The sequence below is a fragment of the Contarinia nasturtii genome, unplaced genomic scaffold (genome assembly GCF_009176525.2).
Source record: "Contarinia nasturtii isolate CC-2019 unplaced genomic scaffold, AAFC_CNas_1.1 Cnas_scaffold_1037, whole genome shotgun sequence".
NCBI lineage: Eukaryota > Metazoa > Arthropoda > Insecta > Diptera > Cecidomyiidae > Contarinia > Contarinia nasturtii.
In genome coordinates, this window is record NW_022198383.1 from 6799708 (window position 1) to 6871796 (window position 72089).

A 72089-nucleotide genomic window follows, 5' to 3' on the forward strand; every position below is an offset into this window, starting at 1 on the left:
CAATAGCAAATATCAATTATAGCAAATATAGCCCAGAAGTTTGTCATATGACGTCATTTTACAATTCTATCAAAAAAGTCATTGTATACAACTGAATGAACTTTGAATTTCGGTACCGAATAAGATGGACTAAATTGTGAGATTTTGAATAGAAGCTACATGGAACAGCCTTCTTATACCATTTTCACTATAATTTCTATCGAAAAGACATCTTGAGGAAAAAAACATTTCAGTCTGGAGACTTCTGATCACCAGCCGCAACATTGACATCCGTAGTTTTCTATGTGTTCACAACTCCAAAATCCTTAACTGAAGGTAGAATTAAAATAAAATAATAAAATAGATGGCTATAGCCAACTGTTATCGAATTTGATTTGAGTTATATTTTTCACTACTGCATTCGACTGAAAAATCAACTTCAATCGCGGTTGGCTTTTGCATAAGGGAAGCAGAATTGTTTTCATCTCTTTTCACAAACTTTTTTTGCAAACTAAAATTCGACTTCTAGAATGGTTTATATCGTAATTTGATTCTTCACTTGCTTAACTTGCTATTAGTCCAAGTATTGGATTTCATTTTTTTGCCTGAAAACTAAAACAAACATATATTTAGGAGAACGTCAATGTTTACTGTGTGAATTTCACACTGTGAAATATTATAAACGGAATGCGTTTCTTCTCACTATTCAGCAATGTACATAAGTTTGTGTTTGTAAAATAAATTTGTATGTATGTGTATTTGGTGATGCTGTTGTGCAAACAATTAAATCAGAGTTCTTATTTTTTTCAAACACGTGTCAGTTTTAACCAAAAATTACCGCTGCTTATAACGCGCCAATAATTTTGGAATTTGCGTTGAATTGTATATAAATTCTGTTGATTAAGAATCTTAATTTAAGATGGAACAACCATTGAACATTTTGTGGCAAAAAGGTGTTTCGTCAGATGTGTACATCGATATATTTGATATTCGGAACAATGAGTTTCCTTTGAGCGCAGCGAAGATATTAGTTGATGGACTATACAAAGGAGCCAAGAGTTCTGGGCTGCAAAAAAGCGATTTAAATGCAAAACTAGTACGAGAACAAGCAAATGCAATATTTGCACAAGGTAAATACTATGATGCAATGGAACAATATAACCTTGCAATGTCGATGGCCAAAAATTGCCGTTCTGAAGAATTCGGTCTTGCGATTGGAAATCGAGCATCTTGTTTCTTTAATTTGAATATGATCGAGAATTGTTTGGCTGATGTTCAATTGGCAAAGGGAACCAACTATCCAAAGCATTTAATGCATAAGCTGAATGAGCGCGAGATCAGATGCACGAAATTGATGGCCAAACCACAATTCAAATCGGCTTCACACGATATATGGGAACCAACGTTGAGTTTCAATGAGCATAATGAATTTGCCGGCGTAGCTGATTGCTTGAAAATTAAGAAAAACGATAGATTTGGACGTCATATCGTCACCACATGTGATTTGAAAATAGGCCAAACGATTCTGGTTGAACGTCCGTATGCTGCAGTACCACCACGCGAAAATGAAGGCCGCATGCGTTGCTGGTATTGTTTCAAAGAATGTATGAATTTCATTCCGTGCAAAAGTTGTCTTTGTGTGATTTATTGTAATGAGGAGTGCATGGAAATGTCCTTTCACAAAATGGAATGCAACAGACCAGCAGCGCTGTCACGCAAGGAAACATATGAGCTAATCATGCGGATGATTTTTAAGGTAATATAATTAATTTAATACATTTATGTACGATGTTGACTATGTCATTGAATTCAATTCCATACAATAGATTAACGCTGATTTCACCGATGTCGATGCATTAATGGATTTGGTGCAGTTGCTAATTGACGGAAAAAAACCACCAATGAACTTGACGCAATCCCAAAAATACTTCTGTGCGCTTTTTCAACTAGTTCATCACCACAAGAAGGTGTCAGCCTACGGTTTGGAACGGATGCGTGCATCCGCAGGCATAGTGATTTTGACAACTTCGCGATACCCCGAATTCAAACGAAAATATCTATCATTGAAACACAAACGTTTCCTTCAGCATTTGATTTTGCATCTATTTCATGTGGCTGAGCATGCGATTGATATGTTCGAATACTTTCAAAAAGACACCACCGCAATTATAGCCAATTATGAATATCGTCATTTCGCAAGAGGAATGTATCCATTTGCGTGCTACATTAATCACTCGTGCGTTCCCAATATCTGCTGGTTTCATGTCGATGATCGTCTTGTCTGTAAGGTTATTCGGCCCATTAAAAAAGGCCAACAAATTTTCCGGTCATATTTGTAAGTGTTCAAAGATATAAAAAACAATCACATATTACCTGTCCACATACATGATGTCTACTAGATTTTTTCGTTTTTTTTTTTCTTCTTTTAAGCCCTGGACAAAATTCTTACAAGCAACTACCAATTCTCAAGTTGGAATTGCAATTACGTTATCATTTTGAATGTGAGTGTATGTTGTGTACGAATGACGATTGGTCCCCATTGACAGACGAAGTTGACTTCTCGGATGACCCATTGTACACAATCGGAATGAAACCATTTTGCATGACAGTCAAAGAACTACGCAAACTATCTCGATCGCAAATTCAGCAATACGAAAAGAATGCCATTGATTTTTTGGTAAAGTATGGCCGTTTTCATCCAGTGAACGATACAATGGGAATGCAAAATACTTTGCTCATCATGTGGAACGTGCTTGCAGCACGCCAATAGAAGTATCTGAAACACATTTGTTTTTCAAAATATTTTGCTTTTCAATAATCTCTTGAACATTCGTGATTAAATAATGTCCATAAAAATACTGAATAAAGTAAAAAAAAAAAACAAATCATGTGTTTACGTCAACGACCGTGTTTTTATTGCTATAGATTTTATTCTTGTTTATTTTTAGCAAATCGAATATTGTTGAGAAAAAAATATGCAAAGTCAAGGCAAAGTATTAATGAAGTGTTCAAGTCCCAATAATATGTCAAAGTAACATTTAATTCTTTAATTTGCAGTAATTAAAAACAAAAGATTGATTGATTTTCTTGACTTATTAAATAAATCTCAAGCAAAAGATAGTAGAAAAATCGAGATCTAGAACTTTGCTGGATAAACTTTTCATTCATTAAGTAGTAATACAAAAAATCTTCATCTCAATGATAGATTTATTCAATGTGAATTGTAAAAAGAATGAAATACTGTTTGTAAGTGATTTTTAGCTGACTCACTGATTTCAATGTTTTCTATATACTTACAGATACTTACAGTAGTCAGTCGATTGGGCCATTTTGTTTTTATTCGTGTTTTGAATGTAGAATTAATAAAAATGTAAACGCAAAAGTGCTAGAATTGTATCAAAAAAGTTTAATATCAATTTCAAATAATAAACATTAAAATTGTATCCATTTTAGATTGTGATTCTATTAAATTGTCCATCTTGTCTTAAGTATATTGTATGTCAATGACATTAAACACGAACTTTTATTCCTGGAAAACCTTTTGAACCTAAGCCTGTGACCTTAAATAATCTACCGGACAATTCGGATTGTTTAGAATCTGGATTGATTCCAATATCCGCAGCGTTGACCGCGATTGAGGCTGAAAAAGTAAATAACAATAATTTCTTGTATTAAACCATGATACATAAATAAATAGTAATCAACAAATTTTCCATTTACCTGTTGTCACATATAAAATATCCAAATTGGGTCCACCAAACGCGACTGATGTCACTTTCTCTGCCGGAATTGGTATCTCTAATACGACTTTCCCTTTTCTAGAAACCATTTAATAAGTTTGTAAATTTACTGCATGAAAATAGTACATTTAATTTTATTTACTTTGAATCGACTTTGAGAACTTTTGAGCCACCAAATGCAGCTACAAATAAATTTCCATCGGTATCAATTGTCATTCCATCGGGGAAAAATCCGGTATTTTTTCCATTCACTTTAAAATCAATGGCAACGCGTTCGTTAGCTAGAAAAATTGAAAATTTTATTGACAGAATTCTCATTTTTGATTGCTGTACATACAAATGTCGCCTGTGCTTGGATCCCAATCGTATTCTCTTATGTCGAATCGGCACGAGTCGATGTAATAGAATTTGTTTTCGATTTCATTCCACGCCATTCCATTAGAAATGAATATGTTCGGAATGAGTTCGTATACACCATCACCTTTTATGTATTTGTAAAATTTACCCGAGGCTACCTCAGATATATCTCCTTTTGATTCTATGCGCATTGTTCCGCCATAAAATCTTCCCACCGGATCAGCTTTTGCGTCGTTAAATCGATTATCTGGTTGGTCATCTTCAACCTCAAAAGCGATTGGACCGAGAAGTGCTTTTCTTGTTTTACCGTCCCAATGCACAATTCCAACGCGTCGACCTAGCCCCACTGCATATTCATCAAAATCACACGTTTTTGTTGTATTTGCAACGGGAATTATGAAGCCAACAATGGGTTCTCCATCAATTTTTGCCGAATAAACTTTATTTTCATTGTAATCATAACGCAATACAGATGCATCAGTGCCGTAAATATCGCAATAAAATAAACTCTGTGATTGTTCATCCCAATGTGGGCCTTCACCCAAAATGGATTTTGGGGATGATGCAACAACTTCCACTTTAAAAGACATCTAATTGGTAAACAAATATTGAACATTTATTCAATTTAAAATAAATAAAAAATAAATACAAAATCGAAACTACTTATCGAAAACAATAAAATAAATTAGACTAACTTTTAACTTTCAAGAATGATACTTTAATACACAAGCGTTCACTGTTGAACTGACGAGTTGAGTTCAATATGTGCTGAATATTTAAATACTATCTCTAGTAAATAGGCGCGTCCAATATATTTGTGATGTAAATATTGCTATATGTAAACAAAAACTCTGAAAAAAAAATCAATTTTTGCTGTATAATTAAAAGATTGTTGCATGTTGTATTTGAATCTCGAATAACGTCAAAACATTCGAGAGCAAAACAACAATAATATTGAATCTGAGGTAGTGAGAATGTCGACCTCCGTCGATAATCTAATTGAACTCTCTCTCCCCCTCCTTCTGGTGCAATCGTGCGTTGTCCAATGTTGATATATATGTTCCGTCTCATTTCATTTTGTGCGACTGTGCTATCAACGATTTTGTATTTATTTCGTTTATAAATATTTTCTTGCTAACGATCATTTGGTTTCTTCTATGATAACTAGTCGCTTCGCTTCATTGATGTCATTCTACTTCAAATGAAATATTTTTTTTTGTTTTTCTTTCGTTGCCATTCTTAAAATATAAAAAATAATGCAAATAATTTATTCAAATTTATTAATAAACCTTGTAATTTCTCATTTCGCTAAGCGCTATTAGTTAACAATCTACGTATTTGACTAATATTTGACTAATTTGATGAACGTGAATCATTTTTCAACTGTTTTTCAAACGATTCGTCAATAATATCGATTAATTAATATAATTTATAACATTAATATTAATATCATATTGGAAAAATAAATAAATGAAACTGAAAAAACTGCAATTTAAATTTTTTGAAAAACAAACTCTTACTTCAAAGATAAATCTTACATTTTCTTGTTCCATACATAGATGAACATTATTCAAAACTTCTTTATTATTTAATTTTTAGACAGTTGAATTCATGCAAAAGCGAAAGTCAGAAAAACGGTGAGAGTACAACAAATTGAATTTCTTCTATTTTGCAAATGGTTTTTTAAAGTGCATTCAAAAAGGCATACTCCACTTGTGTATAGAGCTTTTATGTCAAATGAATGTCAAGAAACAAGTTTCCCGAAAGCTTATATTAGACAATTTTCAGTACGAGCAATTTACCTTCGTTTGAAACGTGTGTGTCTAATTTCAATTTATTTGTTGACTGTTGAAAAAATAAAATCAAGTATATTTTATCTCAATTACGTATTTATTTTATTGTAGACAATTTGTGCTTATCAGTCAATAATAAGATATGCCTTCGAATTGGCTTATTTATTTTTCCATTGTACTCTTTCACAATTGTTTGTTTCATATTAAACACGCACTTTGACTCCCGGCAATCCCTTAACATTCAAACCTGTGACTTTGAAAAGATGACCTGCTAAAGGTGGTTGCTCTCCGTCACGTGTTGTGGCAGCTGTAAAAAAATGAAGTGTCATAATGATTTAATTGATTGTCCGAGAATGAATGTGAGTCTTCTCCTGAGAGTTTATTGAAATGTAACACCGCCATACAAAAAATGCTGACTGTCAGCAATTTTTGTATGGCGGTGTTACATTTCAATAAACTCACAGGAGAAGACTCACATTCATTCTCGAACATTCAATTGAAAATCTTTCTAAGAATAACGATTAAACAAATATCAATATACCAGTTGTGACAAACAAGACATCCATATTTGGTCCTCCGAAAGCAACTGATGTTACTTGCTTCGCAGGAATCGGAATTTCCTGTACGATTTTTCCTTGTCTGCGAATAAAATGAAACGTATTAATTTCATGTGTCTTGTTTGAAAGTTGTAGGAAAATTCCTACATCTGATTGAGATATTTTGAAAACTTTCATGTATACTGTTTTTGCATTTCATGTTACTTGATAACTCTTACTCATTCATTTCGAAATAGAAATAAAATCAATTGTTATTCGACAAAGTACTCAAAGGTGTTGTTATACGATTTTGCTTCATTATCAACGCGATTTAAACAAAAAAATGATTTAATTGATTTGAAATTGAAAATCTTGTTAAGAATAACGATCGCATGTGTGTTAACTGTTAAGAAGTCAATTGGAATAATGAGCTCATGTGTGTTAATACTTACTGTGGATCTACTTTAATGACTCGAGATCCACCCCATGTGGCCACATATAAGTTCCCTTCTGCATCTATGGTCATGCCGTCAGGAATGAAATCGGGTGGTTGACCGTTTACTCGGAAATCAATTGCAACACGTTCATTGGCTGTAAAGAAAAATAGTTAATTTTTCGAATATAGATCATTCGAACAGTAGCAAAATACTACTTACAAATATTTCCATTTTTCGGATCGTAGTCAAATTCTTTGACATCAAGTTTGATTGAATCGATGAAATAGAATTTATTTTTCTTTTCATTCCACGCCAATCCATTCGAACAATGGACATTGTGCAGCAAATCTTTGACACCTTCACCTTTGATGTATCTGTAGAAAGTGCCACCCGCTCTGTCAAACAAATCGCCTAATGCCTCAAAACGCATACTTCCGCCGTAGAATCTTCCCACCGGATCTGCTTTTGCGTCGTTAAATCGATTAGTCTTCACGTCTTCATTGACTTCAAATGCGATTGGTCCAAGTTTGGCCTTTTCAGATTTTCCATCCCATTGTACAACTCCCACGCGCGTACCAATGCCAAGAGCAAATTGATCAGTTTGATTTGCAACCGGCAATATAAAACTCACCACCGGTTCACCATCAATTTTGGCCGAGTACACTTTATCTTGTTTGTAATCGTAGCGCAAAATTGATGCTTCTGTACCATAAATATCGGTATAGTACAACGATTGTGATTGTTCATCCCAATGTGGGCCTTCTCCTAATTCGCTTTTTGGACTTGGAACCACTTCCACTTTGAAAGACATCTGAAAGTAAAAAAAGACAGAAGAAAATTACTTAAATTACGGATATTCGAAGAAAAAAAAACAGAAACTTTGCGTTTACAATTAATTATCAAACTGTTCCGTAAGATGGTTCGAATTGTAATGATTTAAAATGAAGAATAACCAGAGTTATATATCATTTGTTTCATGTAATTTTTGTGGATTTTTTTTTTTGTTTTTTTCTGATTAAAATTTATGATTTTTTTGCAATATTTGTTCTTACATGCTATAAGCAAAAAAATACTCTTCTTGATCTCCAAACAAAGTAAAATTCACTTTTATGTTCATAACCATAAAATCAACGTTATCTCAGATGTTTTGGATTTTTTTTATACGTTCTGTTAAAAAAATGTATACTGGGCAAAATAATAATACCAATTAAATTCGCTTTTGTGCGCACAAAAAAGAAATTATTATATAGATCGTTAAAAGTGAAACTCACAGCGATACCGAACATAAAAACGACAATAAAATGACAAGCAAGAATGGAATACATTTTTCAGCGTAATAAATGATTTATTGAAAATAATTCCAGCAATTTCTTTAAGAATTTAACGCAAACTGATTGATATGCGAATAAGACATCCTCTATTTATATTGATTTTCATTTGCTTAATTTGAATAGCTGAAAATTTGTATTTTAAAATAGAATTCTAGTGAATTGATTTACTTGGGTTTTTTTTTGTACGTTGAAACTCAGTGGGCCAAATATACTTACATATGTTTTTGAATTACCTTCACATAATTTTATTTAAACATTACTTAAAATTGTTTTAACCCGTTTTTGATAGCTGAATCAATTTTTTCCCTTTTCATATTTTATGAAAATTTAAATTTCGCGAAAAAATAACGGTTTTTCTCTAAATATTCGTCAGTAAGACCAAAATCTAGGTTCAAAGTGCTTATGTTATCGGTTGAATTACAAAGTACAGAAAATTATTGTTTTCTTGTAGAAAAACGAAGATCGAATATGGTTTAAAAACATCAAAACACAATAAAACAAAGCAAACAAAAACAAACTCTTGCCAAACGAACGGAAAAATTAGTAAATCAAGTACAAGTTTTAATTTGTTATTTACAACTTACGATTAACTCGTTTCGATTCAAAATCGTACAAACAATAGGCCGAAATGAAGAGAAACACCGATTAGATATCCTCTGTACGAGTACTTGTAAATGGTCTGGCAGTCGGTAATGCAATGATGTTTTGAGCAAAACGATGTTGTGCAAAACACTCAAATTGTCCGAGCATTATATTTATATTTATTTTGTATCGTTTGGCGCGTCGGTACATATATTTATTTTGTGTATCTGTAAGTGGATGATATGAAGCCATATTAAAAAGATACCAACACCAAAGCAGAACGATAAAAGCGACAAAAACACTCAAAAATGATCAACAAAACGTATTCAATGTATGAGTTGTAGCCGTACCTACCATGCAGGATTGCCTCAAATTGTTTGAACAACGAGGAAAAATAAGCGGCGAAAGAAGAGAAAGAGAGAGACTGACAAGAGTAACCATCGATCTTTTCGATTTTAATAGATACGTTTTTTCTTCAATTAAGTAGTATTTATACATGTTTCGATCGATGTTATTGCTTGTGTGCTATACTTTTATTATTGGTCGCGTGTCTACGTGATCGCTGTGGCAATGACGTCACAAATAAATCATTCATCGTCCATTTACCAGTCAAATTAATTGATTCTTTTTCGTTTGTGAATTTGAATGACCCCGTTTTGCGCTATTATTATTATCACTTTTGATGTTATATAGAACTTTATTTGCGATGGAAGAAATTTCCGCTGAAATGTTATTTTATTGTTGTAGTTGACATATTTACAAGGCTGCTAGATAAAAAAAATCCCGTTGCAATGAGATACCGAAATCGATGGCCTAGTTGAATTGCACATATGCAGGCATTTAGTATTTTTATCAAATTTAACATTATTCAACTCCTACACCGTTTTATATATCACGTAGCCAATCGAATTCCTCTTGGAAACATACACTATATGGTGCCGGTTTTACTCGATTTATTTCTTCTGTATGTTATCTCTCTTGAGATTCCAGCAAGTTTCCGTCGTTGTATATTTTTAATAAAATTGTGTGCGCACAAAATTGGTGAATGCATAATTGTGTTATGTCGCGACATTGAACAAGATAATGAACCGTTCCGAATGCATTGTAGACTGTGTTCAAAGTCAAGTTGGTTTTTAATTTTTTTCGAATATCACGTATGGGTTTTCATTCATTTTTTGTAAACGTATGCTGCTTACATGCTACAATTGTATGCATGTTTACATTTCCAGCCAGTTAAAAACGTTGTAGTTTTAATTAAAACACAATTAATCGCCAATGTAATTATTTTGATGTTTATTGGAAGCCAAAGTTGGTGAACATAAAAGATCAAAATAATATGGCTGTTAGTCAGGAAGAAGCCATAGAATGATTTGATTTTGTTCAATTCAACGGATAAACGAAATAAATCAATGCAAAGCAGATGTTCTAGCAACAAAAATGCACACACTTCTATTGAATATTAACCTTTAAGGAAGCAAATATCAAAACTCTATACAAATTATCATCTGTCTTGCTCTCTCAGATAAAAATCATTTCGAAAACGTCGTAACAATGCACTAACATAAGCACGTAATCTAACAACTACAACATGCTCACAAAAATAACATACAAACGCATACACATACATACAAACGCAATTTTCTACACATACTGTATACGATCCAAAGGCAAAAGAAACGTGCAAAAGAAAACGTAAACAGAAGAAAGTAAAAACATATTAAATTAGGTGAATCAATGTTTCAACAGTTCGATGGACTTTATGGTTTTCGGTGAAATAACTTGCCATACATTTTTTTAAATTTCTTAAATTGCAGTTTTTCAGCACACGTTCCATAATTACTTTGAGCTCTTGAAATAAGCAAAATTTTGAACTCAAAAGATACATTTTATGGTGTCAAAGTCATACATGACAATTGGAACTAAACACTTAGAACCTTTTTGATCAAACAAACTTCTTTTGTGAATGAAAACAAAAAAAAAATTAAAAAAAATGCAAATATAAGCGAACGTAATTTAAAAAAAGATGTTTTTTTCAAACTCACATAAAATAACTTTCATTTTCAAATGAATGCGGTGATTTCAATTGATCGATGTGAAGTTGTCCGCAATTGTAAATATTTGTATGATATTCGGTTTCACATGTACCGCGATTCATATGTACAACGTGGTTTGACGAGAACAAGAGCGGCAAAAGACAGACATACATTAGTGAGCGGCATACACATGCAAAAGTCAAAACATCATAACCAAGAGAATACCGTGGTGTGTGCGGAATGTGAAAGAGACAAATAGATGTAATACACCGAAAACATTGATATAGTGGTTTCGTTCAATCCTTCTGTCACTATGTGGTATACATACGAGGAACGGATGGAGTGCTTTCTCAAGTCAGTATAGTAACACCATCACATCATCGGTCTCCTCGCCAAATCGCACTGACTCTCTGTATTCGGTGTGGAAATGTGCCAGTTGGTTAGTTCGCAGTGAATATTGATGAAGTGAATATATCGCTCCACAACGAAAAAGAAAGAGTGCTGATGTCATTTATATGGGAACAGTTGAAATATTACAAATTTGACGGAAGAAGAGAGACAGATCTACCAGCAAATATCCATTACAGGTTTTTTTCCATAGTGTTCCAATTGTCATTAGTATAATCGGAAACTGTGCGAACATCGAAATTATCAGTACAGTGTGACTGAATCGCTCTAAATGCTCCAATTGTCGTTTTTGGAAAGTGATCAAGGCCAAAATCGACGACGTTTTTTAACATACAGAGCGAAAGAGAGTGACAGACAGACATAAAAAAATCGATTGCAACACAAAATTGGATTTTCGGTAAAGTGAAGTGGACTGATTGCAAATTAAAAGAAGTGAAAAGTCACGAAAGAAAAAAAAAACATTACACTCAAATAGATAAAAATTCAAAATGACCGATGATTTACTAAAGAGAATAGCTCGTGGTGGCGGATGTCGATTGTGTCTTGCTCCCGATACGGAATGTGTTCCAATTTTTGCAACAGCTGCTGCCGACAAGGAGCCACTTCCAAATAAAATTCTTTCATGTGTCGGCATTAAGGTGAGTCAATCAATGACATTTCATATAAAATCAACATTTTCTTTTCGGTTTTGGGTAAAACATTTCGGGCACACGGAAATGGTGCCAAGTACTTATGCTTCGTTCAATTCATTTTATTTGCCAGCTGGTATTTATGGATTTCAATGAGGCGGTTCAAATTGTAGTGGTTATGTAAAACGAAAAGAGAGAAAAAAAAGTTATCAAACGCATCGTGAATTGTGTTTGATTGTGTCATACATGTTTAGTGAGAGAACGAGATAGGAACAGTGAAGATGTTGGAACTACGAAAAAAATAATAATTTAAATGTGATACTGTTGAGAGGTGTTTGCAAAAAAAAAGTCAGAAATATTGTTGCTAATTAGGAGCGATTGTTGGTGAACTGAAATTACAGTGTGTCCACCATCTTGGATTTCATCAGATCCAAGATGGTGAGGCCGAATATGAACGACCACATACTAGTAGCAGCAGCACATTCACTCACTCTCTCACATCATCGTATGCCTTCTCTGTGGGTTTTCAAATCGAACCGAACCGACTCAGTGTGTTCAGCTTTGCCAGCTTTTCGCACTCTATTGTACGTAAAAAGGCTTTCATCATCACATCACTGAAAAACAACAGTTGGCCACGACCACATCAAAAACAGAACAGAGAAGAGAAGAGAGAAGAGAAAAAAAAACACAGAAACAGTTTCGTTCGTTTCGTTCGTACGTCCGTCCGTCTCCGATACACTCGTGGTGTGGTATTTTGTGTGAGCATTTGCGATATGACGGCTGTTTTATTGAGAGCAGAGTCTCTGCTTACTGAACTGAGTAGGTAACACAGAGAATCGACCAACACACTCTGGCAGTATGCTCACATAATAATATTGTAATGGTAATAGCGAGGCTATTGACGGATTTTTCGTTTTCACACAAAGTGAAGTGCTGAACGAGCGATAGAGAGATTTAGCGTGCAAGTGAGTGAATGAGTGAATAAACGAATGAGCCCAAGTCATATCGAAAAACTGAATTGTCGTACAGTACTCGATGTAGCGATGGCGACTCTTTGCTGTTTTCATGCAATGGAAACGGGTCGGTCGATCGAACGGAATAATATAAAGCAAAAATTGTACAGAATGCTCACAATTATTGTATTTTGTGTGGCGCATAAACTACGGTGCTTCACACAGTAAACTGTGATGACGATGGATTTTGATGAGAGCGTGTACTGCAATGTATAGTGAAAATACGGTACAGCACAGTACACCACATCACACATACTGGCTATCGATATGGCGCGCACTGTGCCAGTTCAATCAGTCATTATAGTCGAAAAAAAGTAACTCTCTTTTACTGGTCCTAATTCAAGTGCATATACATTTGAGATTAGCTGAAACGCATATATTTGTGGCGCATTTCTCATGCTGATCATAATGTATTGTTTCGACATCTTCTTTTTTTGAATTAATATCGACTCTTATATTGTTATTGTTATTTTACGAATAACAAAAATCGTAATATTTGTCATTTTTGTTCGATCATCAGATAAATTGAGTTATATCTATAAATGAATATACATATGTGTATATATATATTTTTTTTATCATCGTCATGCGTTGGCAATTCCATTAAAGCCAATCGCAATTTACAGAAAATACTCTCTAATCGAGAAATTTTTGGCCTGAACAAAGCAGGGCACAGAGAGAAACCCGTCGCCTGTATGAGTGGTAGTGCGGATGTAGCAACTAAATGAAGCGTACACAGTACAGTTTTTGAAAAAGCGAACGTGTATGTGATGAGTGATTGTATCTGGTCGTTTCGATTTGCCAGAGAGCGCGTTAGCGGAACGAAAAGGTATACACACTGGTGTTTGGGCTCAACATCACACACATTTTGTACACAGTGTACACGGTTTGGCTATATGTAGACGAGATAAACACTCACTCGATTTCGATGACATGAAAATGAATGAGGGAAAGAAAGAATGCGCGATACAGACATTGTTGGATTCATTGCCTTGATGCAAAAACCTCGACCAAAAAAGAAATTATTCAGCTACAATTTATTGATGAATTTGCGACAATATGACGAAGCACACAATTGGGCTCGTCATTGGTTGGTCGTAGTTGCTGTGGGCGAAACATACTGTACCTTTTTGGCAGTGTAGTTTAATCGGTGATGACGATTATAGCCAAACCAAATGCCAACCTATGGTAAATGGGGATGAACATACATGCTCACATGTAAAATGAGAACGTTAACGAACACTGATAATAATAACCAAACAATCGATTAAATTAACATACACAGTCAACAATCCAGAAAATTTGCCACTTATCTTCTAATCGCCCATAATACTGAGAAGAAAAAACACTCCAATCTGAAATCATCATTTATTAATGCACGCATGAAAAAGAAATGATGTGTATTAAATGCAAACCGCGATTTAGTATGCTGTAATACACAAGCAAGTTAATTGACCTTTATATGGTCTCTAACCTATTTACAATATGCCGGCGTCTTTTCCATTCGCAACTTAACTTAACGATTGACGATATTATGTACACGAATCCATTGTGATTTAAAATGCCCTCATAGGATAGTACGACCGAAACGAGTTCACCGAATCAATATGTGTCTTTTACCTGCTCATTTCTTTATACACACATCTGCCACTACCAACTCCTGAATATTATCTGTTTTGTGAGAGCACACATTCTCCCTCTTCCTTTTTCCTCTCCCTCTCCCTCTCTCTTTTCATTTCTTTCCATTTCCATCATACTCATCCTTCTGATATTTTGGTTTGGCTCCTCTTCAGGTATTTATAAGCCCGGTGTGTCGCTAAAATAGACGGTTTAAATACGCATACACTCTCTCCTTCTCTCTCATTCTCAGCAGAGAGCAATAAGTGATTTGGACTCTTTTCATGTTAGTATATTTCTCAGCATTTAAGGCATACATAAAATAGGTGATGTGGCATCCACACCAAACACAATATCAATCTCTCGCTCTCCACATGCTTTTTATCTTCCGTCAATGTGCGGTGGCAACTGCCAACTGCAATTGCAGATGCACACAGCTCATAAATAAAATCATATTGTGGAACGGAATACATGCATAATTTAGCCGAAATACAAGTGCATTCAATCCCTGTTTTCTTTAAAGGATATTTCATTGTATTTGTTTGCGTTATGCTCAATGTGCATGTATGTGTGTGTGTGCATGATGTGCATTGTGCATATATGTGGCACTCATGTTCATGGCTTTTAAATTGCCTGGATTTTATTAGGCCAATACAAAAATCAAATATGCACACTTAATTAAATATGAAACACTTTGAGAGCGAATGAACATCGAAGCGAGTTCAGCGACGCGTTCGCGCGAACTAACATTTTTAAATGAAGAAAATAATCCATGCCAATTTCTTGTCATTTAACTTCTGTCTATTGATTATAATTTTAACGAGTCAGCAAAATCAATTTATGTGAATAAGAAAAAAAGCACACAACGAAAGAAACTGAAATTATACATGTCATACGATCGTATTATTTTCAAATACATTAAACCGAAACCGAAAGAGTGCGGCTGGTGTATTGATTTAATTTCTTTTTAGTGGGTATTTCTTGCTTTCAGTTTCACGTGCCCAATTATTATTATTATCAAGAGACTCGCATGTGTGCTTCGACCGAATTAATTTGTCAAAGCATGTACATTCTCTCGCGCGACAGCCAACGGCACATATAACAATAGCCGAACCATCATTACACATACGAACACCGTAAAACAATATCAATATTTATCACCTTCATTGTCAGCATTAAGACACTGTACACTGTACAGGTAAATACAGTCTCGCAAACAGAACTTATTACTACGATACATGTCAACGTCAACGAAGCAACTCAATATACGCACACCCATATGCGACGGTGACGGCCACGAAGACAACGACGACGAAAAGTAACAAATTCATGATACAATTACTTGCCACTGCCACAGAAACCAAATTATTGTGAAGAAAAAAAATCGTGCTAAGTCACTTTTCGCCGAAAGCGAAATCGAAAGAGACTCATTCAAGTGTATTTAGACTTGAATTCGAATTCGGGAGAGCAGAAACGACAACATTTTCTGAATCTCACATGACTCATTAAAACGATGTTTAAATGTATTGACGAATGTTTTTTTTTGGCGTTAGTCTGGTTCATATGATATACATTCATACATAAGCTACAACGCTTTACCAATTTGAAAATACTTGAATGTATGGAAGTAGTAATAATCTGGTGGCAGTTTGATTAAAATTTTCGATTTATCAGCCGTCTTATATATGCATACGTATGCGTCTTAGATTAGACTCATTTCGGAATCTTTAGATAAATGGCGCGTGTATGTGTTTGGAAATTATAAATACAATGTTAGTGTTCAGATATCCAAAAGTCTTTTCAACTCCGCTTTTATTTACATTTTTGTCATTTATTTGCAGTTTTTCAAAACACACAATAATCTCGCTGTACATATTGGTTAGAGTAAACAACGAAATGGCCAACGTTCTCAATATTTATTAATGTTACTATGACACTTATTCGTGTTCTTAGAAAATTTGCGAGTTTGTGCACGCATTTTGACCCTAGATTGTTTCGTTGTACATGAAATCCAATGTCAGCAAAATTGATATGTAACATAATTTGCTGTGGTTTGCAATCATTGCGAATAAAGTCATTCTTAATTAATTTTTTTTGTACACAATTTAAGTATAACAACAATGTCAATCAAAAATGATTTATATGGATGAAAATTGAAATTGTTTAAATGTGTCTTCTTTACGGAAGACATAACGCATGGCCACACTAAATACAGGAGTAATTTTACAAATGGATTCTTGGATATGTTAATCGATCGATAATTTGAAATTGTATTTTCATTTGATGCTGCTTATTGAAAAGCAACGCATAATCGCCACTGTAGCCATTTACATGTTTTGAACATTCAATAATTATGCTTGAGCTAGCTTTGGTGTTCCTCGTTCCTCATACCATCTCATTCTTCATGTTTCATACAATGCGCGCTCCTTGCTCACACCAGACACATTCCCCTTTTTCCATTTAATCCTTCTTGTGTTCGAAGCCCCACGCATACAATCGCACATTCATACACACACACGCACACCTAAATTTGGAATTGTACACATTATAATCATTTTCTCAATGATTAGTTTAGTTTACTTGCCGTGGATTGAGTATAATTTGACCTGTATACCATGTTTAAATTGTTGGATAAGGGCTACATTTACCAAAAATCGTTTCGGTTTTCTATTTCGATGATTTCATAAAATGCGACGCAGTTCTACCTTCGTCACAATCGGATGACTCTCTCTATCTATCTCTATCCATCCATCCATCTATCCGTTCAGCATAGGGAACACATTTTCCAATATATCCCGCTGAATGAACACCGAAGTGTAAAGGGATTTGGCATTAGCTCACCACCATATTGTGAAGCTGATTACTACCGCTACGGCTGCTGCTGCTGCTGCCGAATCATATACATCTATCCATTCGAATATGACCGCACCGTGCATTTGGCTTTCATTGGACATAGAGAGAGCAAATGAGTATATGCCAAGAATGGAGAGATACAACACGAAGCAATATTACGAACTCCGTGTTGTACAGTTTCCATCATCCGCCGCCGCCATCACCATCTTATACAGTTTGGGAATTGTCACATCGCTTTCTATTCTTTCAATCTGTAACTGGATATTCAAACCGCATCTTATTCGCTATGTTTGCCCTTCCTTGACTACTGCTTCAACCTTTCCCACTGTTGGCATAGCTGTTGCTATTGCTGTTGGTGTTGCCTGTTTTATGCTTTGTCCGGCGTGCGTTGGTCTTGGAGAATGGTTATTGATTTTTCCCTCGATTTTGATGACGACGACGGTGAAGAAAATGAAGACACATCTATCGGACCCGAGTGATTTACACCCTCATTTTATTTTAATAGAGCATATTGCGTCGCTTCTGCATATCAAATGGAATTTGGTTAGATGTATATTGTATACATCCGATTTTACAACAATGTAAATAGATGATATTTTCAATGTATAATATGACCAATGACGCGTCTTCAATGTGACAAAAAAAACATCAACCCAATCCTATAACAAATGACTAATACTCTTAAGTAAGATTATTACACAAACAACTATACACACGATATTCTTGTTTTGGTACATATTGAGAATGTTATTTAACAAAAGTTCTTCTTTTATAACTCTAAATTCAATTCATTGGAATTGATAATGAGATTTTATTGAATGTACAGAATATATGTTGAGAATGTCATAATAATATTCCAGTATCAAAATCTTAAATCTCAGTATTTTTGGTGGCATAAGAAGTTGTGATTCACAAAAACCCAATACATACACTGTAATTGATAGTCTATATACGCTGTGTGGAACGTATATTTGTTCTCCATTGTCGTTGTTTTCATTTGTTTTGGAAAATGCTTTGGCTTGCATTTGTACGTGCAAATTGTATTGATTTGCTATTTTTGGTTTAACCAGTAATTTGAAGCTGACCGCTTTAATATTGCATGAAATGTCCATTATAAATTTATTGCCATCACCTGAAATCGGGCGCATCAAGCAAAATAATTCCAATATTTACGTAACGAAACGAATGCGCAAAAAGAAACTTAAGTAAAAATAAATTCCAGACAATCGCCCACAATTCTTTTCGCTTCTTTTCTTTATTTTTTCGAATTATGAACGAGGTTAAGCAATAACACATGCAAAATATCATAGATATTAATAAATTGTGTCTACTTTTCATTTCAGATACTGCCTGCGGATCGGATGTCAAATCGGGTGTGCCATGCGTGCATCAGTTTTCTAAATTCATGGCAAAGTTTCAAAAATCGCTGCTATGTCGCACAGAAAAAACAACAAAGTTTTCTCGATTTGTTGTTGGCCAAAGAGCGTGCAAAGCAAAAGATAGAAAATGATCGACAACGTCAATTGCAGCAACAAGGCAAAACATCAGCCAGCGATGATCAACAAAGAATCCTGAAAAATGCACTACTCAATTCTACGATGCGAGCGAACGCTGTTGGCAACACATCGATTGATGTTGTTAGTATTATTTTCCGTTTTGTATTTCTAAACCAAAGAAATGTTGAAAAAAAAATTAAATTTTTTCTCTCTTTTTTCCTCTCTTTCACACGTATAGAGTTTTATCAAAGAAGAACCGGAAGATATAACTAGCGACATCGATGAAATGGATCCAACACAATTTTTAGCTCAGGAAAATGATGACGAAATGGAAATCGAAGAACATCCACCAATTCTAGCATCACTCGGGCTTACCCACATCAGTCATGTAAGATTTCAGATTGTGAAATTCAATACTTTTCTTCTTTCTGCAATGGATTTTAATACCTTGATTTATATTTCTTTCGATTTCATTTCCAAACATCAGCAGCAACAGAATACAGAAAATGCCAACAATGATCAAATGGATGAATCGTATAGTCAGCAAAATGTAAATAATTTAATAGCAGGACGATCACAAGCCAGTTGTACCATTTGTCATATGCAATTTTCAAATCGAGCAAATGCCCGTCGACACGAACGAAACATTCACGGTATTCGAATATCGGTTCAAGGTGCACAAACCATTATTCAGCAAAAAGATAGGCCAGAGATCTCAATTACAACATCAACGGCAGCTGCACCAACCGCTGCACTTAAATTAAAGCGTCCGCTCGATGCGCCAATTATATATGATTACACCAAACCCGAATTGTATCGAACGTACTTGACCGAACCACGTTTGAATTTCATTCGACGTCATTTGGAATTTTTGGAACAATATCAAACGATGACCTGTAAATGTTGTAACAAACAATTTCCCACATATAAATTTTTCATGGCACACATGCGCAAAAAGTATGATACACTGTCACGAAACTTGTGCTTTAAATGCTTGAAACAATTCCAAACGAAGCCACAATTCATTGCACATTTGAAGAAGCGAAATTGTTTGAATTTGTATCGTGTATTCATGGCCGATGATACCATATCAAAAGAACCATTGCCAAATGCACCGATTCGACATGGTTCAAAGGAAATTATCGCAAATAAAACATATGGATGCCGTTTATGCACTGAAACATTCCGATTGAAATCGGATTTCCGTACGCATGTCGTCGACACGCATAGTGATGCACAAAAGAGCGAAGACGCTGGCAACAATGCTTGCGGCTATTGTAATTTGGAATTCGAAGATGGAAACGAACGACGTCGTCATTTCAGCAATGTTGAATGCATGGTATTTTTGATGTGTGGAACATGTGAAGAGAAATTCAATTCACATCCAGAATATATTGAACACGTTTATGCAACGCACATACCATCGGCAAATGAGGCAGAAACACCAATTAAAAATGAATTTTTGCTCGACGATGAAAACGGTCTACTTCCCGAAGATCCAACACCGTCAACACAATCAAAAGCACGAAGTCCACAGAATTGTACTGTATGTGGAAAACAGTATAATAACTATTACAATGTACTGCGACACATGGAATCAAAACATCCCGATCAAGTGCCAACCACATATCGTTGCGATCGCTGCAAAATTGGTTATCCACGACAAGTTGAATTGCGTGAACATATGCTACGAGTGCATAATGAACGTCTTAAATTCGATGCCATTAAAATGAAACGAGAACAATTCAGTTGTCGTGAGTGCAAAGCGTCGTTTGAAAGCAAAGACTCTTGGCTGGCACATCAATTGGATGACCATTCGAAATTTTGGTGTAATCAATGCGACGAAGAATGCGATAAGAAGGAAGAATTTTTGACACATCTTGCTTCACATTCAGAAGCCAAATCATTCAAGTGTCCGGTGTGTCAACATTCATTCAGTTCGGAACGTGGTTTCGAAACACATTTATCGGTCGTACATAATATGACCAAAGAAGAAGTGGCCGAAAGTAATTTAGATAATAGTGACTTTGGTGAACTGCCAGTTGAATGCGCTGTAGAAATTAACGGTGAAGATGATACAGACAACGATGACATTAACGATGCCGATGATTTGGACGGTAATGATGCCGATATCGATGAAACACTTGAAAAACCAGCCAAACGAATAAAACTGGATTTATCGGCAACCGATAATGAAATAACTACACCGCCAAACAACGAGACGTCGTTGAGTACGACATGCCGAATTTGTAAACAATCATTTACAACACGAATTCAATTGATGCAACACATGAGAAGTTCGCATAGTTCAGTATCAAAGCTACCATCGCTAACATCTTCACCTCATGTTGCCGTTCAAACGCATAATGTCAACAATCGTTTGCGGTGCCGAATTTGCCAAAAACGGATTCACACGAAGAACGGTTACAAGCGTCACATGCTTACTGTGCACAATGTAAAAGATTGTGTCTTTATAAAATGCACACTCTGTCCATCGGAATTCAGCAATGACAAAGGATTGAAAGTGCATATGTTCCGAACGCACAATATCACCGTTCAACAAATGCAGGCCGACGAAAGTTTGGTACCAATTCCAAAGCAAGAGTCAACATCACCGACACCATCACCAATTGTGCCAAGAACCGAATCAAAACAAATGTTCGAATGCAACATTTGCCATACGGTTTACCGTAGCCGAGATCAATTGAAATCACACAGAAGCATTGTGCACAACATTACTGATGGGTAACGATCATTTCCTTTTCATTAAAATTCAATCAACTCAATTGATTTTTTTTTTGCTTTACAGAGATTTGAATGAAACGGATCTTTTGGAATCGTTGGCCGAAGAAAATGCGTTCACAGGTGAATCGTGGTGGCAGTGTCGCTTCTGCAATGAATCATTTAATGCATCGAAAAAATTAACAATTCACATGAACAGTCACAGTGAATATGATAACAAAGAAACCAAATGCAAAGATTGTGGAAATGTGTACGGTACACGTAAGTCACTTTGGGTTCATCGTCAAAAGAAGCATCCACGTCTACCAAATCCATCGCCATGTGAACTATGCGACAAGACATTCTTTGACAAAACGGAATTATTCTATCATTTGAAAACACATTCAAACGATGATGTATTCTCACACTTACAAGCAATGCAAGAACAACTCGAGGCCGAACAAGAGAGCCGCCAAAAACAGGAACAATCGAATGATGCACAAGAGAATTTTTCGTGCCATATTTGTAGCCAACGATTCCATGATAAACGTGTACTGAGCAAACACTTACGTGTACATGAACATCAGAAACAAACTGAAACGTCATTCAATAACTCAGCACTGGCAGCAATGCTGGCCGATACAAATATTAGTACCGAAGAAAATCTTGGCGAATACAGTTATCCATCGTATAAGGGTCAAATGGTTGAGAACGGTGAATTTGCATGTGATATGTGTCCGAAGAAATTTTCACATGTAAATGCATTAAAAGTTCATCGTGGTTGGCACTTCCGTTCGCCGGACGGACGACAAATTACCGATAGTAATAGCATTTGGCGACCAGATGTTGGCAGCAATAATAAAAATAAACGTTCACGCGCAGCAAATCCACCCGTATGCCCGTTCTGTAATTCAACATTTGCAAGTGGCAATAATTTACGGCGTCACATTGTCGAAGTTCATAAACGAAACGAGGCGAAAATGATGCGTGAAAATGGAGTAGAAACAACATTCATCGAAAAAGAATGTGAATGTGCTTCTTGTGGCATTACATTTAATACCAGACCTGAATGGGTAGAACATAAAATTTCGCATGCTCGAACGATGAAACCGAGCACCACTTATGAATGGGGATGTGAAATTTGTGGTAAAGTATTTACGCGCAAGGAACGGCTATTGGTTCACATGACATCGCATATGAATGGTGGCGAAGAAGAAATAAATCAGCGCAAAGCTGAAATGGGCTTTGAAAGTAATTCACAAAGTTCGATGTCATCGTTGTCACAACAACAATCAAACGAAGCGACAAGCTTACGAAAAATATCCGGTGAAACAAAATCAAGTTCATCAGTATCGTTGCTGAAACAACCATCGCTACTGAAGCAATCGTTACAAGGAAAGACCACACCATCCATACAGAATGAAGTGAAACTACCACTAAAAACCGAGTCAGTTGAATCACTCGATTTAGATTACGAAAACTCGAATTCATATGAGCAAGAAGAAGAACAAAATAATTCGTGCGGCTTATGTGACCTGTTTTTCAAGAGTGCCAAGGAACTTAAGCAGCACGTTAAGAGTCACATTGAATCGATCGGCGGTCAACCGGAGGAGTCCAACTTAGACGAATATGATGAAGGAGATGACGAAGAGGAGGATGGACATGATGACGGCAATGGCAATTCGGACATTGAAGATCATTATGAAATTGATGAAGGTGTAGAAGGTGTAGAAGAAGAAATGGGCGAAGAAGAAGCCGACATGGTTGAAGAAGATTTTGAAGATGATGATGTGAGTAAAATGAAAGAGTGATGTATTGAACAATTTTAATATGATATTTGTCATTATTATCATTTAACACTTTCACATGTAATTAAAATCGTTTGTTTTTCTTTCGTTTGGCATTTGTGAAGGTTGACGAAGACGAACATGAAGAGCGAAAACCCGAAATAAGCGGTTTCAATTGTCGTTTGTGCGGCAGCAGCAGTGAATCACCACAGTCAATGATCAAATGTATGGATAATCATAATGTGAAAACCAGTATACAATGCGAACAATGTCAATTATATTTCACGAACAACAATCAATTAGAGAATCACGAGATGCTTTGCCATCCGCAAGAGGATTACGATGAAGATAGTGATTAAACGTGCATACATACACGCATAAAACAAAAATCGTTTCAAACCGATTTCCACATGCACATTAGTTTTGAAAAAAAAAAAGAAAGAAAAGAAATCGTATTTCATTTTGTTGTTTATAACTAGAACCCCTTCAATGTGAAGGCGAGAAACTTTACTTAACATGTAATATCTTTTGGAAGAGAATATTTAGATAATAGGTAAAAATAAAAAAAACAAACAAGAAACCAATTTTTTCGAATCTTGATACTATATAAATTCAGCTGCTACTATATAAATTCCGTGCCGCTAGAGCGTCACAAAAATGTTCATGGATTTTAATTTAAAGAAATATTATGTAACGAGAAAACAGAAAGAATTGAAATGGTACATTTTTATGTAGAACATAAATAGTAATAGTTATGATATCTGAAGAATAGTCATTTCCAAGCGATAAAAATTCCTACCTGAATATCACATGAAATGAAAATCAGTTTTAAAAATTTACTTTTTTAATAGAGTTTATCTACGGAAATAGAATGCCAAATTGTTTTTAAGTATATTTCGATTGGTAGCTTGTTTTTAATTGAGAAAGGAAACAAATCTGTTTAATATCTATTTTTGGGCGAAGGATTCATATTGGTTGGTTTTATTTTTTATGCAGAGTTGCACTTCAATGTGTGATGGTATACTTACGCGTCATTCATCGCAAAGAATCGTTCAGAGCAAATAAATTATAGCATTCGATTTTAAGAGTCTTAATAGAGATAATATCTTAAAGTTTAAAAAAAGAAAAAGAACTACAAGTTGTTCATTTCCACACAAAAAAATGATAGAAACAAAATTTCAAGTAAAATTAAGTTGAATTGAAATCGATTCAATTTAATAAAATCAGTTTAAGAAAGACAAATTAATTTTAATTCAATTTCTCCACTGTAACAATATTTTGCATTCGTAGCCGATACACACACGTACATAATAAACATGAAGATTCAACCCCAACATTGACATTAAATTTCTTTTTATTGTTCAAAAATGATGTTTCGTTTTTACATTTTCAATTTTTAAATATGATGTTTTGAATGAGCTTGAAAAGGATGGTACGATATGACTTATGCAAGGAAGTTTATGTTCTAAATATTATAAACTAAAATGTCATTCACTATTTTTATATTTATTGTTTTTCCTTGATTTTTTTTTTCATTAATTAAATATTCCGACGCGAGCGAGATTTGTGATCGGTGTACATTAATATTTCTAAACGAATGAAATGGTAACTTTTATTTCCCAAAAAAATTCTACACATATTTTGACCAAAACGAAATCACAGAATCATTTTGATTCTGTCAAATGTGAATTTCCATTGAAATTTCGTTTTTTTGAATTTTTTTTGTCGATCGTTGGGTAATAGACTGAAGGAATTAGGAAATATTATTTTGTTTACGTATGAAATCAATACGATTAAAATTGACCTTAAAGACTACCAAATCGAATGGAATTTCGATTCGAAACTTCCTCCATCGACTTCAGCTGCTTTTTTTTACTGCTTAACTAAGCGCCAAGAGTGGCTCAAAATCGGCAATATTATCTTTTGCACCAATTTTCGTCTTTTTATACTTCTTCTCTAATTTTGTGTTGGCTAATTTCTTTTTAAATTTACTAATACTATTTTTCTTCTCTTTACGCTGTTCGTCGCTGGTTTCTTTGTCCAACAATTGTAATTGTTCGATGATATTTTTCGGATTTGGATGCGAATCGGTGGAATTTTTATTGGCATAGACAACAACGAACTGTGAATAGGCTGGATCGGTTGGTGTATTTATGTCCGCAAAATCGCGGAAATTCGAAAACTGTTCGTCCGGGAAAAAGGTTTTCGGTATGAATGATGAGTGGGGTCGACCATGGCCGTTATTTGTGTTAAAATAATTTAAAAATTCATCACTTTCGTAACTTGATCGATGCGGTAAATCGTCGCCTTCTTGGTAGAATGTTCCGCCTTTTATGACCCCGAAATCACCTTTTTTTTGTTGAGAAATAAGAAACACATTTTTTGATTGTTAGACCTGTAATTTTTAAAAAAAATAATTTTCTTTTTTACCGGATCCAAGAATCGATTGATCATAGCTGCGGGCACCACCAAATCGGCCGCTGGTTTCTTGACTCTGGAAATATGGTCGAGAATGTCCCAATGGCGGTACTGAAAAAGTCATACAAAAACATGAAAAAATGGATATAAAATATTTTTTGAAAAAAAAAAAAAAAAAAACGATTTTTACCGTTTACGTTACGGAAAAATGATGGTGGGAAAATATTTTGTGCTGCCGGTGGAGCTCGCGTATCTTCAATTGAACGAATTCGTTGTGGTACTGGTCGTTCCAAATGCACATATTCCGGTGCTAATGATCGATATTCTCCGGATCGAAATTCGTTTGAACGAAATTCACCGGATTGAAAGTAGCCGGCTGTTGCATGTGGCGGTAGCAAAGCGGTTGCACGAAATTCATCAGGTTCCATTAACATATCAGAATCATCTTCCTCTAGATGCTCTAAAGGAAAGTAAAGAAAGAAAATCAATTATTTAGATTGTATTTTGAAACACGAACAAAAAAAACGCGGTATGCAAAGTATTATTTCATTAGAGTTGGCATTTCAATGCTCTTCTTGTGCGCTATTATAAAATAATGTACTTCATGACGTCGTGACTTATTGAATACATGTTCACGTTGGCAACAAGAAAAAAAAATTGAAGAGAAGAGGGAGCTCGGAACAGTGTACATTTTACATGTTTCACTGTTCTCTTCCGATGTCTATAAATAATGACGGAACGTCGAAGTGGTTTTATTCCTACAACACAAAGACGATGTATCGAATGGTACAATATGCATACGATCTCTTCATTGTTTAGAAAGTCATAGTGATTTCTTTTCACGGTTTTGTGTTGGCATTATTATCAATAATCGTATATTCCATATATCAAAATAATGCAAGATAATTTTCCATGCCCTGTGTTAAAAGCAATGGTTTTGTGTTTGGCAACTCTTCTGCAATTTATACAAACACACACAGTTTCATGTTTGAAAGGTCTTCTCTGATGATCTTTGCTTGTTACTTCTTATATTGTCTTTTGAACTGTGTTGCATGTACGGCATACATCAATTCAAATTCACTGAGAATGCTTAAAATAAATCACTTTTCTATTGGAATTACATTTCAAAATTAATTCAAACATTAAATGAGACTAAAATTTTACGAAAACCCTCACGACGAAATGAATTTTGGATCACTTTCATCTGAAAATAAAAAATAAAAAACAAACCAACTCATTAAATCAAAATGTACTCATTTAAAAATGGATGTTTTTGTCTCTCGCATGTCGTCATCGTTCCGAAGCTCACTCAAGCGCAAAAATTAATGTGTAAAGTGAAAGCCATTCAAAGAATAATCCAATGTTTCAATGTGCATGTTGTGTTTAGTCTTTTGTTTTCAGATTTCTGGCGTCGATTTGTATAAAGATTTCAGACAATCGCATATACTATGATCAAAAAGTCAATCGAAAAGTGGTAATTTTAAGCATGATTAACGAAATTATAGCAAATTTTCAATTTAGATATTATACAAGAAAAACGATGCAAAATGGCAAAAGAAATTATTTTCAAAATGCAAAGAATCCATTGGGTGAGACAAACATGCCGTGATCATGCACTTTTTTGTTTCGAATCAATCAACAAAGTGAGAATTTAGTCGAGAGGTAACTGCCCTGAAAGCTGAAACTTTAATTGCTCAAAAGTGCATTCGAGCTCAAGCTTCAGGTTATTGGTGTTGTGCATTTTCAACTGAATTCCATTACATTGTGCACATTCGTCATTGAAGTTTTTCTACACAATATGAAATAAACACGATTGAGTGATTTTTTGGCTGTTGGAATGTTCACAGTCGGTTGGTAATAATAATATGTGGCAGTGGCTCATATATATTGTCAACGCTTCAATCACACATCACAAAATTCCATATGCACCTAACAAAATTGAATTCAATGCCTCTAGAAGCTCTATGTCAAATAAAAATCAAATTCAATCGAATGAGACAGTGTGACAGTTGTATGTTTTCCCTTTTTGTTTGGTGTATGACAAAACTCACTGTTTGTACACACGATAATATAAGTATTTTTTTTTTCAAACAAAACTACTTAGACGCGCGAAGAACGGACAACGAAGTTGAAAGGAAAAAAAAATATGCGTGTACATGTTGTAAATCATATAACATTTAAACTTGAAATAAAAGCGTTCGCTCTCAGTGAATTTCAAGGTCTATGAACCGCATTGATCGTTTTCAGTGCGCCGCGTACACTTTTTACTTGTGCAAGATTCAATGAAATTGGATATTTTAGATTGCCGTTTCTCTCTCTCTTTCTCTTGCATACAAAATACATTGATTCAAAATTGCTAAGCGCACTGTGATATATCGATCGTTTCGTAAAATCAAATAAAGCAAAACAACGGAGTTCATAAATTTCTTCATGCCATGAAAATTCGTAAACTGTTACAATAATTTACTCTGTGGCGCATAAACCCACGGATAATTGCAAATTTTTCGTTTGGAAGCCGAATCACGCCGAATAACCAGACAAATTTGCGCACAACCAACACTCATTGATCGTTTCAATTGCTCAATGTATTTCACATATCAAATGCACCGAGAAAATGTTACAACACTTGCTTTTGGCCTTTGCGACTACAATTCATTACATTTTGATAGAAACAAAAGGTGACAACATACGTATCAAACGGCACACAACGGTACGATATTAAAAGCACATATATATTTTAATTTTCCATACCGACATTTTATGACTGCACAAAGAGTTCGAATTGCACACCCAAATTCAACTGATCTTCTCACCCAATGCGCAAAACGTGATTCACACTGAATTTATTTCGTTTTAATACAATCGATTATTGTTATGCACGATTTTCGATTTTGAGGCAAGTCATAACACACATATATAAAGCACACTCCAAATGAATGCATTGTTGGCAACTACTGTCGACAGTATCTTGTCAAAAAAAAAAAACAACCCAACCATTTCTAGTGCTGGAACAACAAATGGCAAGTTCTATTTTCAAAATAGGCGTACAAACGGAGAATGATGAGATTGGTGGTAATATATTTATTGCAACATCGCTTGACACCACATATCGCACGTAGGAATGAATAATTTGTTGAAAATTTTCGATTATGTTGGTTGTCAGCATGACCATAATTTATATTCACAATGCAATGCACTTTATCACCATTACGTTTACAACTTTGTCGAGTAATTTAATTACGTAGGTTGCTCCATAATTTTTTTTAAAATGGTACTTATAGTGTTGCCCGATGTAAACCATTGTCATATTCGTAAAGTTTGATGTTTTGGTATGTATTCGTGCCCTGAACCTTTTGTCGTACGAACGCTATTTGTATTGTTTACAGTGACTGGCATAGCTGGGCAGACAGGGGGGGAGGGGGGGGATTACCCCCTCCTGAGGCATCAAATTTTAGCGTTACCCCTTTACAAAATCAACAAATTTTTGCGTTACCCCTTTACAAAATTCATGATTTTGGATAGAATTTTTCTCATTTTGCTAGGGTTTTTGGATCATAGATGAAATTTTCCTATTTTGCTAGGAGTTTTTGAGAAAATTACCCCCCCAATCCCCCCCCTGAATTTTTCAGTCTGCCCAGCTATGGTGACTGGTAAACTGCGACTCAACAAAAAAATGAATTTTACACGTGAAGATTTTCGTAAAATGATTTACTACGATTTTCGAAGTAAATTATCTCAACAACAGTGTTTCGATCGACTTCATTTGGCCTTTGGCAATGAAGCACCAACCCTTCAGACAATTTATAACTGGTACCGAGAATTCCGTTGCGGTCGTAGTTCGCTCAAAGACGAGTTTCATACAGGTCGTCCAAAATCGGCTGTTGTGCCACAAAACATCGATGCTGTCAGAAAACTGATTATGGAAGATCGTCATGTGACCTACCGTGAGATTGAGGCATCTTTGGGCATTTCATCCCACAGCATACATACAATTTTGCATGAACATTTAGCCGTAAAAAAGATTTGCTCTCGTTGGATCCCACATAAATTGACCGATGAACAAAAAATGGCTCGTGTGAGTTGGTGTAAAGAAATGCTCAAGAAATTCAATCGTGGTGCTTCAAAAGACGATAATAAAATCGTCACTGGTGACGAATCGTGGATATATGCCTATGAGCCCGAAACGAAACAGCAGTCGACTGTATGGGTCTTCCAAAATGAAGATAACCCAACGAAAGTTGTTCGAGCAAGAAGCACTTCGAAGCGAATGGTCGCCTGTTTTTTCGGGAGAAGTGGTCATGTGGCAACCGTTCCACTAGAGGATCGTAAGACCGTCAATTCTGATTGGTATACCACCATTTGTTTGCCCGAAGTGTTTGGTGAAATAAGAAAAAACAACCACCGTCGCAAAATAATTCTTCATCACGATAATGCGAGCTCTCACACATCTTTTCAAACTACTCGATTTTTGACCGGTCAAAACATCGAACTGATGGGTCATCCACCGTACAGTCCTGACCTGGCACCCAATGACTTTTTTTTGTTCCCAAGCGTGAAGAAAAAACTACGTGGTCAACGATTTTCGACACCAGAAGAAGCAGTTGAAGCGTTCAAAACACACGTTTTGGAGATATCAGTTTCGGAGTGGCACGAATGCTATGACAAATGGTTTCATCGAATGCAAAAGTGTATCGATCATCTCGGGGAATATTTTGAAAAACAATAAAACCATTTTCGACAAAAAACAACTGTGTTATATATGTTTTTAAAAAAAATTATGGAGCAACCCTCGTACAATTCAATGCGGTGCGACCGTGCCCTTTTTCTTATTTAAAATGTATTAGATCTCTTTGAAATGTCTCACAGTTGGATGTTTTCGGTTTAAATTTTTGTTTCGCTTTGACCAGATATTTTGCCACCACTTTTTTTTTAAATCCAACTTCTCTAAAAAGATTGTAATTTCTCAACTTTTACATCTAATCAATTACTTTGTACACATTTTAACAACAAATGTACAACAATATAAAACATAGTCTTTTAATTGTAATTGTCTACACTTTCTATATTGCGGAGCGACTATCCGTGCTCCTTGATACATGTATGTCAAATCGAGAGAATGTTTCAAAAAGAATGTTGAAAGTGTGTGGAATTTTTTTTAACTGGCTAATTCAACATTTTGTAACGAAAGAAAATTAAATTTGATAAATAATAATTTAAACATTTCCTTTCTCAAAATCGTGTGTGTGTTTGTATGTTATTTGCATAATTCCCAATTAACTAAAACAAACATGTTAACTTTTCACTTCGCCAAAGTAGAGAGTGTAGTTTTTTCTGCTCTGGACGAACATAGGAAAATGTGATGTCAAGTGATCATTTGAATCATTAAGTACTACTCAGTTATGCCTCGACTCGTTTGTCTATCGTCGATTGGGTGTGCAACAAGTTGCGAGTGGCAATTTCGTTTAATTTTATGTCGTGCTTGTTAATTTTATAATTTTCCATTCAAACGAACAAAAAATACATAGATTACGTCTCATTTTCGGATCGGAATTCTTGGGCTTCGTATAAATTATATTTTATCATTTAGTTCCATCGATGGTACTCTCTAAACCAATTCAGCGGCTACTGTATCGTTTTGCGTGTGCATCGATTACTATTATTGTTGGCAAAATATATAATTTTGAATTTGCCTCAAGCTTGTAGCGATCAATTTTGGTGTGCATTGCGCCATTGGCGTGCGCGAACTATATATATGTATATGTGTCATAGTTTTGCTTTAAAGATGTTATGTTGAGTTAAGACACGCGACAATCGATGGTTAAATTCCAATTCGCATATTTAAATATTTATGTTATCGTTAAATGTAGTTTTCAACGCAAGTTTCATGCCTAATCGATCATTTAGGGAAATAAACATTGACCATGTTCAGACTATTTCTCGCTTTTAAGCTCTCCACACGCACATACACATCGGAGACGTTCAGTTAAGCATGCAGCGTTTATATTGCATGCTTTGATGAATAAAAGAAATTAAAATGTAAGCAATAGAAAATGGGGCTGCATAAAATACAGTAAATATCTCAAATAAAAACCAAAAAATCAGCCGCTTGTGAATTGATTGTGTGCCAATTTTGAAGCATGAAACAAAGAAAATGATTGGCACCGTTGCAAGTGTGTGTTTTTAAAGCATTGCAAAGCTTCCTTCCTGATCGAGAAGCACACATGAATCGCTTGTGCAACTATATGCCTATGCGCGAATTCATGTAATTTACTCTCTATTGTATAACGTCCTCGGTGTGTGCAGCACATAGTAGCCTCTCGCTATCCATACCTATATTACGATCGATGTGTGTATGTTTCGATTAAACCGCGTTTGCATGAAACTATATAATTTCAACGCATTGAATCTCTTTAATACGAATAAATGGGCTATATAGGAAATCACAATTCATGAGCCCGTTTTTTGAGTTGCACACAGAAAACACACACAAAAAATTATTTAAAACGCACGAAGAGTCCGCCATTTGATTGCACATATCACAAACATTTTTTTTATATAATCGAATTTCAATTCATCAGAGTTTTGATAACGTCATGTAATGTTGTGAGTCGAAAATTCGACTTATCTGTCGATCAAAATGAACTAAATAAAGAAAACAATAAAACTGTAACGGGAAGGTAAAATTCAACCAATTTGGAAACAATACATCATCATAATCTGATGTGGATTCAAATTTCACATTCGAAACATATTTTGTGTTGGCGGCGATGCTTATGCGTCAATCTGAAAGAGAAATGTAATGATGGCATCATGTATTTCTCATTATGAAGAAGATATATTGGCGTTAGTATAAAACATTTCCGAATGATATAATCCAATAATTCATGAGACATTTTCGAGCATCGCTCATAAAAAGCACAAATCAACGGAACAAAAACAAATTAAAATGAGATTCGAACGTTTGAACCTGTATTCGTTTGTTTTTATTTATACGATTCACTTACGTATAGATGATCTATGCTGACATATAGCTCGAAACGAAGCAGCAACAACAATTCTCTTTAAATCACAATGTCCAGCGTCATTCACGAAAAAAGCGCACAGCCCGAAACGAAAACGATAGGAAGAAAGCATTACCAAAACAAAGCAAACGAACGAAGATGTGATCAAAGTAAAACAGACGAAAACAGCAGCCATACAAAAGTGAAAGTGTTTGTCTTTCAAAGGTACTTCTTGGCCCCTAGCTATATATCTATTTGGTGTAGATCAGTGTTTTTGTTTTGGTCTAGCGCGATCGTCATTGTTTCGGTGTTCTTTTTTTCTTCGTTACATACGTCCGGCATCGAAGATTAACAACCTTCACACATATTAATGATATTGCTGTTTATTTTGAATGTGATGCTTTGTTTTTATTAAAATAGAAACGATTAAATCGAGCACGGCCATAAAAATTGCTGCGATTGCAATTCAATTGAAAATCTTGAATAGATTGTACGTGTTTTTTTTCTTTACCTCAAGCACATCGGACAGATTACAAGCGATTTCGTTTACGATTTGTACATTTGTACGTGACGGTGACACTAATGCACTTGGCAGTTCAATCGAGTGCGAAAATTATAACTTTGCATCTCATTTTCGAGAATGAATATTTAAACCGAACAAAATAAGAGAGCAAATCATGCAAAGACTGCCTCCATTTGCATTTGAAATATTAACAACATTTTTCGCTACTGAACCGAAGCATAGCAGAGGCTAAGCGCTCTGCACTGCCCGCGAGAAGAGATATTGAATTACAAATCTAATTTGAAAAATGACCGCATTGAGTCAAATTCAGTCGATAAATTAAATGACACCATACGCTTCCATGTGACATAAACACACGTTGTGTGTTTTTCATTTAATCGTTGCGAGTGAATTTGCAAAAAACGATATGATCAGTGTGTTTGAGTTGAGTTTCTTCTTTCTCTCGTCAAATGAAACCAGTTTGACGCGTCAGGAAGAGTCAATTATTAATCGCTGTTATCTACCGTATCTAACGTAGTTTGCGAATATTTCTTTTTTTTTTCATTTGGTCTAACCGTATCGTGTTTATTAATCCCCATGAATACCATGTCAGACTAATTTCTCTCTTCGGCTATCCGATGTTATATTATTGTGTAATCGTATAATAGAAAATTTTTCGACGATATGAGTATTGCGTTAATTATGCAATTTCACAAGTGGTGTGTGTGTTTTTTTTTTCTTGCGCATTTTGTAGTTGCTTTATTTGGATTGGTTAATTGTGCGCGTCATCCAGTTTAATGGCTTAGGCTGGGAAAGTGAATGTGTTTGCGTGGCCGGCGCGCATCGAACATCATCACATTACGAACATTGCCTTATTTAATTATGGCTTTCTTCATTAGGATTTTGATATATTTTTGTATCGATCATGGGTGAGGTGAGCCGCGCATACAATGTAAACTATATTAACAGGTTGCGCATTTATCGACACGCATTTGAAGTTACTGGTTTGGTGGACGTCATTTCATCCAAATGAATGGCGTACTGATGTTGTGTTAAGATGTCTCATTAAATCATTTTCGAAAGTACTTCTTCTCTTACGAGTTAAAACCGACGTTCATTTTATTCTCAACGGAGAGCAGAAACACAATATTAAGATAAACATCGCTCTCTCGACAAAACATCCTCATCACTCAATCAATATTTTTTTTTTTTTTTTTTTTTTTTTTTCAAAGTATACTCAACAAAATATCTATTTTTACAGCCCAATGTATGTCATCTCTACCATTCAAAGTTTGTTTTGCATCAGCATTGTGTAATTCGAAGATGCATGGCGTCGAATAAAGCGTCAGATTCTCAGAATCGAGCATAGAGTGGAATGATTTTTTCTTCTTCAAAATGATGCCGTCGCCGCGTATAATGTGTGTATTGGGAAAAAATGCGCATTGTTTTGGTCTCATTGGGTTCATTCATAAAATTTAAACAACATGAAAAAAAAGATGTGAATGAAAAATCTTATTTTCTGCGTAAACATTAAATAAATATGCCTATGTTGTAATGTATATTTAAAGCGAATGGTAAACTTTGTTCCCAGTGTGTTTACAGATACAATGTTGTAGCCTATTTCTCTTTCATATTTAAACAAATCAATCAAAAGAGCATACAAAATGCTAACGATCTAATGTGAATGAATTTTCATTATCGTTTATCGATCATAATGATCAACACATTCCATTCATATTCCTTTCTCCATTGATCATGCGATATACAACTATATGTTATTATGAGTCGCATGCTTATTAAGCCCGAAACAAAATTTCAATTTAAATGAAACAATGATACGTTTGAAAGATTCAATTAAAAGTGAATTGTCTACAAAAAAAAGCGGCAATTAATCATTGCATTTCATTGAATGAGGTTAGTAGGCTGAATTAGTATTTGCGTGCAAGAGTGCAAAGAGTAAATGTTACACGTTTCGCTTGTGTTATTTTATTTCTGATTGTTTTTTTTCGTCACTCATTTCGCATCAATCATTTAATGTGTTACGAGTTCAAAGCGTACAGTTTCGAAATGTGTGCGGTTTATTTTATGGTTGAAGAATACTCAAATATAAAAAAAGAACCAAAACGCAGGAAAAAAAACACTAATAAATCAAAGCGTCGAATGAATTATTAGGCTAAGAAGAATGCAATCGTGCAGAGATCGTCAATCGAAGAGAGTGAGAGGAATATTGTAAATAGTAATAGGCAGTAGCAAATGTGCTGACTAATCTAACATGTGTTTCGTATTACGTGATCGTATGCCGTGTGTGGATTATGTTTTCGCACAAAGTCGCATTGCCATCGCACGGTATCGAAAACAATAAAAAAAATATGCGTTGCGCCGCATCGTTTCCCTGTCGACACTCAATGACCCTTTTTGTTAGTTCATCGTTTGTATTTTAAAATCGACGATGTATCGAAGCTCGTGCGATCACAACGTGTATCTTTTTCACTTATTATGTAAATGCAAACGGTACATTTTATTTTAGATCGTGTATACGCTTTTATTCATTTTTTATTGCTGTTACTTCATTTACACATTTCAATTTTTGCATGCCAATTGGAATGAGACAGAGTCAGTGTTGTGTCTAAACAGTTTTTGTTCGCTTCTTCAGCTTATTGCTATTCGTGGCTGTTATCATCGCGGTTTTTGTGCGTATAATAACTCTTACAACACTCTTGTCATCCTGGCGTCTTATGTTTTTTTGCCATTTTACGTGTTTTTGTCCATTTGCGATACAATGGAGCATTTGGAATCATATCTCTTCGTCTTCAATTCGATGCATTGTTTTACACAGTTTTGATCCGAATCATTAGTTAAACAATCGTTGGATGTCAATAAAAACGAAAATCGGCAAACATGTAATATAGGTTTTGTTTATCAAATCTTTTTTTTGTCATCTTTTATTGTTTCAACAATCTCCTGTTATGGAAACGGCATATAAGGATTGCTCGTATAATTTGGGTCTTATTAGTGGGTAATCTGTTCATTCAAAGTTGAATGATAACATAGATTAGCGCGTAAATATCGTCAATAAATTATTGACGTTGAAAAAAAAACATTGTAAGTAAAAGGTCGTGTGTTAAACGCAAAAAAGTGCTTCATGCAAATATCGAACTAAATCAACGATGTAATGGACGTTTATAGGTTATAAATGCAGTCAAATTGAAGGTAATATCTCAATAAGTAGAGAATGCTATGGCAGAAAAAAAAAGACACGGTAGATATGAGCCGTCAATTTCATATATAAATTGGTTGTGTTAATTAATATTAACGTTGATTTACATCTGTCGTTGAATCAATGGCTTCGCAGTGTACCATATTTATTTGTCAAATTAGCACCCAATCAATCGCCTAACATTGTAATTTTCTGCACTATCCATTCATGATGGAGTGTGTTTTTTTCGTCTAGATTCAATTACTCACGAAAATAACAGCACTTAAGCCATGAATGGTCATTGATTTTTTTTTCACTGACAAAAAAGCACTTTACTTCTAATGTGCGATCACATTGAGTCGGTGTGTTTTTCATCTTCTGCTCAACATTTCATCACAAAATTAAGTACATCGATATTGAGCAAAAAAATATTTCTTTGTGTGTTCGCCGCAAAAAGCGTTTTTTTTTTCAAATTCACGATTTAGAAGGTTAAAAAGAAACTAAACAACTCATTTTTATTTAATCTTTTTTGATCAGGCACTTGACGACCAAATAATATACGTAGAGATGGTTGTTTTTTCTCATTTAATTTTAACGACAAATAAACAAAAACCAATTGAACAGATAAAGTGTATCAACAATAAAAACGAGATAAATTAACTGGCGACCACCAAGGTCCCGACATTTGAGCACGCCGTGTTTCTTTGTTTTGGGGTTTGAAACTTTGCTACAATTCTTAAGATGAAACAATAAGCAAGACACATTTCAAGATCAATAGATCACAAGAGCCGTTTGAACGAAGCAAAAGTCGTTCATGGACAATTTCAAGACTACGAAAATTGAAAGCAAACTTGAATGGCCTGGATGGATCTGAAGATGCATGTAAGAAATAAAAACCAGATGCACATTTCCGATGTTCGTTTTGATCATTGCGATAATGATGAATCGTGATGAATAAATTAAAATCCTGTAAATGTCGTAAAATAACTTAATCTGTGCACAAACATACACAGCCATCATTTATCAAGCTGTCATCATTTTGTCCCGCTTGTTGCACGTCTGTCGCTTTTCGTTAATTTATTAATCCGCGAGCACACATTACGCGAATATGCTGGAATGCAGACTTGTATTTCACCGAGAGATTCTCATGTATGCTCGACGCTCGTATATGTCATATTAATTGCTATTCTGCATTTGCAACATTGTGAATGTTTCATGCATATTTCTTAGTTTAGATGTGTTTCAATTTAAAAGATGATGTATGTGTGTGTGTGCCGTTTGATAAATTTCCATAGATTAAGGTGATTTTCAACGAATACTCGTAATATCGCGTGTTTTTAGAATCGTTTGAATGAAAATCACCACACAGCGGCAGACAATCGAAATCGCATCAGACCAAACTGTGCGAGTCATACTTCGTCTACCGCTAAATCGTTATTAAATGTGTTAATAGAGATAAGTGTCGGTTGAGTGCGGTTTCCTTATAAATTTAAAAATAAGATTGTCGGAAAAGTAATTTATATTGAAAATACATGGTGACTCTAATGACTTATACGACGGGAAAATTCTCATGGACCTTGGCTGACTTTATGAACAGCAACAATTCATTGTAGAACATTATATTGCAATAATAAATAATAATTGGATGAAACGATAGAGGTTTTAGACATAAAATGTGGCACAAATTACGATAAAAAACAAACCAAATCGCATATATCTCGCTTATGGCAAATTTTAATTGTTGGCTGCGCGAAAATTTATGATTTGTCTTACATAATCGACAACAAAGACGAAGAAGAAGAAAAAAAACCGTATGATGATCGTATCGAATTAGGCACATACAAACCATTTTATATGCGTAGAGCAAATAGGCTCGCTTTTTGATTGTTGTAACAAAACTTGTGAGATTTTTAAGCAATGAGTGAGACAGAGTCAAGATGATGATGGCAGCAATAAAAATGGAGAAAGGTAAATTGTGATGCCGAAACGGCTTATGGCTTGTGTTTGCATGCCAGAACTACAAACAGCAAACTATCACATAATCTACACAGATTCGAGGCAATAAAATGAAAATAGTTATTAGTATTAATTTACATGTTATTGACGGCATATATAAATATTTTATATGGTCTCTCGAATGAGGCAATTTCGAACTAAAGAAGAAGAAGAATGAAAAAAGTATCGATCGCGATGCAAACATATCCCAAAATGAAATCGCAAACTAGTATGTGAAGACTTGAAGCGTTCATTTTATGGATGAAAATACATATGTTATCGGGCTTTAATGCTTCCTATTGCTATAAACACTATCCACGGCGAAAATGAACCAGAAGTTCGTCTGGGATATTGCTTGTAGTTGGTCAATTACAAGTTATTTTACCCCGTATATTGCCATATCATTATATCAGTGGCATGCACCATGGTAAATATCTATTTACTCGCACCCATTTCTCCAGCGTTGCAATTTCGATTCAGGCTTGTGATAAAATGTTCGCATTTCATATTGTGAATTATATTATTACGATAAACAACAAATAAATCGAATCAGAAATATGACGGGTCTGCCGGTAGGATCTCACGCCGCACTTCAATTTTGTCGAAGTCGTTTTTACAGTCGATTTACTAATGGTATGACAGCGAGCAAAGAAAATGAGTAGATATTGGTTCGCGAAATGGTATTTACTGATAATGATCGGTTATTAATCGAAATTTCAAACAACATTTCCAATGGAATATCAAAATTTGTTGGCATCGAGCCGCATTATAAGCAATAGTTTTATGGCAAATCAATATATTTTTTTTACTGGATTTCGATTGAAGTTTGGTAATTGAATTTCTTTAGAAAAGTGGGCGGAATAATGTTTTGAAAATCAAACGTCGAATGATTTACAACATTTGTATATGACACCTCATGAAAGAGAATTTATTAAGTAATACAGAAGTCGTAATCCAGAAGTGTTGCCGATTTCTTTATTGTTGTGCATAAATTTTCTCACTGAAACCAATTGAACCAGGAACTTTCACAACAGAAAAAAAGCGTAAATTGCATTTTGCCGACAGTTTTTCAGAGAAATGTGCGTAAATGTTTTTGGGCGAAAATCTGCTCCGATTCGAAATGACGGCAAATAAATTACATTTTTGAAAACCATGGGTTGAATACGATTTACGTGAGATAAGTTAAAACGGACAACGGGTTTCCAATAACATCTCTCTTTCCTTCTTTCTCGCTCTCTCTATCTCTCTCTCTCTCTCTCTCTCTCTCTCTGTTGGCAAAAATGACCAGTACTGATCGCATACATGATTCGAAACGGTTTGCCATTTAAATATGCCCGTTTTTGTTGGTCTTTCATGTTCGCATCCATCGTAATGCGTTCAATTTCGAAGAAAGATGACGAAAAAAAGGCAAAACACACATTGAACTGTTTTTTTTTCGCCGTACATTATTAAAGCAAAGCCTATGCACGATGCAAAGCCATTGTGTGTGAAAGAGCGTATTTGTGCTGCAATGAAAATCATTTCCCAGTGTACGCGTGCGAGAGAGTCTTTTATTGTGTTTTCTCTTCTTGATTTCTTCTTGTAATTTGTATCGCATTCATTTATGGCAATCCGCATGCCAGAACACTCTTATTCAGTTGATTTTTTTCTTCATCTGCACAAACATTACATAATGTCAAATGCCGACGATTACATGATTGTTTGCACACACCAAATTGCTCATTTTAACCACAGACACTAAATTATAATACTACAAACGACAGACAAACAACAAGAAGAAAGAAAGAAGAAAAAAAATAACAGCACTGTGACTGGAAAACGTTTCTGGATGAATTATTGGTGCTATTGTTTTGTTTGTAAACATTGGGTCGCAGTGCGTTTAGATGAGATGCTGTGTAAATGTACGCTAATCAAATGCAACTAATATTATGTGTGTTCCGCAATGACGGGATTTGTTTTGTGCACGCAAAAAAGTGTTAAATTATATGTGCAAATGACGCGCAATTTACACTTTGTAAGCGTTAGATTGGTTTGGCTTTTCTATGTGGTACTGTATGGGAGTTGTCTCTCATACGTGAAACGCACATCAAAAGACAATTGTGACGTACATATAGCACAACATGAATGTGAAATGAATTATTATGGTAAGGCAATGTTTGAAAAAGGCATTGAGCGAGATCATTTCGATGAATCAGCATAATGTTCAGTAATATATGTATTTTAAAAGTGAAAATCTCACCATCACACACAGTAACAATAGCAGAAAATCAAGATCCTTGAACTCAACCGTCAATGCGTCAACCGAACACCGTTATTTCTTGTCGTATTTCGCTCACCACCCATTTACAACAATTAAAATCAAATAAGTCATCGTCGTGCGGAAAACAGTACACGTTTTTATTTGTCTGTTTGTGCGAGTCTTCAACAGATATTATGGAATCAAATGAGAACAGCAATTTTTGCTTTGTTCTACACATATTTCTTTGTCACACAATTATGTCGATTTTGACTGGATTTCGGCAAATGTAACTCATTGTGTCAGTGATTTTATGGTAAGCTCGTCGTGTCACATTTGATGAAGGCGGGAGTGTGAAACAATAAAATAATCATGCGAAATGATATAACGATAGAACAAATCGCATAATTATCACATGTTTCGCATTTTTATTACTCCTTTTAGCAATGCTATTAATAGATTGTAAAAAAACGCCCACACCTTCATGCACAATGAAGATAATTGGTTTTGATCATAGATACAAATCTTTGCCTTGAGACAAGAAAAAACAAAACGTGAGTGAACCAAGCCCACAAAAACCTTTCCTAATATGCGATCATATTCATACCAATGTTTCGTTGCAATTTCAAGAAATTCCATAAGACAATACCACGGTAAAATTTCTTTCAACTACGTAAAGGTTCTATGTAATCACTTTCTCAAACGAAAAACTCTCATTATTTTTTTAAATAATTTCATGTGCAATGTTGCATTGAAAATCAACAATTATGCTTGCGAATCGAATATTCAAATTGTGTGTTCTCGTTTGAATAGAAACAAAAGCCACAACAACAACAAAAGACGAAAAAAAATGATTATGATCGTATCAAAACGTAACAATGATTTCACTGGAAATCGAGATTGAACAACTGCGGTCGAGTAATTGGCATGAGGTAATAAATCTAGAACTCAATATGTTGTCGTTCAACCAACCGATATATGTGTATATTGATTGAAATGCGAGTGTTAATTTTTAGCGTCATATTTACTAAACAAAACCCATGGCAAGCAGAAAAAAATCACGAAACAAAAACAAAATTATGCTTGGCAATTGGAAAGTTCGGTAAACCGAGAAATGAAAATTATATAATTTTTGATTGGAATTAATGAGAAATTTTTCGTGTTAAGTTTTAACAAACGACAGAGAGAAAAAAACGATCTTGGGTAGATTTTCTTGAGTGTTTATGCTCATTCATCAAATGAAATATGTTGTAGTGTTCAGTGCGGTTGCGCACGGATTTGACAATCCGTTGATATTAATTAATGATAAGTGTCATTAATCAAAGCAGCCGATGCCAATGGCACTGCAATCACGCGTCCCGCGATTCACATTCATACTTCACTTCATCAAAGACAAGATAATTGTATAAACATTTCGTCGTACTGTGTTGTTTATGTGGCTGTCGCACTCTCACAACCAAAAACAATAGATGTAAATTAAATATTTATTTGCAATGGGAAATGGTTGCCGGTTGGAAAGAAGCAATGTGTGACAGCCACAACGATCACAAGTAGGAAGTGGGTGATAATTCTATAGATTGAATTGAAGTGTGGCAACTACTTTGATGTCAACATAAGCACTTTTTTTCTTCAACACCGTTGACATTACAATGTGTTTCTGATTTGAATTTTTGCGATAACATCGAATTACTTTTGTGGATATGTTCAGTATTTCCTCGACAGCATAGCGATAATTTATTAATTAATAGTCTTGAAGCAAGTAAACCGTGTCACGACTGGTCTGTTATTACTCGGCTGAGCGATGACGTAAAGTCAAAAGAAAGACGGTTGATTGACTGAACAACGATCGCCGTTGATACGTAAGAATATTTTTCAACAACAACAAAAACTCGAACTGAACGAGTCAAATTGGTTTGGCGATTCAATTGAATGCGCGGTCAAAGACATATCAAAGCACCTTATTTGACGCAACAAAGAGACTAATTTATTTATTGGATTATTTGTTAAATTAATGCACAATGAAATTGTCATTAATCTATGACTAGACGCCGCGACTCTCTACAATCAAACGATCATGTGCAGAACATTGAATTACTGGTATTACGCTCTCGAACAATATGCATTCATTGCAATACGGTTAGATTGTGAATGCATAAACATAGAATGCGCGCTGCGACAATTTTCAATTTGCATTTTACAATTGACATGAACTGCGAATGGAATACGCTGTTGTCGCGTGTATGTCGCTACTGCACAGCTTTTATGTCGACTATTGCCCTGCAACGAATCGATGCCAATGGCGGCAGTACATTGTCACACTATGGTAGAAATGGCAAGAATGTGTTGTTTTTGTGGCGGAACACGCCACCAATCGTTTTACATTAATTAAATTATTTGCTTTTTCTTTCATTTTGTCTGCTGTTCTCGCGACTCAATTTATAACATATGAATTTATTACCGCAATCAGAACATTTCTGCCATTCTTTGCAATTGTAGACGGCATATTCTCCGTCTGTAATAATGCATTCGCTTTTCTCCAACCGAATGCGTGAACATTGAATTTTAATTAGGCAAAAAAAATGTTCTAAAACAGAAGGTGTGTTCACATGAGAAACAAAATCTCAATTTATAAAATGAACGAACGTTATTTATTATACCTTTTTATTGAATTCAGTCGATGCGATGTTTTGATTTACACGATTGACTTTTTTTCCAGTAATTTTAAAAATTCAAATTGATTTAAATTCAACATGCGCGCGAAACCGTTCGAACAATGAATAAAAAACTGCCTCATGAAATAATATATCAATTGTCAAGGTTTTTGGGCTGGCAATTTGATCACATTACTTGCATTTTTCGTAACAATCAATTCGATGATCAATATTTGTTTGGCTACTGGCGACAGAATTTATGGTTTTGCACTTGAAATTGTTTTTATATTACGAACCATTTCACCACCACCTCAATTGCCAATTCGATTGTTTGTTGTGGGTTGGCGTGTAACACTTTTATTATTATTAATTTATTGTCATTTATTCAATTGTTTGGATTTCATAATAAAGAAAGACGGCCCTTGGCATTGAAAACCAACGATAATTCGTGCGTTTCTAGTTACCTTTAATTTACTGTGCATTATCTAATATGTAAACGAAGCGAATGGAGTTTAATCGAATTAAAAAGAAATATGTTGAGTGGGCAATCGAAGTCAAATCATGCAAATTAATCCCGATTGATAATGAAGTGAAACAAATTTTTTACGTCGTTCCTTTGCTCTGTACAATGTTCTCTAATTGCTATCATGTCAATTTAATGTGTAACAAGTCGTTTTGATTAATTGATCTAAAAAAAAGTTGCGTTCTTTTTGTCGTCATAGCCGCTGCTGTTACCATTTGTTCGATTTGTTTTGCGTTGAAAATTGTTCGTTGGCGTTTTGGATTTATGACAAAATTTTATGTTTCGCTTCCACCTCGAAAAGGATAGAAAAAAAACCGGTCTGATTCTAATTTCGCAACGCCATATTTTGGCGATAACTGCGAAATTATTCATTTCGGGCTTGTAATATAGCATTTGAAAGGTGGGTTTTTCATCGTTTACACTTTTCGTTGAAGTTTCTCATTCACATTGTTGACAACATAGCCAAAAAATTACAAATTCGAAAGCAAGGTTATTTCTTTTAAGCCAAACATTTGAATTATGGAAAAACGAACGAAATTCACCAAGTGTACAAAATATATAGAACATTAAGTAAGGAAGCTAGCTGGTGTATATCGCCTTCGGATTTCTGGCTCAACTGAGCGCGAGCGCGCTCACAGTTTGCTGCACTCGATTGACATACAGTGTTTGTCGAACATGTTGACTTTTAAATTTTTCCTGTAAAAAAAAACAACTACAAAATTCCGTTTGATTTGAAAGTCAAAGGAACGGCGAAAAAATGCCAACCAATCCGAAATTCGAATTAAGAGCCATTTGTTGAAAAGGCAAACATTGGCCATAATCGATCTTACGGTAAAAAAAAACAAATCTCGCTAATAACAAAAGACACAGAATAGAAACGAGCGTGTATAGTTCATGTTCACCTTAGCGGGCACGGAGAGCAGCATATGTCACATACATGTGATATTTAGCCCATGTTTGCATGGTTTTGCGCAAATCAGTTGTACACCGTGTTCTTTTTTCACTTTTCTGTCAGTGTGCACGACGGTTTTTGAAAAATCTTTGTACATTATTATAATCGAATAAATATAATTCGTACACACCACCTAAATTTGAGTCGATTTGAGTACATTAATTTCCATTAGATTTTTATTTATGGTTCTCTTTGAGAGGGAGCGGAAAAAATAAAAAGAGTAGAATAGCGTGCCTCTTTTGCTGTTGCGCACTCTTTACCTCGGCGACGTCCGATGCGAATGTGAACACAAAAAAATAGAAAAGGAACGGCATACGAATTGGAAGGCTTTCGTATTTCATTTAAATCTTAAAATCAATTTTTGGTGTATTTGAGGAGTGTTTGTTGTTGTTGGTGCTGCAATTGCTTTTAACGATTTGTTGATTTTGTACCGAGATTTGTTCAATTTTCCGAATGTTTTTGGTTACTGTCTCACTGCTTTTTTCAATGCATTCTGCAAATCGATCGTTTGTTATTTTTGCTGCCGATCAACACATTGAGCGATTCGATTTCATGTTTTCTCAGTGTGAGCACGCGGTGGTGGTGTTGGTGGCTGATTCACATGCACCGGCGTTTTTTTTGCTAAGACGCTTTTTTCTTGTTTTTTTATTTTTGATGTGCCGTTTTGATTTCAGAATTTATGAATCGCTTATTTTTTCCGTTTTGATCTTTATCTCGATCAGTTTGTCCGAATAAAAAAAAAATGCATTCGTTTCATGCGAAAGAAAGATAAATATGAACGTAACGCAATAATTTCATTATATATATTTTTCCTGTGATTGTGACTCGTTGTTGTCGTTCATGTGTCATTCAATGTGACTGGGCTCAGTTAGGTGAATTTGAAACATGTTCAATTTTCGCAGTAAAAACTCAATGACAAATACACTTGAGAAAATAATGAAATGGTTTTGCTTGAGAGAAAAAGTTGTGATTTATTCTGGTGAATGGATACAATTTATGTTCCAACTGAGTGCGCACTATAGATCATTTCCACCTGAAATCGAATTCATTTTTTTTTGCCTTTTGGCCGTCTTGTTATAAACCCAAACAAATTGTTGCTGAAATAGAAAAAAACAAACAAACAAATAATAGCAAATGTTTAACGAGCTACACTTTAAGAATTTGCCTGGAACTTTCAAATTAAATGGCGGGCGTAAACCGTTGCATTATTCGTTTTCATTGTTGCATTGCTTTCCATTCACTTCAACTTGAATTTAATATGTTTCTCACATTTTTTTTAATCCAACTATCCATGCGTGAACAATAACCTCTCACACAAACTTCGATGTCGCACACGCAATTTTTGCATATATTTTGCCATTGTTTTCATTCAGATGTCATAGCACTCTTAAGATTCAAAATTGTCTTTTTATTGTTGGATGCTAATGAAGCACTAAGCGAATAAGAAATATAAAAAGCGAGCGTGCAGCGAGAATTCAACATTCTTAAAGACAACACTTTACCGTATATTTATTACAGCATGTAGGCTCTATGTTTTTTTTTCTTAAAAAGCAACCACAGTGACCCCAAACGCTGCATTTCAATTAACTTCATAATCATTATAATTATCAATGGCACTTTTATGGGTAAACATTTTGCACTTTCTGTGTGAGAAGCGAAAGACGGTGCAAATTTATTGATTCGCGACGGTTTCGCATCGTTTTTCCGTCCGCAAAAAGCCACTCATTGGCCATTAAAAGACCTTTTAATTAAACACACAGTAAACGATATGAATATGGCACGAGGTTTGCATACATTTTTCTTGGTGTATGTTTCTGCTTTAAATTTAAATAATGTTTCTTTTTTTCGTCATTTTCTTTTCTCAATTTTTTTGTCTATTTGGTTTTCTTTTTCTCTCGCCCCAAACACATCGTACCAAGCTCGCACAGCACTCTGCTGCAACTTTACGTGCGATGAGCGTTAATAAAATAAATACGATAGCATCAATAACTTGTTAACTTGTTCTTCAACGTACTTTTTTTGTCTTCTGTGTGTGAGCTCTTTTGTCTTGTGTGCGCTTACAAACGCTTGTTAACCAGATACTTAATTGTTTCCGATGTACTTTGTGTGTGAGATTTCATCATCGAGCCACATGTCTTACATATCAAAATAATTTCGGTTTTTGTCGTTGAATAAAAAAGTAAACAAATGAATAGCCAATTCAACACAGAAGATTCATTCATTCACTTATTGTCATGTATGCAGTCGCAACATGGGAAACTTTAAAAGAATTACGTGAATATACCGAATTCAATGACATCCATGATGTGTACACTGAACACAATTGTTTTCGGTTGATATGCACGTTTTGCGACGCGCTATCGCCATATGTGGGTCAGCACGATGTGTACGTTATTTTTTGTATATATCGGTGTATACACAAACAAGATCTCTTCAAATGTTCACATAAAAAGACGAACATCTTATTTTGAATTATCGTTTTGTTATTTCAATTTATAGCCTTAGAATCTGGTTGAAGGTAATCACATATTTACACACAATGATTTCGTTCGGACGATCTATTCTTTCGATAAATACTTTTCAATTTGTATGTTTCGACTGGCATTAGATGATGTTTTCCGATTTGCGTGAGATTTCATCATTTTCAATGGTGGAAATATTAATTAGTAGCTTGTGTATAGAGCGTTCAAAGTAAAAAAAAAACGTTGCACGTCACAGAGAACCTTCCACCAAACGTTGATTCATAACGATATAATGAGTCTTCACCTTAACCAGAAGAAAAAAACTGAAGCGTGTTGTTTTCAGCATGGCTAAGAGGTATTTTTCGATGTGAGTGCGTTTTTCGGTGTATGCGCTCTATGATTAGTTCGCCCATTTTTCTTAATGCCGTTGGCTTTGAAGGTAAATTACACTTCCTCTGGAATTTAATAAAGACAAATCACAAATCTAATGGATTCTCGGTGAGTTTATCCAATTCTTTTGCTGGCGGAATTCGGATATTGACATTGCTTCGTGACTTCAAAGTTGATTCGAGCAAAAATAACAAATTAGAAGAACGAATGTTTTGTCATTGTGTACATTTAATGGCACGAGAATATGTCGGGGCAACAAACGATAATTTTGTACCCACGAAAAACAAAGTTCACACTTCGTGGTTTGTAATCAGTAAACAATTTTTTTATTTGTATTTAAAATAATTTCGCGACACTATTCTTGAAAATAACACCTCAATTTCCTACACAACATTCAATTAAAGTCATACATTTATTGAATGTTGCAAAATGAATGTGATAAAGCAAAACCAAAAGAGTTTATCTATCGAATAGCGCGCACATCCATATATACTTTATTGGGGTTTTGTTTAAAGGTCTGCATTTAAATTACCTATACAATAAATGTATATTGCAAGAGTGCATTTATGCCAAACAAGCATATTGATCGCAATGCCAGAGAAAAAATTCGATCAACATCGAGCCGCACTGTGAATGAGTGTATCGATTCTGTGGCATCGACAATAAAAATTAATTAGCCACGATTTTGTAGCATTTTGATATTCATCCGATAACATTTTTCATATTTCAACATCGAAAGACAGTATTGTTTTACTTCCCACAAAGGTAAAGAGTACAAATAGTGCTTGATGCTTGTAGAGTATACTCCCGCTCCATTTGAACAAAAGTTCAAGAGAATGGATCTTCAATTTTCAAGCTCTGTGTAGGTTTTTTTTCCTTCAAACAATTGAAGTAAATGGAATTTGTGCACTTAAGTAATTGCAACTTTGAAAATTGGACTCCAATTGTGATACCAAAGCAAAAGAAAAACCCGTAAATCATGAAAATATTTTTCCTCTATAATAATCGCCCAAACCAATGGCTGCTAATTCCAAAATTAAATCGTATTAATTGTTTATCAAACAGAAAATCATATGAAATTGTGGTAAAACTCCCTACGAAAAGCGATTTTTTTTGCTTGATTCACCTTTACCATTGATAATTTCGTTGTTTCAAATATGTAATAGTACATAATTTTGAAATGAATGTACAGCAATTTAACAATTTCAAAACCATGGCGGTTCGAATTGGTAATATAAAGTTCGAAGAATTACGGTGGAAATGTTAAACAAAATCGTATTTCGTTAAAATATCGAAAAAACGTTCAAACAGTCTGGTATTGGTTGGTATTGATTATGTTTTCTGGCATTAAGTTTAGAAGCCAATTGAAGCGTGGAATGAAAACAAAAAAATGCGTATGAAGAAATATCTAGCTTTTATAGCAAACAATTGATATTTACGCCACACACAAGCGCACACACACACTTTTCGCTCAATATTTACATTACGCGATCGATCAATTGTTGTAATTCGTCAAAGACCAAAATGCTGCTTAGAATAGTAATGATTTTTCAGATTTCCTTCCACTTTCAAAACCATTTTCATTATGGCACAATACACTTATGGGTGACTTAGATTTTTTCGAGACGATAAAAATGACAATTCATTGGTACATGATTCATGATACATGTGGCAAGCACTTATTCTCTCGTGTGTCTTGAGCTTTTCGGCCAAATTGACACATTAAATTTTTATGTTGACAGAATTTTTGAATTTTTATTTCAATCAGCCGCGTGCACATTTAAAAACTGTTATGAATAGTTTTATGCAGTCGCGATTGTATTTGAATGATTTGGCCAGTGAACGGCATTCGGTGTGTCAGCAAAAGTCATTTCTTGCCAACAAACGATACACAAATTGACATAATGAAAGCTTGTTTTGGTTTTTCGGTTTGTCAACTTGTTGCAAATTACTTTTGAATTGTCGACCAGTTGACATTGATTAGATTTGAAACGGTTCGTTGCCGGTTTGTTTTTTACATTTTGTGCAGCTATTACACTAATTGATGTAGTTTCTCAGCCACTCAACAGCACTACCGCGAAATATTGTTGACAATCGTCACACGACAATCGAGAGAGCGAAACCAAAAAGCCACACTTCGCCTGAACAGCCAATGATGATTTGTACGCAATTGTATGATGAATTGTGAAGTTGCACTTACCGCTTTTTTTGCTAGCAAATTTCGATGGTTCGGTCGGTATTCCATGCACGCCGAAACAGAACAAGGTGACCAACAACACAAGTTTCACTGTTAACTTCATGCTACTGACATTAATAAAAACAAATATCAAGCCAAGAAAAATTATTAACGATGAATATTTCCGATCTTTTTACTCTGTGTGTCTTTCTCTTTCTATCTTTTAGCTTGTGTTTTGCTTTTTGTCTGGTTGAAAATATTTGCCGCGTTTTTTGTATTTTAAAAGTGATTTATTGTTACACGATACACTGAACATAAAAACAAGATGCAGCGCGTTCACAATTTCGATACCGTTAAATTTTGTGACGAAACTGCGAAAACCTTCTTTTTTAGGCGAAAATTAAGATTAAAAAAAAATCAACAGTTCGTTCACGAATGGCACTTTTAAAGCAATAATTAATGTCTCTGGCGTGTTTTTTTCTTCGCTCTATTCGTTTAATCGTTGTTTAATTTCCAGTAACAGGTTAAACGGAAATCATTCATCCGAATCTTGTTCGGCGACTTCAGTTCGTCGGCTGTTATCAATTAACAAGATTACTTCGTTTCGAATGCAACAGTAAAATACAACAATTTTCCACTGTACTTGTATGTGAAATACAAAATGCACATAATATTATTATTTTGGTTGGTCTCAAAACAAACGCGTAGCACAAGTGTAAATTACAATTCCACTTGGGGTGCAGTTTTTCGAACGAAATAAAACAGCTGTTTATCGACTACGCCGATGATCGTGCAACACACAACGTGTTTACCGTTCGCCGTTCAGAATTGATCTGACTCGGTTATTCACTTTCAACGAACGTGCTCACCGCGCGCAGACACAACACTTTATGCCCATTGCAATGTATCACACAACGAATGTGAATGAAGCGAAATACAAAAAAACTAATATTCGCTAAGAGAGGAGACGAAAAAAAGGAGGAGAGGAAAACACAAAGGTGTTTCAACGTGTATCGTGTTTATCTATATTTACGCTTGCTATTAATGTTGCTGTAGCTGCTGTATCGTGTTTCGCGAACTTGTATATTTTATATTTTCGATTTTGTTTGCTTTGGAAGCATCGCGTGCAGTAAATCGTTTTCAATCGCAATCAATGGGACGAATTTTAAAAATACATCTCATTGTTTGGGCCCCGTCGAAATAATCGGTGACGAGATTCATTTTCCTTAACTGAAAACTCATTTGGAACTAAATGACATTTTGATGCGTGTTATAAGACACAAATCATTTCAAGTCAATCTCAATAAATTGGATACTTGAAATGAATGTGTTAAAACAAAGAAAAAGACAATGTTTCGTATTTACACAATTTAAAATTAAATTGTAAAGATACCTGATTGGCTTAGAATTTAATTGACTGGCGACATTTGGCAGCATTAACGGTTTTTATTCGAAAATCTTTTGCCAAACATAGTATAAATGGCATAAATCAATCACGAGGTCCATCAAAACCGATGAGAAAAAACATAAAGACAAAATTGATACGATTGAACGAAATAAGCTTAGATATTCTAGAGTTAAAGTAATATGTACCATTGTACGTGGTGAAATTACGTAAACAGCAGTATAAGGTCACTATCACTACCAGTCGGTTGTATAATTTATAGAGCACATACAATTCAATCTCACATCTACTTTGGCCACAATTCGGTCCATATGGTACCATTACATTGAAAATGATCGTGTTGTTTCAACTTCAATTGATACTTTTTTTTATAAAACTATAGACTCTGGCTAGAACCTATTTTACAATGGCTTAATGCCAACTAAAGCAACTATAAATAATACATATTTCCTTTTAACTCAAATTGTGTAAAAAATATTTGGTCTTAAAGTCAATCGAGCCATGGATAAAAAGTATTGGGCTCGGTATGAAATGCTAGAAGGCACGAAATTTAAGATTTAAAGAAATTGAATTCGGGTAAATTCGATTGGTAGTAAACATATATTTGCCAAAGAAACATTCAAAGTGAATGCAACTTTGATATTTCGATTTCTTCGATTTGGCAACATATTTATGTGTCATTCGTGTGCGATTGCGCAGACAAAAAGAGCATAAAAATAAAGAGGCTTACGTACGCAAGCTGACTTTTCCGCATGGAACCGAAATTTTGGGAATAAACTGAAATCATGGTCTTTGTATGGTTGCAGTAACTTAAATTACCGTGAAAACTTGTAAATATTATTTTCTTATCAAAATAAATAATCACACCAAGTTTAAAGAAATTTCAATCCAAAAAATAGCCTGTTCAAAGTTTCAGATCATTACGGTACCACAAAAATGAAACTTTTTGTGGATTTTTGTATGAAAAGTGTGTGAAAAATTGCATCTTAAAACTAACATCAGATTCGGGTTTATCCCCCCCCACTATACATTCATTCAGCGTTCAAATTGAAAGAATATCATTTTAAGGCATTTTTCTCATAAGTGCCTCTTCAGAGTCTAAGTTTTACACCGATCAATCAATGTCGTTGAAAATTTGACCAGATTTATTCCTCGTAGTGCCCAATCATCCCGTGAAGTCACATTTTGAATTTCATGTCTGAGCACGAAACCATCGTGTCACCAAAATGGTTGAGAAATGATCAAAAATGTATGGATGTGGGATTGTGGGTACTCCATTCGGACCAAAAAAAATTACACCGGTCAACAGATATTGCTCAAAAACTAATCAGCACGTCTCCTAGTAGTCCCAAATCATCCTGCAAAGTCAGAATTTGAATTGAGTTTTTGGAAAAGGATTTATCGTGTTAACAAATTTTGGCAACACGCCACAGGACACAGGACACAGGTCACAGGTCACAGGTCACAGGACACAGGACACATCACACACAGCGACGCACATTAATATGCCCCAAAATCATCTCCAATCGTGTTTTCTACATTAAATATGCATAGAAAACATGTTTTGGGATGACTTTAATTTTTTGGCCTAATACAATACCTTCCCTACACTAGGTGTGCGGAAAAGTAATAATGTGAACTTTAACTTTGTGAAACAAAAAACGGTGTGCGCCGATTTGTTCCCTTTTCCAATTCGAAAATTCTCAAGTGACTTCAATACTTGTCGAATCACAAATTGGTAACAACAACCACGAAAAAAAAAAAACATATCGATTGGTAATTTTTCTCAATTATTTCATTTTTGCAGAATGATACACATTCACAAACGCTGCACACCGTGTATGAATTCGATGAATTTTTATGTTTAAAAAAACGCCTCCACGCGACATGGTCGCAGTTGAAATATGTGGAAAAGCTTCACTTCATTGGTGTATGCTTTGAAAGACGAAAGAGAGCAATAGAGAGAGAGAGAGAGAAATACCCATTTTCAATAAAGTGACAAAAAACTTAAAATGCCCAAGCCAATCTAATGTGTATTAAAATATTATTCATGGTCACCGATTGCCGTTTATAAATAATTGGCGTTTCTTTTTTCTTATGTGAAGTACGTATATCAATTCTAATTTATATTCTTTGTACGTGATATAATTAAATCGACAGAAAGCGTACCTTTAGGTGTGCGCTACACGCTCGATGTGTGACTCATATTAATAATTAATATAAGGAAATAAAACGAATGGCAAATTGCCCGCGGATAAATTTGTAATTTGAACTTTTAATCCAACTTTATTTCCAGGTGCTATTGATTACAACATTTTTGACAACTATCAGTAGTTGCAATGCTTGTATTGTAACAATTGTCGTTAAATGTTCATGGATACAAAGAAAAGAGTTCAACACATTTTATAATACGTAGGTTGCTCCATAATTTTTTTTAAAATGGTACTTATAGTGTTGCCCGATGTAAACCATTGTCATATTCGTAAAGTTTGATGTTTTGGTATGTATTCGTGCCCTGAACCTTTTGTCGTACGAACGCTATTTGTATTGTTTACAGTGACTGGTAAACTGCGACTCAACAAAAAAATGAATTTTACACGTGAAGATTTTCGTAAAATGATTTACTACGATTTTCGAAGTAAATTATCTCAACAACAGTGTTTCGATCGACTTCATTTGGCCTTTGGCAATGAAGCACCAACCCTTCAGACAATTTATAACTGGTACCGAGAATTCCGTTGCGGTCGTAGTTCGCTCAAAGACGAGTTTCATACAGGTCGTCCAAAATCGGCTGTTGTGCCACAAAACATCGATGCTGTCAGAAAACTGATTATGGAAGATCGTCATGTGACCTACCGTGAGATTGAGGCATCTTTGGGCATTTCATCCCACAGCATACATACAATTTTGCATGAACATTTAGCCGTAAAAAAGATTTGCTCTCGTTGGATCCCACATAAATTGACCGATGAACAAAAAATGGCTCGTGTGAGTTGGTGTAAAGAAATGCTCAAGAAATTCAATCGTGGTGCTTCAAAAGACGTTAATAAAATCGTCACTGGTGACGAATCGTGGATATATGCCTATGAGCCCGAAACGAAACAGCAGTCGACTGTATGGGTCTTCCAAAATGAAGATAACCCAACGAAAGTTGTTCGAGCAAGAAGCACTTCGAAGCGAATGGTCGCCTGTTTTTTCGGGAGAAGTGGTCATGTGGCAACCGTTCCACTAGAGGATCGTAAGACCGTCAATTCTGATTGGTATACCACCATTTGTTTGCCCGAAGTGTTTGGTGAAATAAGAAAAAACAACCACCGTCGCAAAATAATTCTTCATCACGATAATGCGAGCTCTCACACATCTTTTCAAACTACTCGATTTTTGACCGGTCAAAACATCGAACTGATGGGTCATCCACCGTACAGTCCTGACCTGGCACCCAATGACTTTTTTTTGTTCCCAAGCGTGAAGAAAAAACTACGTGGTCAACGATTTTCGACACCAGAAGAAGCAGTTGAAGCGTTCAAAACACACGTTTTGGAGATATCAGTTTCGGAGTGGCACGAATGCTATGACAAATGGTTTCATCGAATGCAAAAGTGTATCGATCATCTCGGGGAATATTTTGAAAAACAATAAAACCATTTTCGACAAAAAACAACTGTGTTATATATGTTTTTAAAAAAAATTATGGAGCAACCCTCGTAACTCGCTAATTTGTTTGAGTTTGTTTGCTGAATAAAAATGGCTTTTTAACTGTTAATATATGTTAAACAACGGCATTTTAATTGGTGTCGTTCGTGTGTGCCATACTACCCAACAAACATTTGTTGTGGCAAATTCATCCATTATCGGGCATATGTTGACGGTCAATATTGGGGTTGGATTTGTGTGTAGTTTCAGTCAATTTTACCGTCAAAATGGAAAGGAAAAAAAGAAAAAAAAAAAACAATTCAGTTAGATTGAATGCAAAAATAAACTATCAATTCAATAAAGTACTCACCTACGGGTTCTTTTATATTCCGCACAGCCCTAAATAGGGACCCGTACTGCGGTCAAGGGTACAATAGAAATCCTTGGATTTAAACTATTCACGCCTAGTAACTAACAAAATTGTTAAAATATTCTTCTTATGATTATTGTTGATTTTATGCTGTCTATCAGTTGACATTGTTCGCATGGTGTGGATTGTCAGGTCTCTTCAACGAATCGGGCAATGGTATGCCAAAAAGACGACACATTCCTATAAAATCAGAAATAAACACAAAACATTAATCAATTAATATGAACACTGAACACCTAACGCTCTGCTCTCTATTCTCAATTTAATATTAATACAATATACAATTATGCACATACCTTTGAATAAAATATTCTTTGCGGCAACAATGTCACGGTGCCAAATGACTACGTGCTCAATCATGTCTTCTGGTGCAGCATCACCCAATTCATGGTATTCTCGAGTTAATGACCAAGTTTTGAAGATAACTTTTATCTTTGGCACTAAACGCTCGATGTTCTCACGATCTGGATTGATTGCTCTCTCTACAATTCGCTCTTTTTTAAGCTCTTGTCTGCTCAAATTCGTCACAATTATCGGTGGTAGTCCAACAATCGGTTTTGGTATGCAATTTCGACAAATTTTGAATCGATGATTTTTGGTTTCTCTTGGAAATCGCTCGTGACAATTGGCACACGTTATTGATGTCCCCCATTCATCTTGAAAACTGACCTTTGTGTGCTCTTGTTTCTTGAAGCTGGTCGCCAATTTACGCGTTCCTGGGCATCTTTTCCGCTTCTTTATGCCCCATGGCCGATTTGGTGCCATTTCTCCAGCACCAATCCAAATCCAAGACGGTTTGTTGTTCGTTACCCGCATGGCAACTTTATCACTTGTTTTGGTAGCCTTGATGTGGTGATCGAGATCCAATCGTGCATATTTTCGAGTCGCATATGCTTGCATTCCCATTCGTAGCATTTTGATGCGATGCAGAATGTACGCTTTCCATGTGGATCCACGCGGCGATGGTATCACTGGGTACGACTTGAAATCCATTTGTTCTTCTTCAACAAACCACCAGGTCAACCGATCAGCCTTCCGATCTCTCTTCTTCTGCTCGGTTTGCCAATGAAATCGTGGATTGGATATTTTAATGTTTTCCTGTTAAATAATAACGTCAAATTTCAATCACGTTCCAAAAAAAAAAAACATTGTAATAACAAACTTAACTTACCTCAATGTTTGACTTGATATGGCGGCGCACAACGGCCACCCACGTTTTCTCGTTCGGATCGATGGCACTAGCATATGTCATGTTGTTAAATGTGGCCTGCTCCGAATTTTCCACCCAAGCCTTCGCTGGCTTCTCGTACAATATTGACACGCAAACACTATTGGTGATGATTTGCGAGTGAAACCGCTTCTGCTTGCCGATTTATTTGATTTTATCCATGTCGAAAACCAAATTCCACAATTCATCTCGATGGCCGTACAAGTAATAGTCCAGTGTGTATTTGTTCATTCGATTGGTCAGCGGATTGCGAGAACTTGGCACCACTCCTAGTACAGTGTTCGCCAAATAATACATATCTGTCATATCCAATCGAACGTTTTTCAGTTGGAATCGGCATAACGGGACAAGTGCGAAATTGTTCACTTTTGGCGGTCGATTGTTCGTTATCAATCCATCGCGACGGAATGCATGCCATTGTTGTGCATATTGATGAAACACTTCGATTTGGCGTTGCATTTGACCGAACATCCACAGTGATTGGAACCAATTGTCCTTAACGAACTCATTGACAGTGACCGGAACCAATTGTTCATTATGAACTTTTTGACACTGCCAACCGATTCTTTCCAGTTCATACAATAAAATGTTCATCTTATTTGTTCTCTCTACATCACCATGTGTCAGATCTTTGTTACTAGTGGCGTAAACTTTTGCGTTTCGTATATCGATGCCGTCGAATTTTGATCCATTGTATTGATGGCCATTGATATTCATGTTATAATACCAGCGTTTCATTTGAAAAAACGATTCAACATGTTCTGAACAATGAGTGTTGAGATTGGTCTGATTATTTCGAATGTGATCTTGGTAGAAATAATTAAAACCATTTCCCAGGCATTCTTTATCGGGCCATTCAAAATTCTCTACACCGAAGTGTGCCTCGACAATGTTACGAAAAGCTGGCGGCATTAGTTCCTCTCTGTCGACTTTATCGGCTAAAACACCGTTAAAGCACTCGATGAAAAATGTTTTACCGTTTTGTAGAAAAAATTGTCGGTTCTCATCATCGATGGCTTCTTGAATTTTGTACAACGCCAACAATGATGCTAGTGACGAAATCAGTGTCATTTTGTAGCTTCGATGATCCAAAAACTGAATCACTCTGTCGCGATATTCTTCCCGTATGATTGACTTGACGCCTTGTTTTATGACTACAAGGTTCTTAATGTCGTCTTTCCTTTCGGGTGGACTGTATAAATGAAACGAAAACAAAGAAAAACATACACACTTATTTAAAAAAAAAACTGGTCACAAAACAATATCGCGAAATTGCATCGAAAATCCAATGAAAAAAAAAACACAGAATAAATATTAAGAAAAACAATGCTTACATATTAAATTGATCCTCTCTTGATCTTGTTCTACTCATGGTTTAATCAATCAATCACAATTTCTGGTGCTTTTCCAAATACTATGAGATAGTTATCACTATTTTCGGTTGCAATCAATTCGCATCAATTTCACAATTCAAATTGTAATTTTTAATGTGTTTTTGTTGGTTCTGCTTGTAAACTGCCTGACGAAATTCAATTATTATTATCAATTTAAAGTTATTTTTCTGACTTGATGATGAGATTTAATGGTATTTCAAATAGCTTCACAGCGCGAACGGTAACTTTGAACTAAAATGAATGCACAAATGCACCGCTATTTATAGCAAATTATTGCTGTATTGCAAAAAGTCAAGCCTCGAAAACTAAAATGACTGGAATTAAACGATTCTATTGATACATCAATATATGCAAAAAATTTACAATATTTTCATTCAACAACTCAATCACTCCACTTTGATTTGCCACAAAACTCTGCCGAAAATGCATTTTTAAACAGGAACATAACAAATCACAAACGAGAGAATTGTCGAAATGGTTTTTCTTTCAAATGTGTTTCGATGATTTGGAATATTAACAGTAATACTTTATAAATGTTCTGTCGTTTGAATTGAAAACAGAAACAGACACAAAATATTTCCGCAAATATATCCATCACATTTCGTGAACACACGATATCGTTGTATCAAAACACTGACGAAGCACATCACAAAAACAAGCGGTGATCGGGAATACTGTTGTACGGTCAAAATTCTACAGTTTGTTGCATTCGCACTAGTATTTCGTTTACAGAAAAACAAAAACACAAACACATATTATATTGTCTCTCTCACATGTTTCGTTTCTTTGTGCTGTGACATAAAAAAGCCACTGATACAATATTAGCACTAAAATCCATTTGTCTTATTTTATCATGTTGAAAACTGAAATCGGTTGTCATTTTGAATTTAATTTGTTTGAAAAAAACAACAACAACGCACATTTTCTGACCGCTAATAAGAACAAAGAAACTCGTGCGTATGAAAATTCGATTGGAAATCATGGATATACTCTACATTCCGTTTGACACTAAAATGGCCACATAATTATCTTTGTGAATGTGTGACTCTCTCTGTTGTGCATTTGTGTGTGTACAAACTTTCAATTGTTTATATGCGCGACCGGTTCAATATTGCATGTTTCAAACCGAAACACCGAATGAATTTGTTTATATCACTTTCCCTCACACACACACAAACTCTGTATTCGTAGCGATATTTGACTTTTTGAATTTGTCCAACTGAATTTTAGGCGACGGAGAATGCAATCGTATGAGATTGTTGTTGTTGTATACCAAAAATCATCTCTTTCTAAACTGGCGGCACTTCTCAGTATAGTTTTGGCCGCAATAAAAAAATCAATCCCGTTAAATATTGAATAGAGTGATTTGTTTGTTTGTGATACATGTTAAATCGAAGCACAAAAAAGTCCTTTGCTACATTAATTCTGTTGAAAACTGAAAAATGTGAATACAAACTTTGTGTGTACTCCAGTTGAAAAGAAAACAAATCTGAATGGCAACTCATTATATTTCGTTGTGATTTTGTGTATTGAAACATTTTTGTCAATACACTGTAATTTTGTCGATGTGTGATGTTCAATATTCAACTGATCCTTGCCTTCTTAATGATGCTGGACATATGTATGAATATAAGTGATACAAAATGCAATCAAACAGCGAAAACAGTCGATAGAATTGTTGATATAAATTTTATGTAAACAAAATCGAACATTTGAATCTCATGTTACACATACTTTCATTCTATAAACGAGTAAGAGTCAGCAAAACGCGCATTGTATCAATACCGTTGTATGCTTTGAGATTCAAACAAAAACGGCAACACATTTGAGTGAGTTTGAATGAGACTGAAAGACTAATAGGAGAAATAAATTGTAAAATGTTAACGTAATAAATGAACAATTTTATTGGAAACTATGCATATAATCAACTTTCCATTGACACGAAAATTACCACCGAAATGGGTGAAAACGTTACATTTTTCAACGTTAAAATAGATAAAAAACGTTACATTTTTGTTTGCTGGGTAATCACATTCGAATTTTTTTCCATCAACTTACCTGCTTTTGGTAACCATTGCGTTTGCTTTAGACCATAGCATAACGAAACAAGATTCAATCGCGAAGAGGAAGTGCCACGTAAACATCGCATCAAACAACAAGATAAGGTTCATGTAACCGCTGTGAATAAAAATAGGAAATCTAATGACAGAGACAGTGAAATAATACAGAAAGTTGTCGGATATAAAACTTGCCGGTCGATGAAGATATGGTTCTGCTATGTATCGCTAAATGACAAACAAGCCGTATGTTTCAGACGCACGCTCATTTAAAAGCCACGTGCACTCGCACTCGCACTCGCACTCATACTCACATTGTCAGCTGGCGATGCATCCAACACGGTGAAAGAAATTGACACAACGAAAGCAAATTTAATGTGCAAGTCACTAAATGGCAAACGACGCTCGATTGCAATTATCTCGTCGTCGCAATCAAATCATTGTAATATCTATAATGGCTATTAGTCAGTGAAGCAACCAGCTTTGCCTCTGCGATGTTATTTAATCAATAATTTTTATTGAAAAATGAAGAAAAATGTGTGTTTTCATTTTATCGAAATGCGATATTAAATAAAGAGTCTTACGGGAGTAAGACGAACTTTTCCGCACGGTGGTAGTTGCGTATTTTATTAAGAAAGTTCAAAATAATATTTGCTCGATTCTTCAAGTCTTTCAAGTGGCGTAAAGTTCGATACCAAAAAATATGTTTCAACTTTGGCAACGAAATATTCTTTAATTTAATAGCAGAAGTACCCGAGAAAAGATTTTTCACACTTTCATGATGAACCCATTTGTACGACATTTGAAAGTATTCTATTTTCTAACAAAACACTATAAAAAATATGTCAGACGTTAATTTTGCCATAAAGATTATTTTTGAAACACTTTTCATAACTAAAGTCACAACAAATTTGGATTTTTGTATGGGAGCCATGTCTGTATGCTACCTTAATGGCGTGAAACTTTGCACAGGTTATTTTTTTCACAAATAACATTCGGAGGGTTTGGAGAAATTTCAACCAAAATCAAGAGTACTTCCCATACAAAATATTCGTTTTTGAGCCAATTGAAAATTTTGTATGGGAGGTACCCCTAATTTTAATTGAAATCTCTTCAAATTTTCAGAATGTTATTTTTTTGTGTAAAAAATAGTCTTGGCAAAGTATTAAGGTAGCATACAGGCATGGCTCCCATACAAAAATCCAAATTTTTTGTGATTTTTTCAAGGAAACTGTATTAAAAATTGATTGTATCTCAAAACTAACGTCGGATTCGGTTTTCTCGTGCCAAAAAACCCCCCAATACATATTTTTGAGTGTTTATTATGACTACATTAAGTATGACTTTTGGACGAAAATTGGACTCTTTTTCATAGGTATCACTCCAGGCATGGAATTTTTTTCCATCAACCAAAGTCGCTCAAAATCTGATGATTTCTATTCCTGGGGACCCCCAATCATCCCGTGAAGTCCGATTTCGAATAACTTTTCTGGGTGGTGAGAAAATCGATGGACAAATTTTGCGTACGGCGGACAACGTACGACGTACGACGTACGACGTACGACGTACGACGTGGAAGCGACCCACAACAACCATGCTCAAAACGGCCTGATTCGGGTTCTCTGACCTCAGAAACGTCCAGAAAACATGTTTTTGAAGTTTCGTAAATTTTGACCTATTGCAATACTTTCCCCTTTCACACTAGGTGTGTGCGGAAAAGTAAAAGAAGAATGCTGAATTCAATTGAAATTCAAAGAGGTTTCAATTGAAATTCTTCATTTTTCGCTCCATTTGAACGGGTTTATGATTCAAACAAAACGGCAGTTAATGATCAATTATGGCCAGCCAGTTTCTTTTACATTCACAACGGAAAAAAAAAAGTTATGGTCATAGCAAAAAAACGGCACAAAGATTGATCAAATAACAATCGAAACTGAGAGAATGAATAAACGCGCACACTTGGTGATGGTTCGCATGCAGTGAAAGTTTCAACATTTTTTTAATTCGATCGCACACAAATTTGCAAGAGAAAGAAAAGTGGTTTTTGCCAAGTCATTTCTTCGCCATCCGAACAATATATACATATCTGCATTTGCATGCATTTCGATAAAAGCAAGCGCATGGAAAAAAATGCGTATGTTTACTTTTCAATCGGAAGACACGGTCCAAACATTCAATAAACAATCATTTAAGTAAAGCGAAAAAGAAATAAAACGTAGTATGTAATTTGAATAATATAGGTTCTGAATTATGTCAATGGATATTTTCTTCCATTTTGGTCTCTCTTTTTCGCGCACTCGCTCGCTGCACCATCAGGGAATTAACAAAAATAAATAAGCTATCAACAACATTACATAATTGTCTGAAGGCACAAGAGACCCAAACACACAGCCATTCAATTGAATTGATTAAACGGGAAATTAATCATACAACAGTTCAAAAAAATGTACGAACCACATGGTGCATTCCGGATGACATGCCATTTTTAATGGCCTATTGATTCGAACAATTTAATCAGTTCTTTTTGCTTCTCTTCTTCGACATCGTCATCAACGAATCGCCAAAATTGATCGGTTTGAAACTTTACATAAAAGAAAAATCGAAAGAGACAAAAAACGAAGAAAACCAAATCGTCGCGCCTGTGTTAAATAATTTTCAGAAATATAATAAATAATCTTACAAAATGAAATTACGCTCATAATTTTATGTGGTGTGATCTCAGTCAAAAGAAAAAACGAAAAGAAAAACATTTTGAAATTGCTCTGCGTAGAGTTACTTGCGGACGGACCACGCAAACGACAACACGCTTGCATTACAAACTTACATTTTATGTACATGCGAATGTAATCAGACGCAAGAACAAGTTGAAGAGAAACTTGAAAGACTATGCAAAATGGACACGAGAGAGACACATACCATCGAAATGACAAGCAAACAACAACAAAAATTTCGATGCTCTCTTTGCTTGAATTATTCAGTGGCGCTGTAAATGAACAATAAATTGTTTACAGAGAAGAAAATGAAATAAGACGAGTCAAGAATAACGACACAAAAAAATGCAAAAGAGATAAAAAGCATTCGGCTGTTGCCGTTGAAAGAGAAAGTTTTTCTTTGATGCTTAAATTTTAATAAATTAAGCATTAATTTTTTTTGGTGCATTGGATTCTTTGTGCATGTATCTTGTCTCTTGTTGGCGAAGATATGTGGCTGTCGTGTTGTGAGTTTTATTGTGATTATTATGTCGAGTAATTAAGTGGATGCCACCTTAAATTGGAGGTAAAAACAACCATTTGATGCATCCGAATTTAGCATCTTAAGCTACATTTCATGCTTGCACTTTTATGACGTCCAATTAATGATCGTCGCTCTGTGAATGTTTGTCATATTAATGGTAATTATTAAAGTTTTAACCCGGTTTTTTTTGGCGAACGATAAAAATTCTGAAACAATTTCTTAAAATATCATTTATATTAGTAACATGCGAGTTAAATGAGATTTCGTTTTAATGAAACCACTAAATAACGCGTGTTGGCGCAAAATTACAAACGAGGAACCATAATTTGCATACCCGATGATATAAAACAATGTTTAAAGTGTCGAAAATGGTTACATTTCATATATTCCCATTGTAATTTAAGTATACAGCATATCGAGAATCAACGGTCAACATCAAGAAGTTATATATGACATAATGGTGATGTAAAAACCTTCGGTAACAAATGTAAGCGTCCAAAAAATGTAAAATAAAGTGCAACATGAAAATGTTGCTTTATTTTGTTTTTGATTTTTCTAGTTCTAAAAGTGAATGTCTCTTCGGAGGATTTGTGAAGTGAACTGTTTTATTGGCAGTCGTTTAAAGAACTATTCGATCGCCATGTGTTCGCTTATTTGTGGCAATTTGAATTAATATTGAAATGTATCTGAAGCGCAGAGCTGTGAAATTTTTGCATTCAGTTTTATATATATATATATGCAAATACAAAAACGTAATCTTATATGGTCGATATAAAAAAGGAATGCCGCTGTATTTATTCAGGTTTACTTAAAACAACGGCCATCTTCAATCATTCAATCATGATTTAATTGAATTTAACATAAAGCTTATTGGGTTGGCACTTAATTTATTTTATGTTCTCGGCATGACAAGCCATCCGACTGCCAATTGAAATAGACAACGCTCGTTTTTCATGCAATTCCAACGGAAGAAAAACGTTTGAATTTCTCGTTTTTTTCCACATTGCATTCGAATGCAAATGAGGCAAATGTTTGTTAAATGAGTGTGTGAAGTTGGTAAATTTATAGCTTGCAAAGTTTTTCGATCGTTTTGCTCGTATGATTTCATATTTAAGACTTAAAAACAGTAAACATATGAATTCAAATGAAGTTTTTTTCTAAGTACGATCTCAATATCATCGCACACGGTCACAACTTTTTGTCGGTGTAAATGCATTTAGTCAGAGAATGATTTTATCGAAGAAATAAATAAATGCATGTTTAATTTAACTTGGTTGAGCTTGTTCATTTTGAAATATTAGTGACAGCTTAATCTCCTGGAAAAATACAATGTACTACAAGGTTAAACATTAACTTAACATTTGAAAGGATATTATTGAAAAAAACATCTTCAAACGACTTCATTGGAACGAACAGACGGTGAGAAAATTAATCACTCATATTGGAATCAAATGCGAAGTCACGATTTTTTACATTTGGTTGAATGGATATGGAATATGTATTGAATCGTATTCTAATCAATGTCACATTGTTGGACAATGCACGTGCTCAGCCGATATAAATGAATCTTATTTTGATCAAACATATTTTTTTCTCAAATTAATATCTAACCAAATAAGATTTTTTGCTTGTCACTTTGTCCAGAGATGGATGTTATATTGGCACAATTTCTGAAGTTGAATGGAGTAAGCGAGAAAAACTTACGAGAAGAAATGAAAAAGTGTACTTCGTAAAGTACTTTCCAAAATTCCAGCAATTCAAAAGAATTTTCCAGAGCCTATTTAGCGCGCGCATTTTACAATGTACATTAATGACTCATTTAATAATGAGACCCAAAGAATTCCTATAACAAGAAATCCATTCTTCTATTCATACAAATCTGGGAAGGTAATTACGACCTCAGCCATTCAATGCAAAAGTTGATCTGCTTATAAACCTAGCGAGAAGTATTGTTCATTGGAATATTCAAATAGCATCAAAAACGAAATTTTGATTACACCCAATTTTTTGGAAAATGTGAAAACAATTATTCGATTTTTTCAAGTGCAAAATAAATTGTTTATTTTTCGGATATTACATGAGAAAAGATATATACAAAGATCAGAGTAAAAACACAGTTAGACGCTTAAGAATAAATTCAAAACTTTCTCAACCCAAAAAAAAATCAAAGAAATACCCTTCACGTTCGCAATGCTAATTGATTTATTTCTTACAAAAAACCAAAGTAAATCCAACATAATACCCTCCGAAAAAATGCTTATGTCGGATCAATCTGATATTGTGACAATAAATTGCTTGATTGATGTTTAATGTACAATTAAATTGCACTAAAGTTACTAAATTACATTTAAAAATCGATCAATTTCCATTACCATTAAATGTTAATTCAGTTGTAAAGAAGGTCTGGTGCAGGATGGACGGTGACTGAGAAGGTGAAATATATAAATGCGCTTCGTTATATCAGTATATAAGTACAATTGAATTCATTCGATTTTCATCATCGCCATTGTCATTATTGACGACAGTTGAATGTTTGTTCGCAACATTACAGTAATTTTTACTTGCCATACAATGCCACTCCATTTAATCTACGAAGCAAAGTATCGGCTTTTGCAGAAAACAGCATACATTGAATTGACGTGACATGCTACAACCAAACAAAAAAATCATAAATTTATATGACATTAATTGTGAAATCATAGAAACTTTGTAAACCATTGCAGAAAAAGAAACGACCAAACATGTGCACTGATGCTAATTTAAAAAAAAAAATCCCATAGCTAAATTACATCTGAAGTGATTTATAAGAAATGTCGGTGATTTATTGAAAATATAACAAAACGAATCTCTCTGTGTACTACTTTTTATGACGGCTCGACCAAATTATACATACGATTTTATTGAATGCTAATGTAAATTGAACGGAAAAATAAATTTGGTAAACGGCATCGGAACGATGAACATGACTTTATGCATATTTCGACATAAATTCGTTGTGTTCGTAATTGAAAGGAACAAACAATCGAACGAATGATTGAATTTCAATTATTGTATTTTGAGCGCGATTCAATTGTGTGTCTATTTTGAAAAGTTCAGAAAAGTTATTTTCAACGTACCACACACGGTCTTCATCTCGTATATTATATTTTATTCGATTTACCTGAATATTCACGAATCAGCTTGGCTTGTGATATGTAAGCCAGAGAATTATATATTTGGCGTTAACATCTCAATAAATATATGCAGTTATGCACGGCACGTAATCTATTTAAAATAAATGTGTTCAATAAGGTACCAAAAACACTAGATGCGCCATTTGATAGGATGAAACTCTTTTGAAGATGAACCGACATCGAATAATTTGCTTATACGCTTCTTAATCAAGTAAGCATTATCGATTTTGATCGACAAATGGCGGAGAAGTCAATTGAATAAATCGTATAAATTTTCAATAAATCTCAATATTGATGAAATTTGCTAATAAATTAGCTTGATTGAATTGTTGACTAACTGTGAAATATTTTCTCTCAATTTTTGACATAACACCTTAATTATATATTTTTGGGAAACAGCCCATCGCATTCCATGAAATCGATCAAAATGGACGACGCTACTTTTTTTTATTTAAAAACTATGCAGTATGTGCAACACCAGATCGACCCACATCTGAATGTAACCGAAGGATTAAGTTCACAGCACTTGTTTTGTTGTAAATTCCAAACATGATTTAATTTGATGAGATGTGAAAACATAAAAAGTGATCAATAAATTCATCTCTGCCACAAATAGTCGCTTGCATAAGAAGTGCGGCGAATTTTCTTGATGAGACACAAACAAAAAAACGCGATAAGCGTGTCGACATCTTCTACAAAACTATACATATTCATGCTGAAAATTAATACTTTTTCGTCTTTTTTATCACTCGCAGAAAGCGTTCGCTTTTGAGACAACTTCCATAAGTCGATAAAGCCAATAAATGCATGTTATTTAATCGAAACAAATCATATATCGAAATATTTAAGCTATTTCTAATCTCTCCCATGTCGGTCGATCATCGTGTGGGTCTTTTTTTCTCATTTTAATGTGCCGATAAATAAAATGGAATGCAATATGCGCCACGGCATAGACAATAGATGGAGGAATCATGAAACGATGTGTGATAGTCAATATAGCCTGTCGATATCGATGCAGATTTGCAACAATCTACAATGTCATTTCGAAGATAGAAAAAAAATTGTCGTGCAATAACGTCAAATGTTGATATTATCTATGCTCGCTGGCAATTTTCATCATTCCAAAACAATAAATGTCGATTTTCACATAATCGATTGAAAATACCGCAGAATTGCCAAACCAACTTCTTTCATTTGTTTGCGAATGAATCAATCTAATGAAACGCAGTTTGGTTTTCGTAAAATTCTTCAATTCATTAGACTTGTATTGCTTGAAATTGTGATGCATGCAACATTTATATTTGATGCATTCTTACATAATCCATAAGCACACCATTGTATAGGCATTAATAATTCATAATTTTTTTTCTCTCTCTCCATATCTCGATGTCCATAAAGAATGGTGAAAGATTATGAATTCAGCCTGAGGCGATTCTCTTTTCTTTTACTTTCCGTTTAAATATCGTTTTTGTGGCTATCCTCTGGAGTATAATAAATTAAAAATGCACACACATTTACCTGAATTTGCCAATCGATCGATCGATCGATCGTTCAACATGTAATAGAGAGTCAATTAGTTTTGACCCAAACAATAAATTCATTCAATTTCAACATAAAGCTATTATCACAAATACACCGTAGGAACGTGACCTACAGCAATTTTATTGTTATTAACAACGTTATGACTCAATCAATCGTAAATTTTTTAATTTTTTTTCTAACACACTTTTAAAAATGTTTCACTAGATGGCGCCACGACTACGTGATCATGTGCATGGTCACAAAGTTTCGAAGTTGAAAGTATAAAATGGAGGACGGTGTGTATATTTCCTTAGTTGGGTGTACTGTTCAATTCAACTGTGCAGCGATCTCTATATGTGATCTTGTGTGGTTCAGTTATTCGATGAAATTTGAATAATTTGAAACTGACTAGGTTCGGCTTAGTCCTCGAATGAACAAAGAATAATATTTTTCTAATCATTTACCAAAACAAAACCTAAAAAATGTATTATTTTTTTCTCGCATTCAGTGATTTTGTCAAATGAATCCATCGGTATAATCTTACGCATCCCACTGTTGATATGCTAGAAGAAAAATCCGAGTGCAAAACAAGGAAATCGTCCGCCTATGCATTTTTGCATCGTGAGAACCGTATGTTTCACGCTACTCATATTCAAAAAAAATATCTATCTGAGACCCTTCAATGTCATCAAAAATCGATATGTTTTACTCAAGCATCCTGGGAAGAATTTTTTTTTTTGTAGACAAATCAAAATAATAAATGTATCTCTCGTTTTTTTTATTTTCATTATAAAATTGGTTTTATTTTCCATTTTGTCTTAATTGTAATTTGTTTTAAACAAGTTTGTTTCTTATGCACTATGTCTTGCTGAATCGATTCGTTTTTTTCGTGGCTGTTCTCAATTTAACTTAAAATGTATACGATGCAAGTGAGAAAAAAACGGTCATGTGATTGAAATGGAATGGCTGTGGCTTAAATACAATTAATCACAAGTCAACAAGCAATGTTTTTTGCTAAAAAAGTACAATTTTTTTGATGATCTAAATTATTTTTCTATGGTGCAATATTGAAATGGGAAAATAAATAAGATGTGTGCTTGATTATGTTGAGAAACTGGCATGATGAACAGCAACAATATTCAAATAAAATCGATGATGACTACAAAAATGGTTTCCTAGTAAATTTTGAATATTCTCGCGCTTTCTAAAAAAATACAATAAAACTTCCTTATCTCTAATAATACTAATATGGACGAGACAGTATTTAAATATTTGTCTTCTAAGGCAATTTAAATTTTAGGAACCAATTAAATTCTCTCTTACAAACTATTTACAAAATGACATTGATTTTCTTTTTCTTTTTTCATTACATATTTTCGTCACTTTTGATTCACAGTTTGTTTAAACAAAAAGGAAAAATCATGAAGAAGGGAGAGACAGACACACACACACACACACACACACACACACACACACACACATAGAGAGAGAGAGAGCATACGCGAAAGAGACAAAAATGCAATATAAATCTGTTTAAATTTATCAGACACACATTTTTCCTTTTGATGAAAAATTGCCGAAAATTAACAGAATTTTAATTTTATATATTTGTGTGTGAGAGTAAGATATAGATTGTAATTTTCAATCATTTTTATGATTTGAACGAAAAAAATCAAAATGTCGTTTTTTTTGTTTGTAAAATAAAAATTTGAAATTTAAGGCAAAAAATATATTTGGCATTTTCAATTTTTGCTATGAAAAAACATCATCATCATTCATCGATTTCAAGCATCATATTTAAGCTAAACATACATATAAATACTTAGAGCTTTATATCACAGCGGCTAATAGGTCTAAGTAAATAGCAATTGGAATTTCACTAATTACAATTATTATCAAATCATGTGTTCCAAACTGGCAACACTACTACGCGAGAACAGCAATTGATTTCATCTGGGCACATTTTTTTCATCTTCCTCAATCATAACTAACTTCCTTTTTTGCATATATAAATTAAAATGTGTCGACCCAACATAAAACGTATCACGACCTATCTACTAAAATAGTAATAAATTAAGTGAAAAAAATCTGCATATCGATCAAACCCGTATGCATTCGTTGATATTTGAGCGGAATATTAGAGAATGTTTGCGATGAATAAAAATACTTTGATTTAATACTGTCGCGACAGGAATGGGTTGGACGAAAAGTGATTTCTTTTTCAATTATGATGATTGAGATTGTGTTGATGGTGTGACCGTTGTTGTCGTTGATGCAATCGTTGTTGCTTCACTTTTATTCAATGTTGTACTAATCTTTCGATGATTTCGAAACACATTTATTTCACTTGGTCTCAAAGATGCTACGGTTTGCTTACGGTTTTTCTTATTATTTCGGTTTCGATTTTGTTTGTGAAAACCGAGACGAGTCCGATGTTTTAGGTCAACATTGTGATGCCTCTTTGTTGGTGTGATACTGTCGTCAATATCATTTTCGTGCTCATTTGGCACTTGGTCAATCGGTTTGATTTCTTTCGGTACCATCGCAACAATTGTGGCATTTAATTTGTTCTTCCTTTTCAATGGTGGCATTTGATTTTTTTTCGCCTTTTTACCAATGTGATGATGTTGTTTACCCATTCGATTTCTGAGCACCGTTTGCAATCCATTCAAATATTCACCAAATCGAATTTTCGCAAATCCATTATCGATTTCATCGACTTCGTCAATGTCATTCGTTTTATCCGTAATAACTTTCATCGTATTATTATTGTTACGGAACGTCAATCGTTTGTGCATCGCTTCTTTTGTCAGGATCATTGGCATTTTCATGCCCGTATTATTGATGGCGGTTTCAATTTCACATAGCAAATTCTTTGCCAGAATTAACAAATACTCCAATGCACGCGTTTTATTGTTGTCTTCATTGCGAATCATATCGTGGCGGAATTGCTTCCATCGCAAATATTGGAATGCGCCGACATACACTTGTGTCTCAATGTGACGCTTTCGCAAATGGATCTATTCAATGAAAAAAAAACAGAGAAAAATATATATAAATTAGTCAGTGTTTGAAAGTCAATGTCTAAATATCAAAACAATATATCTAGGTAGTATTAGCGGATTTCATGCCCACTGGAAACGGATCAAATGCTAATGCTTGCTACTGAAGTTTACATCTTAAAATGAACACACAAAAAAAACACATAACTAACAACAATTTATCTGATGTGAACCGTGGCGTTTATGTTATTACAGACAATTACTGAAAGAACCCTTTGATTTATTGTTTAGAATAATGTTCATTCATGCTTGGCTGTCGGGCATTTTAAACAAATGCACCCGCAGCGTGTAAGATCATTTTCATTTCTCGAAGTCGCGTATTTGCTGACGTTAAATTCAAATATTATATTTCCTCAAAGAAAAAATGCACTCAACATTGGGTAGGCAGACATTGAATTGTCTATCTTAACATATGAGTGTGTGTCTCAGTCTCATTTAAGATGCATATTCAATTGTACATTGCTACATATAAATTAATATCAACCACGTGCTAAAGACTTTGTATACACAATCAACAATGAATTCAAATTGAAAAAAAAAAAAGAAGCAAATAAAAAACAATTTCGTGCCGCGCATAATAAAGACATCACTCACCCTTTTATGTTGAATGTTCGTGATTATAAATCGAAACAACATATACTCACAACATAATTGTGAAATTAACATTCTTTTATTGCACGCGATATATTTGTATGTGTACTTGTTTGTGGGCCGATTGGCAGATTGTTGCTGCAGCGACTACTTCTTCTTATTCAATGAAAGATCAAGCAGTTTGTTAGAAAGGAGAACAAAAAAAATGCGTTTGATTTGCGCTGAGCACGAATCACACATACATGTCTTGATGTGCCATTCGATACAAATCATATCATACGGGATTTTTTTTGCTTACTGTATAAATAAATATTCACCCCGCAATCAAAATTGACGGCGAAAACAAATGACATGTTTTGCTCTCATGCGTTTGCGTTTGTTTGAGAAGTAGATGAAGACGAAGGAAAAATGAAATGGTTTTTTTTTTTACAATTCGCAAACAATCAATATAACTCTGAACTGGCTGTGTGGTTTTTAACGAGCCGAAAAACACACACACATACATACAGCGTTGAAATCAAGCGTTAAATTGTTATGTCGTGTCAAC

General features: G+C 34.7%; 7 protein-coding genes across 10 annotated transcripts in view; 2 read left to right on the plus strand and 5 right to left on the minus strand.

Annotated features, from left to right (window-relative positions):
* The first annotated feature begins 786 nt into the window (after window positions 1-786).
* Window positions 787-2859, plus strand: LOC116344042 (SET and MYND domain-containing protein 4-like). The gene is made up of 3 exons (XM_031772412.1): window positions 787-1735; window positions 1806-2314; window positions 2410-2859. The coding sequence occupies exons 1-3, from the start codon at window positions 899-901 to the stop codon at window positions 2747-2749; spliced, it is 1686 nt and encodes a 561-aa protein (XP_031628272.1). The 5' UTR covers window positions 787-898; the 3' UTR covers window positions 2750-2859.
* Window positions 2860-3362: 503 nt separating this feature from the next.
* On the minus strand, window positions 3363-4905 carry LOC116344015 (regucalcin-like). Its single transcript, XM_031772375.1, has 5 exons — window positions 4772-4905; window positions 4057-4666; window positions 3862-4000; window positions 3700-3797; window positions 3363-3619 (listed from the first exon to the last, which is right to left on the minus strand). Exons 2-5 carry the CDS (start codon window positions 4664-4666, stop codon window positions 3489-3491), a joined length of 978 nt encoding a protein of 325 aa, XP_031628235.1. The 5' UTR covers window positions 4772-4905; the 3' UTR covers window positions 3363-3488.
* Window positions 4906-5952: 1047 nt separating this feature from the next.
* On the minus strand, window positions 5953-8896 carry LOC116343775 (regucalcin-like). 2 transcript variants are annotated; one of them, XM_031772000.1, is made up of 5 exons: window positions 8758-8896; window positions 7062-7653; window positions 6858-6996; window positions 6411-6508; window positions 5953-6176 (listed from the first exon to the last, which is right to left on the minus strand). In XM_031772000.1, the coding sequence occupies exons 2-5, from the start codon at window positions 7651-7653 to the stop codon at window positions 6073-6075; spliced, it is 933 nt and encodes a 310-aa protein (XP_031627860.1). In that variant the 5' UTR covers window positions 8758-8896; the 3' UTR covers window positions 5953-6072. The 2 variants fall into 2 exon arrangements, with proteins under 2 accessions (XP_031627860.1, XP_031627861.1); XM_031772001.1 differs by lacking the exon at window positions 8758-8896 and adding an exon at window positions 7733-7821.
* Window positions 8897-11121: 2225 nt separating this feature from the next.
* Window positions 11122-24654, plus strand: LOC116344541 (zinc finger protein hangover-like). 2 transcript variants are annotated; one of them, XM_031773149.1, is made up of 6 exons: window positions 11122-11834; window positions 18652-18945; window positions 19043-19192; window positions 19292-21549; window positions 21614-23315; window positions 23438-24654. In XM_031773149.1, the coding sequence occupies exons 1-6, from the start codon at window positions 11685-11687 to the stop codon at window positions 23669-23671; spliced, it is 4788 nt and encodes a 1595-aa protein (XP_031629009.1). In that variant the 5' UTR covers window positions 11122-11684; the 3' UTR covers window positions 23672-24654. The 2 variants fall into 2 exon arrangements, with proteins under 2 accessions (XP_031629009.1, XP_031629010.1); XM_031773150.1 differs by having other exon boundaries at window positions 19295-21549.
* On the minus strand, window positions 24649-50691 carry LOC116344542. The gene is made up of 4 exons (XM_031773151.1): window positions 49839-50691; window positions 25921-26190; window positions 25743-25841; window positions 24649-25661 (listed from the first exon to the last, which is right to left on the minus strand). Exons 1-4 carry the CDS (start codon window positions 49936-49938, stop codon window positions 25192-25194), a joined length of 939 nt encoding a protein of 312 aa, XP_031629011.1. The 5' UTR covers window positions 49939-50691; the 3' UTR covers window positions 24649-25191.
* Window positions 50692-55223: 4532 nt separating this feature from the next.
* Window positions 55224-56641, minus strand: LOC116343711. Its single transcript, XM_031771923.1, has 3 exons — window positions 56454-56641; window positions 55579-56380; window positions 55224-55462 (listed from the first exon to the last, which is right to left on the minus strand). Exons 1-3 carry the CDS (start codon window positions 56532-56534, stop codon window positions 55380-55382), a joined length of 966 nt encoding a protein of 321 aa, XP_031627783.1. The 5' UTR covers window positions 56535-56641; the 3' UTR covers window positions 55224-55379.
* A 12970-nt stretch (window positions 56642-69611) lies between these two features.
* The window catches only part of LOC116344086, a 12339-nt gene continuing 9861 nt past the window's right edge, over window positions 69612-72089 (minus strand). For both annotated transcript variants that reach the window (XM_031772479.1, XM_031772478.1), the window contains exon 4: window positions 69612-70909. In XM_031772479.1, coding sequence (XP_031628339.1) covers window positions 70115-70909 — 795 coding nt within the window. In that variant the 3' untranslated portion in view covers window positions 69612-70114. The remainder of the gene's footprint in view (window positions 70910-72089) is intronic.

Coding starts and splice junctions, on each gene's coding strand:
- LOC116344042 (XM_031772412.1), top strand. CDS start 899: ATGGAACAACCATTGAACATTTTGTGGCAAAAAGGTGTTTCGTCAGAT. Junction 1,736..1,805: donor TCATGCGGATGATTTTTAAG/GTAATATAATTA, acceptor TCCATACAATAG/ATTAACGCTGATTTCACCGA. Junction 2,315..2,409: donor CAAATTTTCCGGTCATATTT/GTAAGTGTTCAA, acceptor TCTTCTTTTAAG/CCCTGGACAAAATTCTTACA.
- LOC116344541 (XM_031773149.1), top strand. CDS start 11,685: ATGACCGATGATTTACTAAAGAGAATAGCTCGTGGTGGCGGATGTCGA. Junction 11,835..18,651: donor TTTCATGTGTCGGCATTAAG/GTGAGTCAATCA, acceptor TTTTCATTTCAG/ATACTGCCTGCGGATCGGAT. Junction 23,316..23,437: donor AAGATTTTGAAGATGATGAT/GTGAGTAAAATG, acceptor GCATTTGTGAAG/GTTGACGAAGACGAACATGA.
- LOC116344542 (XM_031773151.1), bottom strand. CDS start 49,938: ATGAAGTTAACAGTGAAACTTGTGTTGTTGGTCACCTTGTTCTGTTTC. Junction 26,191..49,838: donor ATTTGCTAGCAAAAAAAGCG/GTAAGTGCAACT, acceptor ACTTTCCTTTAG/AGCATCTAGAGGAAGATGAT. Junction 25,662..25,742: donor TCAATCGATTCTTGGATCCG/GTAAAAAAGAAA, acceptor AACAAAAAAAAG/GTGATTTCGGGGTCATAAAA.
- LOC116344015 (XM_031772375.1), bottom strand. CDS start 4,666: ATGTCTTTTAAAGTGGAAGTTGTTGCATCATCCCCAAAATCCATTTTG. Junction 4,001..4,056: donor TCCAAGCACAGGCGACATTT/GTATGTACAGCA, acceptor CAATTTTTCTAG/CTAACGAACGCGTTGCCATT. Junction 3,798..3,861: donor GTTCTCAAAGTCGATTCAAA/GTAAATAAAATT, acceptor AATGGTTTCTAG/AAAAGGGAAAGTCGTATTAG.
- LOC116343711 (XM_031771923.1), bottom strand. CDS start 56,534: ATGACATATGCTAGTGCCATCGATCCGAACGAGAAAACGTGGGTGGCC. Junction 56,381..56,453: donor ATATCAAGTCAAACATTGAG/GTAAGTTAAGTT, acceptor ATTATTTAACAG/GAAAACATTAAAATATCCAA. Junction 55,463..55,578: donor AAAGAATATTTTATTCAAAG/GTATGTGCATAA, acceptor CTGATTTTATAG/GAATGTGTCGTCTTTTTGGC.
- LOC116343775 (XM_031772000.1), bottom strand. CDS start 7,653: ATGTCTTTCAAAGTGGAAGTGGTTCCAAGTCCAAAAAGCGAATTAGGA. Junction 6,997..7,061: donor TCCGAAAAATGGAAATATTT/GTAAGTAGTATT, acceptor TTTTCTTTACAG/CCAATGAACGTGTTGCAATT. Junction 6,177..6,410: donor TGTCTTGTTTGTCACAACTG/GTATATTGATAT, acceptor ATTTTTTTACAG/CTGCCACAACACGTGACGGA.